This window comes from Callorhinus ursinus, unplaced genomic scaffold, assembly GCF_003265705.2.
Source record: "Callorhinus ursinus isolate GAN/ISIS: 27379988/994484 unplaced genomic scaffold, GSC_fseal_2.0 scaffold10, whole genome shotgun sequence".
NCBI classification, from domain to species: Eukaryota; Metazoa; Chordata; class Mammalia; order Carnivora; family Otariidae; genus Callorhinus; species Callorhinus ursinus.
Window position 1 is genome coordinate 20,436,259 of NW_027397072.1, and position 72,089 is coordinate 20,508,347.

Below are 72,089 nucleotides of genomic sequence, written 5' to 3' on the forward strand. Positions count from 1 at the left end.
TGGCACTCATAATCTTTTATTTCCTTACTTTCAGTTAGGCCCCTTTTTAAATCAATGTTGAGTCATACTCTGTAACTTTTTTCATAATCTGTTGGGGCCTGTGTGGTTGAAGGACCTGCAGCCTAGTCCACAGTGCAGCAACATAGATCATTCATTCATTCATCACTTACTTACTACGATTTTATTAGGTACTGAGGGCACAAGGGTAGAAAAGACAAAGTCCTTGTCTGCCAATAGGTAATACATTGAAGAGACCTTTCCCTGTGAAGGAGGAAATCTACTAAATGTGCCTGAGTAGCAGAGGTGAGTCTAGAAAAAATTCAGAGGTCACCGCTGTATATAAAAGTTCAGTAAGAGTTTGCCAGGCAGAGAGGAGAAAGAGGGTGTGCCTTAGGCAGCTGAGGCTGCTAGAACAGCGGGGCTTAGACAACAAGCATTTATTTCTCACAGTTCTGGAGGCTGGAAGTCCAAAATCAAGGTGCCAGCAGATCCAGTCCTTGATGAGAGTGCTCCTCCTGGCTGGTAGCTGGCTGCTTTCTTCCTGGGTCTTCACGTGGTGGATAGAGGAAGCTCTGGTGTGTCTTCCTCTACTTCGAAGGACTCTAATCCCATCTTGGGGGCTCCACGCTCATGACCTCATCTAAACCTAATTACCTCCAAATACTCCCACCTCCAAATACCATCACACTGGGGGTTAGGGCTTCAGCATATGAAGCTGGGGGTTGGGGGTGATGGTGACAGTCAGTCCATCAGTGTCAGGTCAAGGGAGCAGAAGTTACAAAGGCACAGAGCCATAGGAGGGTAAGGAGATGTAAGTGCAGAGACGGTAGGAGGAGGCTGGATTATATCAGGCCAAGGGAGTGTCCTGTGCTGGCAAAGGATATGGGCTCTGGAGTCAGGCCCCGGGTTGAACGCAGGTGCCGCTCTTAGTGTTCGTCTCCTGGGGCTGCCATTGCAAATTTTACAAGCTGGGTGGCCTAAAACAGCAGAAATGTATTCTCTCACAGTTCTAAAGGACAGAAGTCCAAAATGAAGGTGTCAATAGGGTGGGTTCCTTCTGGAGTCTGAGGGAGAATCCATTCCTGCCCCTCTCCTAGCTTCTGGTAGTTGCCAGCAACCATTGGCCTTCCTTAGCTTGCTGCTTTGTGACTCCAGCGTCTGCCTCTGTCTTCCCATGGTCTTGTTTTTTCTGTGTCTCTGTCCTTTCCCCCTTCTCTTGCAAGGACTTGGCACTGGCTTTAGGACCTAACTTGGCACTGGCTTTAGGACCCACCCTAATGCAGACCATTCTCATCTCAAGATCCTTAACCTAATTACATATGAAAAGACTCTACTCCAAATAAAGTCATATTCTCAGGTTCTGAAGGGACATATCTTTGGGGGGCTGTAAGGCAACAGGACTATGGTATTAGATGATTTACTTAACCTTTCTGAGCACATTTCCTTTTCCATAATATGGGGATAAAACATTTATCCTGGTGACACCTGGGTGGCTCAGTTGGCTAACTGAACTTGATCTCAGCTCAGGTCTTGATCTCACGGCCATGAGTTGGAGCCCCATATTGGGCTCCATGCTGAGTGTGGAGCCTACTTAAAAAAAAATTTCTCTTGAAGGGTCATTGTGAGATTGAAATAAAATGCTTTTAAATGGCTGAGGAAGTACTTGGTTTATAGTAAATGCTCAATAAATGGTAGGAACGCCGACTTTACGGGGCAACAGAAGGCTTGCAAGAGCAGGTGTGTAAGGAGGCAGGAAAAGAAGAGTCACTTGTCAAATCTGTTCTTTGGACTGCACAGGTGCACCCAGCTCTAGGCAATCCCTAGCTCAGTCAGTGTCTTGGGATAAAGGAGGGGAGAGTTACAGCTGTCAGGAGCAGTGATGGCCCAGACGGCTGGTCCCAGACCCCAGACCCCAGACCCCAGACCCCAATTGTCCTGCACATTTCCTCAGCTCCTAAAGCACCTTCTTTGCAAATAGAAAGTGTTCAATCAAGTCTTTGTTGCAGTGAATCATTTACTTTGGGCTAAAAAGTGTGTCAAAGACTTAACACCCATTTATAATGTTGATTGGAGGCTGCTAGTGAGTTAAGTCAGGTCTTCCTGCCTAGTAATTTAAATCATGATATAAATTAATTTGATTTCAACCAAATCCATCCCACTAAATACATTTCACGAAATCCCGCTCCTCACTGTATTAAAAATTCCCTGGGTGGGGCGCCTGGCTGGCTCAGTTGGCGGAGGGACTCTTGATTTCGGGATTGTGAGTTTAAGCCCCACGTTGGGTGTAGAGATTACTTAAACAATAAAATCTTAAAAGGAAAAAAAAATCCCTAGGAATATGGCAGGCATGCTCTGTGCAGCATCAAGGAGCTGTGGGGCATTGGATTAATTTCATCTGATCTGTAGGGAAAATCACAAGAAGTGAGCCACCTTTATGCCTCTAATAGCAAAACGGTGAGGTTTTAAAAGTCCTTAGCAGCAGACGGTTACTAAACCTATCATGGGGATCATTTCATAATGTATAAAATTATTGAATCACAATGATATACACCTGAAACTAATAGGATACTGTATGTCAATTACACTTTAGTAAAAAAACCAAAATTTAATTAAACAGAGTCTTTAGTGGCAATATTGTTAAAGAACGTAATCAGTCAACGTTAAGTACTGAGTGCCTCCCGAAAGTCACTGGGAGAAGTGCTTTGGGAGATAGGGCTTTGAGATGTAAACCTGCCCCAAAAGAGCTAACAATCTAGTTGCGGAGATGAGATAAGAGGGGAAGATCGTGAGGGGTGTGGGGAAAGCTTAGGTGCTGGAGGATGCAGAAAAGCCCCTGCCCACCCCCATGCTTTCCCGGGGTACACAGTGCTGAGGTGGAGTTTGCTGTGTCATGGGTCACGAAAGCTTATTGGTGTACCTTCCCCAGCTTGAAATCAACCACTTGGAGAGTATTTATATGACTATGGGCAAAAGCTGCAAATCAGGATTTCAGGTCCCCCTCCCCGAAAGCCAGTTTACCAGCACACCAATAACTCCTAGGGAGAGATAGAAAAGTTCAAGGTGGCTTCCAAGGTATAGCCGGGAGGCTGCAATTTCAGGGGAAGCCTGATGTGAAGTTGTACCTCACAGGGCACCGGAACCAGAGTGGCCATGACCAAAAGGGGTCCCAGGGGCTGGGCCTCAGGGCTGGGCAGGGGAAAACGGACCCTCCAGTTGGATAGGATGCAGAGGAACTAAGAGGCCCAGGGCCAGCCTGGACAACCAGGAGGACAAGTGCTTGGACCTCAGGTCTGGAGGCCTTGGCAGGACTGTGACGTTAGCAGCAAATGGCAGAGCAGATGGGACCAGCTAGAGGCCAGTGAGGCCGCTAGGGTGGTGGACAGCAAGAGGGCCCCAAAATGCTTCTCTTGGCTAAGATGAGAGGTCAGGCGCCCTTTGCCCCAAGTCTAGTTCTCCCCTGGCAAAGAAGGGGGTAGAGGGTCAGGAGGAGGGGGGTCTTGCATTTACTGGGTTTTAATCTATCTAGTTGATCATGTTTAAAACCAGAAGTGACTAACTTGCCTCAAGAGGCAAATTTTAAGTTTTCCCACCTTTGGTGGAAAATGTGAGCTCAGGACTCAAGATGACTTCCGTTTTATAGAAATAAAGAATGTCTTTGTACATCTGAGTCTTGGGGACTTGTTACTAAAAATTTCCAACACCATTTGCCTTTGTAAAGTGAGCTGCTGAAATCACGATTACGTGTAGCAGGAGTTTAAGATTTATTAAAAGAAACGAAAGCGTTCAACAATGGCTATTATTCCTAACTTTAGCACAAGCCTAGTTCACTAACATTTTTCTAATACTGTTTTTCTTTTCCTTTCCCTTTTCTGTTTTTGGAGTGGTGGAGTGGCAGTAGAATCATATATGAGAGGTCTAGGGGACCTGGTATTTATGACCTTTGTCAGATTTCAAAAAGTAATGGTCTTTAGAAAGTACCTTAGGTGTTCTTTAACCAAGAGCCTCATCTAATAACGTAAGAAAGGGCACCTTGAAAGGTGGACCCCCTTGCCAAAGGCTATTCTCTTAATTAAGAGGCGAGAGAAGACTCTACCCCGGCTCTTCCCATCCCAGTTCTGCAGCTCAGTTCTGTGTTACAGGAGAGAGCCTATGGACATATAACCACAGTAAGTGAATTTGAGAATTTCAGTCGGACAGCACTGATTGCTAGGTTAGCTTTTCAAACAAACTTGTAAGAGGCTAAATGTTTTTTCTCTCTTAGGATGAAGTTTCTACTAAAGTAAAGAAGCAAGATTTAATTACAGCTCAGAGCCACCCTTAGAGGTTCCCACAGTTTGGAGTGAGTCTCTTTCTTTCTTTCTTTTTTTTTAACTGGTACCATATTTAGTTTTTTTGTTGTTGTTTCATTTAACTTTTTAGATGACTAAAATAGTTTACACCCATTGGGAAAACACAGTAATATAGACAAGCATAAGGTAGAAAGTCAAACTATCTTGACTTCATTCCCTAAAACCCTCTCCCCAGACAGTTTGGTGAATATAAACCACCTTTCCTCCTGCAGTGCTGGCGATTCTAACACAGAAGGCCAGGGCTAGGCTTTGGGGTGGAGGGAGGGAGGGAGGGAGGGAGGGAGGGAGGGAAACCACCCTTTTAAGGCTGCATGGCTTCTCACTATGACAAGAGAATAAATTAAGGGTGTGAAAATCACCCAGAAACAAAACCCCTAGGCTGACGTAGGCTGTAAAGGATCTCTCTCTCAGGTCTGCAGGCTTAATTACCCTTCAGTTGCCCACCTGGCTAGATGGCCCTGAAGACATTATTTTCAAGCTGTTTAGAGGCATCAGAGGTGTGGCAAGGGTTTGTTCAAAATCTCACTGAAAAAAAAAAACTTAATAAATATATCCAAAGTATTATATTCCATATTTTAAAGATTTTTAAAAATTTCTTTGAGAGAGAGCACACACAAGCAGAGGGGGGTGGGAAGGGGCAGGGGGGCAGGGAGAAAGAAGACTCCCCATTGAGCAGGGAGACCGATGAGGGGCTTGATCTCAGGACCCCGGGATCATGACCTGAGTTGAAGGCAGACACCCAACCGACTGAGATACCCAGGTGCCCCTATATTCCGTATTTTAACACACTGTTAACTTACGTTGCCATGCTAACTCTTGGCTTGGACACCCTCAGAAAACAGTTTCCTTCATTCCTATGCACACATGCAGGATTTAAACTTGTGTCATTATAAGGAAAGTTGTACCTTTGTGGTCTTCAAAAAAAAAATACAGCCTATTTATTCATTTAAGTAACATTGGACAAGAAGGTACAATATTACTCAGGAGTACAAAGCAGAATATTTTATTTTATTTTTATTTTTTTATTTTAAGATTTTATTTATTTATTTATTTATTTGAGAGAGAATGAGAGAGAGAGAGAGCATGAGAGGGGGGAGGGTCAGAGGGAGAAGCAGACTCCCCACTGAGCAGGGAGCCCGATGTGGGACTCGATCCTGGGACTCCAGGATCATGACCTGAGCCGAAGGCAGTCGCTTAACCAACTGAGCCACCCAGGCGCCCAAAGCAGAATATTTTAAAAATTTTGATCCTGCGGTTGATAGTGTAGGCTGCGAGCCTGGGTTCTGGAGCTGGGCAAGCTTGGGTCTGAATAGCTTCCTGTGTGGCCTGGAGCAAGTCACTTAACCTCTCTGAGTCTCCATTTTCTCATCTGTAAAATGGTGATAATGTTATTAAATGTATCCGTCTTCTTAAAAGTCCTTTGGTTGTTTCTGTCACTGGGCACTTCTCTTTGGCTATCTTTCAACTAATCCCTAACATCTAATGATTTTTCGTATCTACTATCTTTCCAATTATCCTTCTCAGGACCCCAGCTTTCTGCCTCATCTTATCTGGTCTTTCTTCCTCTTCTTTCGGCAGCCCCAACCCTTCGAAGTCTTGTTCATTTCTTAAGAAGAGCAGCTCAGCTCTTTGCCTCACTACACAAAGCCAGAGTACTTTCCCTTATGTTTGCAATGTAATCAGGACCCTTCATTAAACAGAGTCCCTGCCCAGCCCCCCTGCATTACAGAGTCCTGTCAGCAGCTCGTAACTGACAGCGTTTCCCTGAGCTCCATCACTCTCTCGGGTGAGGTGCTCCCGTCCCACCAGCGCCTGTGAGCAGAAGAGAATGGCGTGGGGACTTATCTTCTGAAAGAAACTTTGTCATCTACCTTGGGAGGCAGAACTGCCTGGTAGATTGCTTTTATAAGGAATGATGTTAAAACTGTCATCTTACAAATTTATCCTCCTAAAATGTTTTTATTTTTCTGGATTTTTTTTTTATCCTCCTAAAATGTTGCTCTTAGCTGTTTTACATACAGGGATCCCATGTTGGGAGTTCACCAGAAATATAGGGTTCTGTCCATAAAAAACATTTGACAGATGCTGACTTGGGGCTTTTCTCCTTGCTCCCTGCTACTCAGAATGGAAATGGTTTCTTTAATTTTATTTTCCTTTTGAACCACTAAGATGCTTTGCTCTCTTTAGTATTTATTTTATTAACTTTTCTGTTCTCTCTCATGCTCTGAAACTAGCAGAATGTTCACATTCCACCATTTGAGGCCTGTTGGCACCTCGCATCTTCATTTCCCTCTACCATACCAAACTTTTACTGTCTCTTCCCTCAGTAAAATGCTATCATGGGTGCATTTGCTGGCTTTATAATGATCACTAACAACTATTTTGGATGCAGAGAGAATAACTTTCTTGAAGTCATATCATCCCTTACAAGAGTCAACTGATCAAAATTTTCACTGGATATCAGAGGTACACATTATTGTTTTAACTAAAACAACTTAAATTCTAGATATTTCCCCTTCAAGTAAATACAACCATATCAACTGCTTTGGAAAAATACATTAATTATAAATATAAAACATATATAAAGAGACTCCTTAATTCTGGAACCGTTTCCTCTAGGCCAATATGGAAAATTGAGCTTTGGATAATAATAATGATTAAGTTTTCTGAAAAAAACCTTAATACAGCATTTTAACAACCCCCATGAAATACAAGCATATAGTAGCAGAGTATTAATTCTAAATTGCATGTATTGAATACTTCTCAATAAGTGCAAACTTGCCTCTTTGGAAATAAACCTGTAAGAAATAAGAAATAAGCCTATAGAAAACAAAAAAGAGCCTGGATGCCTGGGTGGCTCCGTTGGTTAAGCGTCTGCCTTGGGCTCAGTTCATGATCCCGGTGTCCTGGGATCAGTCCTACAACTGGCTCAGGCTCATTGCTCGGCAGGGAGCCTGCTTCTCTCTCTGCCTGCCACTCCCCCTGCTTGTGCTCTCTTTCACTCTCTCTCTGACAAGTAAATAAAATCTTAAAAAAAAAAGAACTTTCTTCAAAACTAAACACACACACACACACACACACACACACACACACACACACACACACGAATGTTAAGCGGCACAGGGCAGGGATTTTTGTTGGTCCTGAGCTCAGTTATTTACTCAGTGCCTAGAACAGGCCTGACACATAGGAGGTGCTCAATACATGCATGGCAAATGAACGCTTTAACAATAAAATTTATTTAGAAATTTAAGAAATTCCAAGTATTTTGCATCCTAAGTGGACCCTGAAACAAACTGAATAAATCTAATTTTGCTTTTCAGTTTACAACTGGCTACTATTGGGTTAAGACATAGCCAAAGACTCCAGCTGAGAAACATCAAGTAATCGGATATATTATAACACAGAAATGTCAACAACATACCTATCAGATGTTGTACCAGTCTCCTGACCGTAGCTTTCTCATCCTTGCTTACGATCCTTGAGGTCTACTATCTTCTAATATCTTCTTAGTTTCAAGTAATGGAAAGCAAACTCCAGCTAACCCAAGCAGGAAACAGGGCTTGGAGGTCTGTGGGAAGGATTCTGGGGTGGCATAGGGGCTTGAAGGACAACCAGCTCAGGGGGCCTCAGGGACTCGAAGGCAAGTCTTTGCCATCCGGACTCTGTCTCTTTATGCATGTCTGCTTCATTCTTTCAGAATGTTTTCCAGGACATTAGAATCATGGTTGCCAGCATCAGCAGGACTCTCCCACCTTACTTCCTCTCCTGAGAGGAAGTTTGTTTTCCCAGCTCTAAGGAGAAAGAGCCCAGACAAGGATGCCAACTGGTTCAGCCTGGGTGACATTCCCATCTCACGGACCAATCTGGGTGGCTAGGGAGCAAAAGGGTGGCTCAGAGGAGATTTTGGCAGCTCCCCTTGAAAACATGCTAGCAGTTTGGAGTGAGTAGAGCAGTTCCCCGAAAGAGTGGTGTGCATTCTCAGGTGAGAACATACATCATTTATAATGAAAATTACAGCCCTCGTGTGAAGGCTCCCGAGAGACACTGCCTTCTGCGGGTGGGCCCTGCAAGGCTTTCACTTTCAAATCCGGGGTTCACAACAATCTGTTACTTAAGGATTCTTGTTTCCAGGGACCAGTTAACTGAATTAGTAAGTTATTCGGCTGAGAACTGCATTATTAAAATAGGATGGTAACAGTTTCATCTGAATTAAAAAAGCAAACATCACATTAGTATCTTTAAGAGATCAAAACACTTGTACCATGACTTAATAAGGTTAGAATTACCTGATGGACTGATGAATAAAATTTCCTCCATTTCCCAACTGGAAACGCAAGCAAGAGGTCCTCTGTAAGGTCTCCGTTGGTAAGGGACGGGGCTGCTTCGAGACTAGTACGTTTTACATTAAAGACCAGTGTCTCAACAAAAAAGTGCAGCCCACATACCGGTGTTTGAGTTTTGGCTTTATTTTATAAAAATACACAACTTAAATACATATGACACTCTCTATACAAGACATAAACAACTGTTAGATTTAACATTTTCAGTTATTTCAACAGAACGTAAATATCTAAATTACCTCGTAAGAGCTAAGGGTTTCTTTTGAGACTCTGCATTCACAGTCAAAAGGGACGAAGGCCCCGTGGGAAATCAATGCAGGACACTAACCCAAACCGTAAAACCTGCAAACAAGTCACTTCACACCAGGGCTTTTTGGCACGGCCTAATATTGCACTGCTTGTTAGACACAATCTAACTTCCCCATGTCACAAATTTAAGCTTTTGCTTCTCTAGAAACGTTAAACGGAAAAACCAATGTACAAACGTTACCGGCTATCTTACAATTGTGCTAATACCAAATGTGAGAAGTGTGAACCTCTGTTCACTTTGCAAACCTTGCAATGGAAGGTGGGTAGCTCTCTTGTGCAGCTAAACTCATTTTCAAACGTTTTGCAAAAATGTTGGCAGACTCAGAGTGAGCTGGATGGAGTGCGGTGGGGAAGGGAGTGACATTCCAGCGCCCACTGAAAGTACCTTTGAGAAGGTCGCCATCACTGTCACTGTCACTGTCAGAGGTAATCGGCACGCGGCTCCACCCTTTCTAACTTGGGCCTGAACTACCTCCCTCCCCCTCGAGATTCTGTCTCTGTTCTATGAGGAGGTGTGGTACTGACTCAGGGCTGACAGGGGCTGCTTACTTACTTACTCTGGCCTTCTTTCAGAAATCTAGCTGCCTTATCCATGGCTCTTTTAACTAGCAGTGAATTAGATACTGGTTTCTGGGTATGAAGAAATTACTTACCAGTTGAGAATTTAGTGCACGAGAACACACTAGACTAAGTTTCCTGAGGTAAATGTAGCCTTAAAGAACAGTGCGCCCCCTACAGGATTACAGCCGTTTATCCTGGGTGGCAGCACACTACTCGAGGCCGGGACTCTGAAGTTACAGGCTAAGAAAGCCGAGGACACAGGTATGGGAAGACTCGAAATGACAAGGCTGAAGTAGAACTGTTGACAGCTGAGAACATTGATTCCAAACAAGCCCCAAAGGGGAACAGAGGGAAAAAGGGATGGTGTATTTTAAAGGGCTTAGGTAGGATGGGCAATCAGTTAGAAATGTCTCAAGGGGTTTCTAACAAGCTTTAAAACTGTTCATTCTTGATGACTCGGACATAGAAGTAATGGCTTTTATAAGAACTGTTCAAACTTTTCATTTTTTTCTGAAAAACAAGATTCTCCATCAAATTTTTTTAGCCAGTGGAATGATTCTGCTAGTTGTTACTCTCGCCAATGTATTTTGAAATCCTAACTGGCTGAAGGAATTTCATAAAGTTGAACTACAAAGTACATATTTGCACCAAGAATATAAATTTAGTGCACAGAGGTCTACAAAGTTTTGTATGAAGTTAGTACCAAAAAACTTTGCATTGCAAACCATGCTTTATTATCCCTTAATATTCTACTCAAGGATTATGGCACTCAGACAAATTCTAGGACCCTGAAGCTTAACTTTCTTCTTTTCCTTCTTTTACATAAATGAAGTAGTTCATGGTCATCCTTAACATTAATAATGAAGGTGTTGGGAACTGAGTTCCAAGACCTAAGAACCAAAATCAGGCTAAATTTCAACAAGTCACTCGCTATATAGGAATGGAAGCACTAAAGAACTCTGTTGTAGCCACTCAACTGCACAATGTAGCTGAATGAGGTGACCACTCTGGTCTTTAGTAACAGTGATGAAAACTGGCACAGGCTTCATACAGGGCCACATACTCAGTGAGCCGTCATGTCAATTTGGGCTGACACTACCATGCACAATCCCTCGTTTATTTGAGTCTAGTTCTGTTCCAAGAATAGAACTACATTTAATTACTTTAGGCATGATGAAGGCCTTAAGCAAAATTTAAATTCAGAAGAACTTTGGGTTGGAGTTTTGCAGGTCCAGAAGCTATTTAAAATTAGAAGTCCAGAGGAAAATCCCCAGGAAATCACGTATTAGACTCAATTCGTAAAAAAGAAGCATTTTCAGAATCACCAAGATGAAAAGTCATATAAGAAAACAAGGCTCTGGTTTCCTGACAACAAGCTCAATGCAGCCCAAGTGCAGCCACACAAAGGGAAGCTGCTTTGGAGAGGAGAAGAATCCAGAAGACTGCAGAGGGCTGGAATTAAACCGAAGTGGCTTTTCTTCTTGGGTAGAAGGTGAATGCTATTTGGTGATCAATATGGGATAGCTGTTTAAAATTCACATTCTGTGTACCTTAAAGCCCAATCAGTGCAGGGTGGTCGCAGCTAAAAGTATGAGTAATGTACTGAGATTGACGATATAATGGGTCAAACAGTGGGACCAGTTCTGAAAGCTCTGGAAGAATGGCCAGTGCTAATATACTTGATCTTCATCCATTCCTTGGATATTGAGGAGGAGACTATGGCAAGAGAAAGCACTTCTGTATGTGAAATTAGCTTTCATAATCTATAGTTTTTAAAAATATTACTATTTAGAAATATGGAGCCCAAGCAAAAATTAGAGATTCTTCCCACACAGGCCTTAAGATCTCTCCCTCCACCAACACCCAAAGGATCCATACTTGTCTCTGGGTCAACCAGGGCTTGTAAGCTTAGGAGGATTGTAAGGTCAAGGCTCGTAATGGAGGATGGAAGAGGCAGTGGCCAAAAGCCAGGGATTCAAGAAGAGAAAAATGACAGATGTGGTATATTTTAAAAAATAAGAGAAAGAGAAGAGGAAAAAGAAGGAACTCGTGTAGAGAAGTGAAGAAGAGGCCTGGCTTATAGAGGAGTGCCGCAGGCTTTCCCACCTTTCCGTGGCAAATGACGCAGCAACAAGAAAAGGCAGAACCCTCACCCACAGGCTCTCCTGGGGCATCAGACCAGTCCACGCCAGGCTGGCTGTGCTCTTAGGCCTTGCCCTCAGAGATGTGTACACAAGCTCTCGCGTGAGCTGCAAGCACGTCTATTGTGCGGTCTGACTCCTGCTTCCCGGGTGCACGATGCTCCCTACTGCCACCAGCCCCGTTCCATGGCTAAAGAGAGGCCTCAGATCCAGGGGCAAGACCAGCAGCAGCCAGTGTTCCCGGAACTCGTGGCTGCCACTGCCTTCAGTCTCCTAGGATTAACTTGTCTCTGCCCCTGGTGGCTGGAGAAGGGGACAGAGTACCTGTCCTCAAAGGGCTGCTCAATTTGGAACTGTATCGTCTCGATTCACAAACTTCCAAAGGGCTCTCTCTCAAGAGTTCATTAATTATAGATCGATCGATGGTTCAAATACTACCTAAGGAACTTGTCAAAGGAGCAACTTGCTTGTGAGGTCCCACCAAACTTTCAGGGTTTTGATATTGTTTCCTTCTATTTCTGCTGTCTCCTTCTCCAGTGAACTTTAAAAAAGGAAAAGAAAAAGGGAAAGGGTCCTCCTTTGCCCCTTCCTCCCTCCAGAAACCTCCTGGACTGTCCTGAATCAAGTGTGTGAGGGATGCTACCATCACCAAGCTCACAAATGAAGGAGGAACAAAATTCAGATTATTTGGAAATAGGAAATGAACTATACATACAAGTGGTGCTTGGTTCTCTTCACCGCTCTGTAAAATGTCTGTGAACTGGTCACAGGCACCTGAATTTCTAATTTACAAATAACAAGAGAAAAAAGCAGTACGATTTTTGTGGAGAAAAAAAATTCATGTTGGTTATTTCACTTCTAGGGACAGTCAGTTCATACTTGAGGCCCGCACTTGTCCTTTCCTCTGACTTCCTACTTGATGTTTTTCAGGAGGGCTGTCCGGGCATTCACAACCGCTTTGAAGGCATCTTCGCTACCAGGCGCCACACACTTGTCGGGGTGAAGCAGTACGGCGAGTTTCCGATACGCTTTGTTGACTTCATCCCTACGAGAAAGAAGCCAAGCTCTATGTCAGTGACAGGGTCAGCCCCCACCCACGGCAGTTTGGCTGTCTGGACTTACATCACATCTCTTGCAGGAAGCATCTCCCAAACCATCACTACCTTTTCTCAAAAGTGGGACCAAAGGACTCAGACACGAACAATAAACAAATAAATAATACGTTACCAACAAATAGAAAAGGAAATACAATGTGGAGTACTGACATGCCAAGGAAATGCCTGGTAAAAGAATGATTCATGGAAAGGTCCTTGGCACAGAACAAGCACCCAGCAAATCTTTGCTGACTGAAGCAATGAGGGCATGGGGTGATCAGGGAAGGCCTCTGGGGTGGGGTTCTGAAGGAAGTGGGCAAACAGAGCAACCGGGAGAGAGCTGGCAGAGGCTAGGAACTAGGAACAGCATGGCCATGGCAGGAAGTTCTACGAGGACACTGCTGGGGGGTAACAAAAACAAAGTTGGGGCGCCTGGGTGGTTCTGTCATTAAGCGTCTGCCTTCGGCTCAGGTCATGGTCCCAGGGTCCTGGGATCGAGCCCCGCCTCGGGCTCCCTGCTCCGCGGGGAGCCCGCTTCTCCCTCTCCCACTCCCCCCTGCTTGTGTTCCCTCTCTTGCTTTCTCTCTGTCAAATAAATAAATACAATCTTTAAAAGAAGAAAAAAGAAAAACAAAGTTGGCCAGGAAGCAGGGGTCAGTAAGAGAAGGGCCTTGAAATCAAAACAACAACAAAGTAGATTTGATAAACAATGACATCAGTAGGTGTTTCATGCAAAAAAAAAAAAAAAAAAAAGGTGCTGAGAAAGCTGTTTCTTGAAGTTAGGAGGTGGGTAGGAGGTTGTTACGAGAAGCCAAGCATGAATACAAGAGTCTGGATCAAGAGTGGCTAAGAGATGACACACAGAAAGAATCAGCAGAAGCAGGTGATGAGCTGGATATACAGATAAAGGGGATGGAAGAAAAGGGGCTGAAATGAGTTCCAGGGTCAGGGGGACACTGAGGCTCAGGGAAGATGGTGACACCGTTGACCTAGTAAGGGACGCTGCAGATGGGGGTGCCTGAGAGCTCGAGCGAGCTCCTGAGACCAAAGAAGAAACAAAAGAGAAGAGAACATTACCCAGAGAGGAAACGGGCAATACAGTGAGTGTTTCCCAAAGAGTAGGAGAGCTCCAGGAGGGGTCTTTAGGCTTCTGAGCTCTTCAACAAGCAGGGACTGGCTGGGGAGGAGCCTGGAGACCACCTGCCCCTCTCCCTGCTCTTCATCATCTTCTGGTGTCAGGCTTCCAGAAGCTTCTAAGTACCCAGCTCCTCCTCTGGTCAGATTTAGCTCTGTCCTTACCAGACAGTTTGATTTCCCACCTTCTTTTTGTAATTTAGGGCTCCAGTTATCCTATAAGCCTGGATATGGTGCTTTCCCAAATGCCCTAGCTTTTCTTCTTTATGTTTTATCAGAAGGATTTCTATTTGGCTCTCTGAATTAGAGAGATAATTTTTGATTGTCTTGCATGTGATGGAAAGTCTTGGGTGTCCACTTGGAAAGACTGAGGTCACAGGGCCATGTTCATAGTCCTCTAGGTTTGGGGAAGGCTTTTTCTGCTTTCTGCTCTTAAACAAATCCTGAATTTGCTTGTTCTGAAACATGCATTGGCCTTTTTTACATAAAATAATCTTGATATTAACTAACAAGAATCATATTCTCCCTCTCCGAAGAAATTCAAATTGCCAGAATTCTTCTCCAAAATAACAAATGTATTAACAAATACATTTAACAAAGTAACAAATATATTAATTCTGCTGAAGATGAAGATTTTAACATTCAAGAACAGTAAACATGGCACTGAACAAACATTAAAACTCTTTATAACTTTAAAACACTGTTTTTAGGTTCTGCTCAAATGTGCTCACTGCCATATGAAATCAGACCCAGAAAAAGAGAGGCAAGAGAAGCACATGTTTATACTGGTCAGTGATAGAGAACTTATGGAGGTCCTGTACATTTTGATAGATTCCAATTAACATAGTAAATAAATAAGGAATTTTCCTTAATAAACAATGTTCTAAGTTAACTAATAAGTAAAGTTTCTTCCTTTTAGAGCCAATCTCCCTTGGAGATGAAACAGAAGACGTTAGAATGAGACTATGGAAATCCAAAAGGACATTTAAAAGACACCAATTAACTGTGCTATATACACAAGATCATCCAAACTGTTCACGTGTTTAAAGCCTTTTCTGTAAGGCCTGGCAAGTCGAGGTGACCAGCAACTGTCTTCCGCTTCCCCTGCCCTCTTGCCTTCTGGGCTTCAAGATAGGCTATGAGACCAAAATGGAAAAGAGAAACTTCATGCCATTGGTACCAACAAGGCATTTCAACATGTACTGTTTTTTTGTGGGAATCAAGGTGACAAAGTAGAAAGGGAGAAGAATGGGGAGGAAAGTTATGGTGCAAAATAAAAAGATCTGAGAACCCTTATAATTACAATAAAAATCATAATATGTACAGTAACAGAAGTGTTCTATTGTTAAAAGTTATATAACCATACCGAACAAGGATTTATTCTTGCACAAGCAACAAAGAATAGCGATTGTATTTCTCTTCCTCCCAAATATTTCTTTTGGCTAAAAATAAAACCATTTAACATAAGTTCATACACAGACGAGGACCTAGCAGGATTCTGAGGACCGTAGAAAGAGACAGAGCCAGGCAGACACACAGTGTTCAAGGTCAAGAACCAATAATACCACTAACTCCTAGGGTCCTTGAACATGTGTTTAGTCTCGCTGAATTTCAGTTTTCTTACCTATAAAATGAAATGTCTGGATAAGCTGCTAACATTCTTTTCCTCTTCTAAAATTCTATGATTTAAGAATTCTCTTTTGTAAGGTATTTTTTTAAGGTTTCATTTGCTTCAAGGCTCCTATTCAACACAGACAAAAGCAGAGCACACCATTCCAGAAAGTACTCATGCACATACACTACAGAGTTCCTTCATCAGGCCACTGTACCCTCTACTTTGTTTCTCTGGCATCCAGTTAATTCACTGAAGAAGAGTTATTACATAATCTAATGCATTTCCACACATCTTCATATTTCCAGCCAATTACAAGAAGATATATCAGACCTACGATATTGACAGCTGAGATTTTCTCTGGGCTAGAACTCAGCACTAATATCCTAGAGCATTGCTTACCTTGAGGCCCCAGGTTTGACTCCCAACATGTCCCAACTGTCTTTACTGTTTCGAATTCTGCGAATGGTGTCTGCTTGTTCTTTGGTGAAACTAGCACTGCTATTCATGAAAGGACGTTTCCCGCCATTTTCACATAAATCAACTATGGATACATAAAAGGTCTGCAAAAAGAAATCATCCCAGAGTAGAACTGATTTTAGGAAAATTGGAATTCCTTTTAAGCATAACTTAAAGAATTTTAATATATTCCAATAACTTAAAATTCACCATAAAGCAAATACGCAGTTTGGAAGAATTTTTTCTTTTATCCTGTGTGTTTATGTGTGTATGCACATGCTTGTGTATTTTTTTAAGCACATAAAAGTATAAGGAATAAAATTTAAATGGCTCATAATTCTATTCTCACATAACCACACTTGGAAGTTAAAAGGTAGTAGATGAACACTGTTAGAAAAATTCAAATAGTAAATAAAAATGTAAAATGAAAACTGTCTCCCTGCCCCTCAAGTTCCTCTCCTTGAGGTAACCATTGTTAATATTTTTTTAGTATCTTTCCAGAAAAATTTTCTATCAGAATACTGGTATATCCATTTACACACTAAACACTGACATAAAAGAAAGCAGATTAAACATACTGCTCAGCTCCTCGCATTTTTTTCACAAAAAATACCGGGGCACCTGACTGTTTTAGTTGGTAGAGTGTGCAACTTGGGGAGATTACTTTAAAAAAATAAAATCTTTTAAAAAATACACCTTGGACTCTCTCTCTAGAGAAAGTACATATAGACATTTTCTTCATCCTTTTTAATGACTTCAGTATTTCACTGTGTGACTATATCTTATTTAAACAACTCTATGTTTTCTTAGACAAGTCAACTGTTTCCAGGTTTTGCTACTATACACAGTGCTTTAATGAATACTTTGTGTGCGCGTGTGTGTGTGTGCGCACACGCACGCGTATCTGTACACTTATGGAGATAATGCTTTAGGATAAATTCCTAAATGGAGAAGTACTAAATAACAGCGTACAGGCATTTTAATCTTTGATTTTGACAACTTTCCTATAAAACAACTGTGCCAGTTTACACTCCCATCACAGTGTCAGACAAGCTATTTCTCTATCCCCTTTGTCACTATGGGGCATTCTCATACAGCCTCACTTTTGCCAAGCCTATGTGTGGCACACAGTTTGGATTTGAGTTTCTTTAATTATAAGTGAAATTGAATGTCTTTTCATAGGCTTAGTGCTTTTCTTTTTTCTGTAAATTATTCAGATTCTTTGCCTATTTTTTTGATGTTTTTCAAAGTGAAAACTATTTTTTGATCCTGCTCATATTTCATACTCTGTGCACTGTTACTTTTGTTAGATAACTTTGCTCAAAAGACTCATTTAATACACTATACTGCTTTTAAATTGAAAAATCTCTTTTTTAATCTCTTTCTCTTCTTTTTCAGGTATTTCCATAGCTCCTGTTATTGTCTAAAATTTTTCTATTTCTTAGACTCCTCCTTCTTATGTCTGGTAATAGCTAAAAGACTTGGCAACCTAAACAAGAAGCCTTGATTTGTGAGGTGGGTGCCAAAGGAAAAGCCACTAGATACCAAGACAAAAGTAGAGTTAACATGATTTAGTCCATCTTACTCTCTGTTCACAATGTGAATAAGACAAAACTAAGTCCTTTCTGACATGAAGTGTAAGTTTATAGGAAACAAAGAAAATATTTATTAAATTGAACCAGCAGGAAAGCACTCTTCTAAGTGTTTGCTTATATAATAGTTTTATTACATTCCTTGTTAGCCTGTTTTTAAACAGACTAATTTATCCATTAGTACTACCCAAGATTTATCTGAAAGGATAAAAACAACCTAAAAGTCATCACAGTTCACAGATGTTTGCTTGTGCTCTGTATCAGTAAGGTTGTCTTCCAGTTTATAAGTTAAACTGAAATATAAACACTCACAGACTTCTGAGGATACAAGTACTCACTCATAACACACATAGTTTAGAAGGGCCAGCTGTAGGGTGGCATACAGAACAGTAGAATTGAAGTCAAAAGTCTATTTACATTCCATGTCTGAGTTCCAGCGATGATGGAGTGATGGGTACCAGACTAGAACTTCTGCCATAAACTACTATCAAAATGGACAAATATATGAAGCAACTATTTTCAGGTAGTGGACAACAGCAAGTGCAATTCTGCCACTTGGTTTTCTACCTGGAGCCCATTTCCTGGCCATGTCACAGAGGGCTGGTCTGAGCAGTCCCAAAGTCCCACTGAATTAAAGAGACAGAGATCAGAGGTTAAGGATATTGAAGTGGCTAAAATCTGCAGACCAGGGCATTGGAGAGGAAGCAGCGATGCAGAGTTGGGCAGCAGATGTCCATGTGAGGGCTCCCCACTAATCTGTAGCTGAAGTCTAGACTATACATACACAGGGTGAGATCACCGGGGGCTTACCATGGGATTGAGAATGGAACCAATACACTAGAGGTCTGTGGTGCTTTGGGAAGAGGCATTCCGGAAACACTACAGTTTGACCTTGCCAGAGTGCAGAGATTGCCCTACCACCTCATTAGCACCCCTAGTATCTAGCTAAGACACCACAGAAAAAACTATGGCTTGGTAGTAGACTCATCCTGACAAAACCTAAAACCAAGAGCTGACAAGATCTGCAAAGGAGACAGAATTTGAAAGCTGAGTTCTACCAAATTAGAAGAGCTTGGGCAACACTTTGGGCTTCCTTCAGATCCTTGCTATGAAAGCAAAAAACCAAGCCCATGCAAGTTCAGTGTAATCTGTCAGTAATTGCCCACTGAAATAAGAACAATATTCTGCTGAGGAAAATAAAGAACCTAGAGCTTCTACAATGTATTATCCACAATGTCTGGTGTTCAATCAAAAAGCACTACTCATACAAAGACACAAGAAATGTGATCTGTAGTCAGGAAAAAAAAAAGCTGGCAATAGGAACTGGACCCAAGATGGTTCAGAGATTGGACTTAGCAGACAAAGACTTTAAAGGAGCTAAAATAATATTATAAATATTTCAAAGAAGCAAAGAAAAATAGTCTTAATAAGTGAACAGATAGAGGATCTCAGCAGAGAACCAGGAACTACACAAGAAAATCAAATGCAAATTCTAGGACTGAAAAGTACTGAACTGAAAAACTCACTCAGTGGATTTAAAAGCAGTTGAAAGACCAACAGAGACTATGAGATCTGAAAAATAGAGAAAAAGGAAAGAAAAATAACATAGTTTCAAGGACTGTGGGACAAAATCAAATGGCCTAATATACATGTAACTGGAGTCCAGGAAGGAAAAGAGTGAAAATAAAGCGAAAAAATTTTTGAACAAATTATGGTGAAAACCACCTGCCTAGCTATCTGAGAAACTCAACAAACACCAAGGAGGATAAATATAAAGAGAACCATATCTAGTTACATAGTCCAAAGTTGAAGGCCAAAGATAAAGAAAAACTTTTGAAAGTGGCTAGAGGGGAAAAAAAAAAAACCCCAACATATTATGCACAAAAGAATAAGAGTAAGAATGGGTGCTACCATCTCATGAGTTGCAGGAGAGGCCAGAAGAGAATGGACCAACATCTTCAAAGTGCTGAAAGAAATTTAATCTTCAACAGTGATTATTAACACCCCTTGGACAAGTCACTTCACTACTCTTAGATGTTATAACATCTGAAATGGGAATAAAACCTGCCACATAAAGTCTCAAATGAGATGAAACATGTACACTTCTCCAGAATTGTAAAACACTATTCAAATGATTAAGTATCATTATTGCACATAAATAGGTACAAACTCACACAGGTTCATGTACTCAATAGAACAGAGAGAGTGTGGCAAGTCAATATCAACCTTATTTGGTCTTGAAATAGAAGCTACTGATGCCCAATTCAGCCTGTCAGCCAAGGACGAAACCTGTCTCCTAATAGGGGCGGTGACATCTTAAGAGAAAGAAATTCAGCATAAAAGATTAAATAAAATCCCACTCAATAATTAAGAACAACTCTTTATAGTATAGCTACATTATCTGAAATGCTAAAAATTCCCAAAATATCAGATATATTCATAAGGAAAAAAATGCATAATTCATGCCACCACTTACTTCCAAATGTATCTATAATTAAGAGTTGACTTGACTTTATAATTTATTGTTTAAAAAAAGCCTTGTTCTGGGGGCACCTGGGGGGTGCAGTTGGTTAAGTATCCGAATCTTGGTTTTGGCTCTGGTGGTGATCTCAGAGTCATGAGACAGAGCTCCCTGTCGGGCTCTGTGCTCAGCTCGGAGTCTGCTTGAGTTTCTCTCTCTCCCTGTCCCTGTGCCCCTCCTGCTCATTCTCTCTCTCTCTCTAAAATAAATAAATAAATCTTTAAAAACAAAAAAACAAAAAACAAAAATCCTTGTTCTGGGCACCCAGGTGGTTCAGTTGGTTTAAGTGTCCGACTCTTGATTTCAGCTCAGGTCATGATCTCAGGGTTGTGAGCTCAAGCCCGCATCGGGCTCTATATTGGGCATGGAGCCTGCTTCAGGTTTTCTCTCCCTCTGCGTCTCCCCCCATCCCTCTCTTAAAAAATATAAATAAATAAATAAAACTTATTCCCTTAAAATTATTCAAGATTAGTAATTTTTAAAAAACCACCGTCCATTCAGGTTGCAATATGAGTGCATCCTTCCATTGCCTACTTGGTAGGTAAGACCTTATTTTTATGTGTGACTGGCTGGACTTTGCAATGCCAGTCTCCTATTCTCTAACTGCACCCCTACAATATAGAATTATATTAGCTATGGCAAGGCAATTTTGCCAGTGTAATGCTTCCATCTAACTATGCAAATGTAACACCATTAACCAAAGGTAGTTTTAAAGAAAATCTTTGTTCTACTATAAGTATATAATAACTGTTGTTAAACTTGATGATCGTCAGAATCACCTGGAAGGCTTTTTCAAAATATAGATTCCTGAGCTCTATCACAGCACTAAGCTTCTGGTAGGTCTGGAGCCCAGAAATCTGTATTTTGAAGAATTTCCCAAAGTAATTCTGACGATCAGCCAGTTCTGGTCTCAAGTACACAGCAGGCAGATACCACACACACACACTCTCTCTTAATCTTTTTCTTACCAGCTTCTGAAAAGAACGAGCTTATTCTAATTAGAAATTCCTATTACATTTTTGCTTCTCATAACTTAAACTAAAATTTGGCATGGTCAGCCTTGGAACAAACAAAACAAGGCTAGTTTACCTGGAACATCTCATTGATTCCTTCTCCAGTTTGTGCTGAAGTTTCAAAGTACAGGAACCCCTTGCTTTCGGCCCACAGACGCCCTTCACTTTCATCTACACAGCGGTGCTTGGTACAGTCAATCTGAAATAGAAAGTTGGGGGGCAGAGAGAAGACCCCAACCTTGACCCACTAGGTAAAGGCCCTGTGAGGTTTTCATCAATCCTTTACTGAGGTAAAAACTACTCTTAAATGAACGCCAGCACTAGTATATACAATTACGAGGACCAAAAGAGACAAAAGAAATTTGCCAATATTGAACATAGACTGATTTTCTGTGGCAAAATGACAAGTGCCTGCTCCACACTTCCCACTTTATCCTTTAAGAAAACTGCTCCTCACCTCTGTGAAAGTTGGCTTCATGATATCTCCCACACTCAAGGGGCCATAGTCTGCTTTTCATACCTTTCCATAATCCAGGCTGCACCTAATGATTGTCCCTTCTCTAATCAGGTCAGAGTGTAATTATTAGGATCCCCCTCTCCTGCTCAGTCACCAATATCCTTCCCCACATACAGCACCAGAAAAAAAATGGATAAAATCCTGACATACGGGAATTTGTGTTTTTATTTTTTGTTTTAGGGATGTATGTTTTGAAAAGCTGTTGATTCCTATAGTATAGAATAAGGACTTTTCTTTTCATTTGTTCCCCAAAACTCAGAGCTGCACTCTTCCCATAATGAATCCGGAAAGTTGAGCATACCATTTCCAAAGCAGTTACCTTGTTGGCACACACTGCAAATACAATATTTTCCATGTTTCCGTGAGGTCCAAGATCTTGTTTCATCTCTGCCAGCCACGCATCAAGAGCGTCAAAGGAATCTTTCTGCCCAACATCATAGACCAGTATTACACCCTGTGTATCCTTGTAAAACTCATTACGAACCTTCACATAAAAGAACAGATGTGCAAATTGTAGGTTTTGTGATTTTATAATATATCTCACAGTCATAACATAACAAAGTGCATTCTTTTGTGTATGCATAGTATTTGCTATTGTATCTCAATATCGACTGGTCTTTAGAGGACTTTTCATAAAATCAAAGTAATATGATTAAAAAAACCCTACTAGTACAAGGTCTTGTGATGAAAGTAACAGCTTCCTGCCCCACCCCTTCTCACCTCCAGCTCTACCCCCTAGAGGCAATCAATCTTTAATTCTCGTTAGTAGACCTTAAAATAACACATATTCTACAAAGTGAAGCTCTTCTCAGGAAGAACCAGAGGGTGCGTGAACAATTCAGAAGAACTTAAGGCAAAGTGACATAAGCATCAGCAAGAGCTACAGCCATTTATGTACCACAGCCCAAAGCTGGCTTCCCCGGGACGCTAGGCAGAGCTTCCCTGACTCTCGGGTCCGCACACCAACTTCAGAACTCCGAACTCAGAGCCTCCCGGTGTGATGTAGTGGCTCTGGAGTCAGACCTGGGCTCACACGTACTTACTAGTTGTGTGACCTCGGGCAAGTCACTCAACCTGCGTCTCAGTGTCCTCATCTGTAAAATGGGGATAGCACTACTTACTTCACGGGGTGATTATGAGGGTTACAGGAGATAATGAAGGCAAAGCACCTAAATGGTGCCTGCAAAACAGTGTGTATTTGCACCTTCTGCCTTCCTTTCTCACACTCCTCTGATTGGTCCTCCTCTGATATCTTTGCTAGAAATGGCAACTCACTTCTGGGGCATATCTCTAATTCTCGGAAGAGACAGCATGAAGTACAGGGCATATGAAAGTGGTGGAGGAATGATAGGTCGAGTGGGTGTGGAGTAACATTGACAGACTGGGGGTTTCAGGCCAAAATTCCAGTAAAAATCTTGACAGAGGCCACATATTACTCATTTGTCTCATAGAATTCCAATATGTACACACCCATACCAGTCTGTAGTAAGAAATGAAGACATCTTACACACATCAGGCATGAAAATAGAAGAAACAGAAGCAGCTATCTCCTAAACTGAAACCAACAAAATCAGAAAGAATTAAAGTGATGAACAGCAGGGGTCTTCTCCCCTCAGTCCCCAAGGTCCTCAGCCCACCTGCAGTCGTGAAAACGGGCCTCTCCCTCCCTTCTTTCCTGAAACTCTTGCTGCCTTGGCTCCCATACACCACCTTCTCCAGGTTCTTGTCTGGTCTTTCACCAACTCCTCCTCTCTCCATTACTCCCACTCCAGCTGGCTGCTGTAATTCCCCAAATCCTGTCCCAGGCCCTCAGCTGTTCTTTTTCATCGTTCCCTCCAACTCAGACAACATAACCACCTGCATAGTTTCAACTGTGAGAACCTCCACGGTGAGCCTTTTCATCTGTGCTTCCGGACCCTCGTTTCTAGTTAGCTCTAGACCCTCCCAGCTGAATGTCTTGCTGGAATCTCAAATTCAATATGTACAACAGGAAACCCTCCAGCTTATTCCTTCCCAATCTTCTCCTTCCCTTGAACTTCTGGTGATGAAAGGAGCACACTGTTCTCTGAGTCATGGGGATGGAAAGCCTAGCGTTAACCTTTGCTGCTTTCGTCTCCCTTTTCACTCAGCAGGTACAAACAATCCTGTAGGAGCCACCTCTGCCAGGTTTCCTGCACCTGTCACTTGCTTTCTATTTCCACATGCCAACATTACACTACCTCTTGACTACTACCGCAAGAATTTTCTAAGTAACCTCCCCAGCAACATTATACACAGTACATACTTATCTTTTTAAAGCCCTGGTTCAAAAATTCTTTAGTGCTTCCCACTACCAACCCCCTAAAGTTCAAATTCTTTTAACTGGTGTTGAACGTTTCTAATCAGTCCTCCACCAGCTTCCCAGTCTTACCCTCCTCCTACCTCCTGTCCTTCAAAGTGGATAATCTCTCGTTCCTCAAAGCTGCCCTGTGCCTCTCTAACTCCATCTGGAAACAGACATCTCTTTATCTTTAATCTTCCAACTTCAGCTATGACACTGTATCTTTCATGGGTTTCTTCCTGCCCCACACCTCATCATCTAACCCCCAACCCCTGCCAAACAGAATCTAACCTCTATATCCCTGGAATACCACAGCCTTTGTGTTTCTAGTAGTGCTCATATCACTTCCTGTCTGGTTTATAGTTGGTAGCATACACAGCTGCCTTCCCCAGTAGACTCCAAGCAACGTGAAGGCATGCATCTTGATGCATCCATCTTTATGTCGCCAACAGGGCTAGCAGGTGTAAGTATTCGAGACATTTTAAATCAAGAAGAGCTGAATGTAGAGAATGTAAGTAGAGGCCAAAGAATTTCAAAATGCAAATTATGCTATCCAGAGTGAGATTTGCGTGTAAATAGAGATTTAGGCAAGCTCCGTGGATTTCTTTCCACTGATTCGGGCTCAGCAACTAGCTACCTCTGTAATCTTGAGTAAGTGGTTTTAGCGCCTCCGGCTTTAGTTTTCTCACCTGTAAAATGAAAAAGGAGAAGCCTCAATGGTCCCCCACAGCTGTCTTATTCTCGGCTCCCAAAACAGCTCTCTGGTGTTAGTCCTGGAAGTCTTGCAGCATCCAACGTTTAATTAAATAGGATGTTAAGGGAATTGGGATTATTTCTTAGAGCAGAAATGGCAAACTTTCTAGCTTGTAGGTCAGAGAAAGCTGTTAGTTTAGTATCACTCGGGCCTCAAGAATTTTCTATAGACCATCTAACTCATACCAGCAAGCCCCAGAAGGACGTGTGCATCAGTGGAAGCAAGACTGTTGTTAAGATACAGGCCCGGCATTCCTTCAAGGTCCTCTCTTTGACACTGTCCTCTGAGAGTGCCGTCTCACATGCTAAGCAGACTGTCCTTTCTCAGTAGGCCCTTTGGATAAACCTGGCAAGAGGACGGATGCCAGTAGTAGCTTCAATGGAGGACAGGCCTCAAGGATGGAGGAAAGCCAGGGATCATGAGAATGGCTATCGGTGCTTCACCAGGTGTGTGCTGAGCAAAAGTATACTCTGGTCCGTTTGGGGCTTAGGGAGAAGAGGGCTTTGGTCTTGTCAAAAAGGAAGGTTTGAGCTACAGACAAGTAAATATTTGACAAAAAAGGAAAAATCAAAGCTCTTCAGAGAAAAGTTACTTCAGAAGTGGTGAACTCAAGGAGCTTCTATTAATTACACTTCTATCTTTTTGAGCTGCTGGGAAAAAAAGCTATTGTAATTTCAGCTTGCATTGATAAGTTGTCCAGTGTCTAATGATAGAAAGTAAAGGAACACTCAGTGTTTTTCACTAGACAGTATCTGGAATGTTGTGTTCAGTTCTCAGCTCCCTATCAGCTAACTAGAGATTATCCACAAAGGATCTTGAGAAGCCTAGCTGGGGCAGGACTAGAAGATATTTTACCTGAAAAGGAGCGGATTAACAAATATTAGAAAGGTTCTGTTGTAAAAGCACAGACTCAGTCTATGTTGTTCCAAAAACAAGGCCAAGATCAGTAGTGAAAGTCAAAGGAAGGCAGCCTTCAAAAGGGAGTTGTTAATCTAGAGTTTTTAATGGTAAAGCGAATGAACTTGTGAGGCAGTGCGACCCCATCATTAGAGACATTCATTCTCCAAACTATTATAGTCTGTACCACTCAAAACTATCCTGTGTATCACATCATCCCTGGATTCCCACCAACCTACGTAATTCTTCTTATCCATCAAATCCATCAATGCTTAAATGTTGCTTCCTTCAACGAGACTTCCTGTCCTCCCAGATAAGCTAGGCTAGATATTCAATGCTCCCAAGCATTCTGTCATTTGTTTAACATCTGTCTTCTCTGACAGATTTGTGTTCCACGAGGACAGGGACTGTGTGTTACCACTGTTCAATAGAAACTGGCACACTGGTATGTGATGGCCATTGATTGGGAAGGTATAAAGTATAAACCAAACAGGCCTTTGAAAGTTAAAATGTCTTATCTAAGTGTTTGGAACATTAGCAATTAAATTTCCTACCGCTATTTAAGGGGATGGAACAAAAGACCAAGAGGTTTCCATTCAGTTAAGGCTCAGAAAGGAAGCCACAACCACCAGCTCAATTCACCTAATTTTATACATGATTTGCAAACTGGTTGTTTCAGATAACTCAGGATCTTTTCCTAATCCACTGACAATACTGGATACAGGTTTTCTCAAAAAGGCTTTCTTACCTCATAGAAGAAGGGATGGCCAGCCATATCAAAGATGTTAACTTTGATTTCTCTGTCTCTGACTTGCACCCTGAAATGTTCAAATGGAAACAATTACAAAGAAGGTTATGGCTTCTGCATTCCCATTCATATCATTTATGTCATTTATGAATTTTAAAATGAATGAAATTTAAAAGAGGCTTTGTCAGTGCCTCTTCTTGATAACAGATCATCAATACAACAGAAGCTCGCAACTTGGCAGATCATCCTGCCTCCTTATTTTAAGAACACTGAGCCCACTTGCAATAAGACCCTCATTTACCTTCAGCTTACCTCAAGACACTTCAGTCGGTGCCCCTTAACTAACAAATGGTGGCTATTACCATGGAACTAAGGAAACTGATTTGAGGCAAGCAGGAGCGAGATAAAGGAAAACAAAATATTTTATTTCACTTAATAAGACATCTTAATTACTAGTGGTTATGCTTGGTTACCACGCAGAACAATAACTGAAGTGTGTGATCTTCATGGAGCAAGAGCAACAGTCAACTTGTTTTCAAAACTTTTTAAACAGAGAAAAGAACAAAAAGGAAAAATAACAACCATTCATATTAGAATTAAATACTGTCAACATCAAAGCGTATTTGCATCTTGTCCTTCTTATTTTTTCAAGAAAAATCACTATTGGTAAATAAATTAATGAAATATTGTTAAGTATTTCAAACGCTAAAGAAAAATACAAAGATGAAAGTTTAAAATTTATCTCAAATCCTATCACCCAGAAAAAACCTTCGTCACTATAGATGAACAATACTGCAGTCTTCTTCAATGCACAGATATGACTGATAAGCATAAGCATTTTTACAAAAATGGGATTATGCTATTTTAAAATAAAAAGTATAAAATTTACTTGTTATTGAATTTAACAAAAGAAAAAGAAACTGAAGTGAGCTGGAATTTTTCAACTTTAAATATGTTTCCTCATCACAAGAAATATTTCCTAAAAGACCCCTCTAAGTTAAGAATAGGAATTATTTGCAATAAATTAACAGGTTAGAATCATTGTTTTAAGTGACATGTTTCAATCTACACAGCATTGACATAACCCCCTCTTATGGAATACAAGGACATCAGTACTTGCTCTCATTGTCCCTTTACCACCTCCTGGTTTGTTTATTGTTATTATTCCCTTGTCTGCATTTATAACATCCACTTTCTATTCTGAAACCATAATTCCTATAGTTGTTTTATATTACTTGTAGATTTAAACTAAGCTAACCACTAATCATTTCTTTATTCCTGAATTCTCTACCAGATTTCATCAATTCCAAAACGCATATTTGTTTTCATTTTAACATCTGTGAAATCAGGATCCATCTTATAAAAGAGGATGTGAGAAGAGCAAAACAAAATAACAACAGAGTCTGAGAGCATTTGGAGAAGATCTGTATAATAATTTATATTAGAAAATTTTGCCTTAAAGAGTTAGCAGCTGAGAGAGGATGTAACTAAAGGCTATGAAGTCAAGAACGAACAAAAATGTATTCACACACTGAAACTCAAAGAGGTTAATTTAATTCAGATGCCAGACAGAGGAAATTACCTTAAGAAAAATGATAATTCATTACCTCGAGGTCGTGCTTTCCTAGGTTCTGACCTGAAGACCACCTGCATCATTATTATGAGGCTGTTAAAAATGCAGGTCCCTGTGCGCCACCTCAGACCTGCCCAATCAGAATCTCAGTGGGTGGGTCCCAGGAATCTGCATTTTTACAAACTCTGTAAGTAATTCTTCAGCATGCTGAAGTTTGAGCTTCACCATGTTGGAAACAGGGAGGATGGAACGGGTATCCATTATTTTGACTACCTCATAGAACCCCTCCCTTTCCTCTTATGGTTGTGGTTCAGATGGGTTCTGCTGTATGTTCTTGGTGATCCCACTCTGCTGGCCAGAGCCAGCTGAGCTGGGGAAAGACACCTGTCTCTACGTGGACAATCAAACCTTCCCTGGGATTTTTAAACTTGGAATACTAGCTTTGGTCCCTCTCTGGAAGTAGAATTCACAGTGTGAGTCTGAGATCTGCTGGAAGCCATGTAGAGGAAGCTAAAAGGTGGAGAGAGATGTAGTAAATGATCTGGTTATATTCTGTCCCTGGTTCCAGCCATCTCTAAGGCCCAGCATCCTTGTACTTGGATTATGAATTAATGTCCTTTATTTTTCATTATTACTATTTTTTGCTTGAGCTGGTTTGAGTTGGGTTCAGTTATACCCTCCTGATTCACCATGGGACAACCATCTTTCTCCAAAAAAAATTTCAGCCAGAAATAAAATAGTCTGTTGACTAAACTACCGCAGTTCTATGGCATAATATGGTGATTCTCGTTTCTCAGTTGAATAAATTAGCTACTTATATGGATTTAAAACAGAACTGCCTTAAACAGGATCTCCTGCCACACCACTGATGAAATTCCGTGTCCTGAAGTATAGATATACCCCGCCGCTTTAGTCCACCTTCTTGAAAGCTGCCCTCATTTTCTAATCTTGTAGACTTCCTCTTTAGATGTAACTATCTCACCTAATAATACATAGTTTTTGAGTATCTACTATGTACAAGCACTGTACCAGGCACTTGGAGATGATCTATACTAATAGCCAGTCCCTTCTTCGTGGAGCTTACAATCTAGCAGGAGACATTAAACATATATAAATAATAATGACATGTGGCAATTTATTCAAAGTACCATAAACAGCACAGAGAAGTTTAATATTTCTGTCATTTGCAACCAAAAAAAGTCCTGACTAATAAAGGAGGTATTCCAAAGCCTTATGGGAACAAGACCACTTTACACCTCAAAGAGTCTGACAGATGGAGAGATGAGGGGAAAGGACATTTCAGGTGGACAGAATGAATAATGGCATTGAGACAGGAAAGTATGAGGACAGCGGTGCAGTGTGGATGGAGAGTAGTGTGTAAAGGAATGCAACAAGAGGGAGGGAGAGGGGCAGCTTCGGGCCAGAAGAGTGAGCCCCTGAAATTCCACCTTCCCAGGAGTGTGCTGTATACCTCAATTCTATGCTTTGGTAGTATTATTTCCTGCTAATGTAACCCCATCTCCCCAAGCTCAACCCACCCTCGATTCATCTCCAGATAAATCCCCACATCTGCCCAATTTTACTTCTCCCAGATCATTCTCTAGATACCAAAAGGCTGTAAAGATCATAAACCAATAAAGGACATCCTCTGGTAGAAAATTTTCCACATAATATTTAGACTTTTTAGAAAGACTATCTCAAAATGCTCTACAAACACAAACATCTGCTAATAGGATCTTTTTATACAGAAACGTGTTTCCTAAAAAGGTACATCTGCCAGTTAGGCTTTATTTTAACTTGCTCATTGTTGTAGACCCTACACCTAAGGCAAGGCCTGGCAAAAAAGAATGTGCTCAGTGATGAACAAATTATATGATCACTACATTTCTGTAAAGGTCTCTTATTCCTATCTTCCCTGATTTGTCCTCAGAATCTCTATTTTAAGATGCATTTTATTTATATTTTTTGTTTTTTAAAGACTTTATTTGACAGAGAGAGACACAGCGAGAGAGAGAACACAAGCAGGGGGAGTGGGAGAGGAAGAAGCAGGCTTCCCGAGGAGCAGGGAGCCCGATGCGGGGTTCGATCCTGGGACCCTGGGATCATGACCTGAGCCGAAGGCAGATGCTTAACGACTGAGCCACCCAGGTGCCCCAAGATACATCATTTTATTTTTTTTATTATTTTTTTTAAGATTTTATTTATTCATTTGAGACACAGAGATACAGAGAGAGAGAGCATGAGCAGGGAGAGAGGCAGAGGGAGAGGGAGAAGCAGGCTCCCCACCGAGCCAGGAGCCCGATGTGGGGCTCGATCCCAGGACCCCGGGATCATGACCTGAGCCGAAGGCAGATGCTTAACCATCTGAGCCACGCAGGAGTTCGAAGGTCTATGTAATTTATAAGCCCAAAGAAACAATGTACTTACTTTGTGACTCCATAGTCAATTCCAATTGTTGCAAGATATTTAGACACAAATCTTTTCTCACAGTATCGTTTTATAATACAACTCTAAAAAGGTAAAAAATACATGCTTTTAGTAAATACACTCTGGAAACATACAAAATAAGCACAGTTCTTCATTATGGTTTCTTCACTCACCACAATGAGAGAGAAAGCATTTTCAAATAACCAAAACAAATGCTAAAAGTGAAAATTTTAAAGAAAAATTATTTAAATATTCTTCTCTAATACCAAACATGTTTTCAGTTTAGTTCTCCATCCTTGAGCTCTTTTTTTTTTTTTGAAGACTTACTCTTATGCTTTCAATAATACCACCAAAATGTTTAGCCTTGACCTCCCTTCTCAAAAGCAGATCTACATCTTCAAATACTAAGACTACTTTCTACTTGGGTGTCCTGCTGTTACCTCAAATTCAACATGTCCAAAAATGACCTAATCCCATACATAAAAACAGTTCATCCTGCTGACATCCTGGTTCTGTTAATAATACCACCATTTTTCCAACCACAGAGGATCAGAATATTAAAGCCATGTTTGACTCTGAGCCTTTCTAAATCTTCTGAAGGTTTCTTGCCTCTTTCTCTTCATTCCAATTCCCATTGACACCTTTTGGGTTTAGATCCTCATCATCCACTCCTAGACAACTGTAGGACATTCTTTATTGGTCTTTCTGCCTTCCTTTCCTCCCAACCTCAGTCAATACTGCACACCACTGACATTTTTCACTTCCCTAACTCAAAAATCTTCAGTGGCTTCTCAGTGCCAAGTTTGAAATCCAAATTCCTTTGTCCTTTATTCAATGTTCTCCATAATCTGACCCTAATCTGTATTCCCTGTCTGAACCCTTCTAATATAAACTCTCCATTTCTGCAAAACTCCCAGAGACCTGACATCTTGACTTTTGTCATTACTTTTCCCTCTCCTTGTAATGAGCTTTCTCCCCTCTTTCCAAATCCTATCCTTTAAGGCAATTCAACTTCTGAGCTTTAGGTTGTAAGAGATCTTGCCTGCATCTGAACTCTTCTAACACTTTACATACATACTAATATATACACATATATAATACACGCAGACACACACGCACACACATGCCAGCAGTCATACATTGCTTTGTATTGTTAGTTATCATTTCACATGTATATATTCATCTTAGCTCTTCAGCTAGACAGTAAACTATTTGAGGACAGTAAACACCAGCATTTTACTTCTATCTTTTTGCTCATGCCAATGAAATTTGCTCAGTGCCAGTGAAAACCAATTTTAAATGACTTATATATTAATAATAGCTCCTAGCACTCATGAAACTTACAATTTACTTGGGAGTGCTAGTAATGGAGTTTATTTTGCTCAAATCCTTCCCTGATGAACGTTAACCTAAATTAAATAGGACAGTTAATTTAAAAAGCAGTTAATAAGCTTATTGTGAACTGAAGGAAAAATTTCTTTGGAGTGACTACTGCTAAGAGGCTATACTTTTAAAAGCATTTTATACCTTGAATGCACTTCACAAATATTTTCTCTCACAATAGCCTGGGAAAATGAATATAGCCTTTTTCTAAATTATTCATGAGATTAAGAGGCCTGGCAGTTCTTTAACTACAGTACACTATTTAAACACTAGTTATAAGTATTTAACAAGACACACATTTAAGTAATTGTATTAATAACCACTCTTTATAACACAAATAGGGCTCCTGGTCCTTGGGATCTTATAAGCTAAGTTAAATAACATAAATACAGAGAGAATGTTTTGTTTTCACTATTTTTCTTAAGTAGATTTTTAGGTACTTTTCTTTTTTAATGCAGTTTCAGTTAAGATCTTAACAGGTTTGGGCCTTTTTTTTTTTTTACTTTTTTTTTATGTTATGTTAATCACCATACATCATTAGTGTTCGATGTAGTGTTCCATGATTCATTGTTTGTGCATAACACCCAGTGCTCCACGCAGAACGATGGGTATTAAAATGGGCCTCTTTTTTTTAAATAGAATTTTCCTAAAATTCATATGAAAGAACAACTATCTGGGAAGAACTAATCAAAATATGAAAAAGAGGAATGGGGCAGGACAATAGAAAGAGGAGGGAAACTACCTTAATAGATATTAAAATACGGTCTGACAGTATGGCACTGGCACAAAAACAGACACATAGATCAATGGAACAGAATCGAGAGCCCAGAAATGGACCCTCAACTCTATGGTCAACTTATTTTTGACAAAGCAGGAAAGAATGTCCAATGGAATAAAGACAGTCTCTTCAACAAATGGTGTTGGGAAAATTGGACAGCCACATGCAGAAGAATGAAACTGGACCATTTCCTTCCACCACACACAAAAATAGACTCCAAATGGTTGAAAGACCTAAACGTGAGACAGGAGTCCATCCAAATCCTAAAGGAGAACACAGGTAGCAACCTCTTTGACCTCAGCCACAGCAACTTCTTCCTAGAAACATGGCCAAAGGCAAGGGAAGCAAGGGCAAAAATGAACTATTGGGATTTCATCAAGATAAAAAGCTTTTGCACAGCAAAAGAAACAGTCCACAAAACCAAAAGACAACTGACAGAATGGGAGAAAATATTTGCAAATGACATATCAGATAAAGGGCTAGTATCCAAAATCTATAAAGAACTTATCCAACTCAACACCCAAAGAACAAATAATCCAATCAAGAAATGGGCAGAAGACATGAACAGACATTTCTCCAAAGAAGACATCCAAATGGCCAACAGGCACATGAAAAAGTGCTCAACATCGCTCGGCATCAGGGAAATCCAAATCAAAACCTCAATGAGATACCACCTCACACCCGTCAGAATGGCTAAAATTAACAAGTCAGGGAACAACAGATGTTGGCGGGGATGTGGAGAAAGGGGAACCCTTCTACACTGTTGGTGGGAATGCAAGCTGGTGCAACCACTCTGGAAAACATGGAGGTTCCTCAAACAGTTGAAAATAGAGCTACCGTTCGATCCAGCAATTGCACTACTGGGTATTTACCCCAAAGATACAAATGTAGGGACCCGAAGGGGTACGTGTACCCCAATGTTTATAGCAGCAATGTCCACAATAGCCAAACTGTGGAAAGAGCCAAGATGCCCATCGACAGATGAATGGATAAAGAAGATGTGGTATATATACACAATGGAATATTATGCAGCCATCAAAAGGAATGAGATTTTGCCATTTGCAACGACGTGGATGGAACTGGAGGGTGTTATGCTGAGTGAAATAAGTCAATCAGAGAAAGACATGTATCACATGACCTCACTGATATGAGGAATTCTTAATCTCAGGAAACAAACTGAGTGTTACTGGAGTGGTTGGGGGTGGGACGGATGGGGTGGCTGGGTGATAGACATTGGGGAGGGTATGTGCCACGGTGAGTACTGTGAATTGTGCAAGACTGTTGAATCACAGATCTGTACTTCTGAAACAAATAACGCAACATATTTTAAGAAAAAAGAAAAAGAAGAAGATAACAGGAGAGGAAGAAAAGGGGAGTATATCAGAGGGGGAGACGAACCATGAGAGATGATGGACTCTGAAAAACAAACTGAGGGTTCTAGAGGGGAGGGGGGGAGGGGGATGGGTTGTCCTGGTGGTGGGTATTGAGGAGGGCACGTTCTGCATGGAGCACTGGGTGTTATGAACAAACAATGAATCATGGAACACTGCACCAAAAACTAATGATGTAATATATGGTGATTCACATAACAATAAAAAAAGTAAAAATAATAATAATTTAAAATACAGTCTGAAAGCAATCAAGACAGTATTAATATTGGCATAAGAACAAATAGGTCAGTAGAATAGAACAGAGAGCCCAGAAATAGATCTCATTAAAAGAAATTTTAAAAGTGACCAAGGTGATATTTAAAGTTAAGGGGAAAAAAATGATTTCTTTAGTAAAATGCTACTCACACAAGCTGGGCCCTTTTCTAAATACAAAAATAAATTCAGATGAATTTGTGATTTCAAAATTTAAAAATAAAACAACAAAAATTTCAGAAGAAAATGTGCACCATCACTTCTCGGTCCTTTGGCTAAGATCAAGTGCAGAAGAAATGTGCAACATATGTACAACCTTAGGGAAACCTTTTCAACCAAGAAAGGAAACTCAAAAACCATAAAAGAAAGGACTAGGGTGCCTGGGTGGCTTAGTCGGCTAAGCATCTGCCTTCGGCTCGGGTCATGATCCCGGAGTCCCGGGATCGAGCCCTGCATCGTGCTCCCTGCTCAGCAAGGAGTCTGCTTCTCCATCTGACTCTCCTCCCTCTCATTCTCTCTCTCTCTCTCTCTCTCAAATAAATAAATAAATCTTAAAAAAAAAAGAAAGGACAGGCATAACAGAGTATACAGAAATAATAACAAAAGCAATTGTATGGCAAAATATTTATAAAAATATTAAAAGACAAATGACATACCCAAATATTTATTACTCGTATGACTGGCAAAAAGTTATTATCTCTGATGTCCCTGAACCAGAAAAATTGGTAAGAAAGACACATCATTCAATAGAAAAATGAGTAGGGAACATAAATATACAGAAGAGCAAATCCAAATAGCCAACAAGCATATGAAAATGTGCTCAACTTCACCTGTAGTCCATGAAATGCAAATTAAAGTAATACTTCTCACTAACCAGACTAGGAGTCATTAAAAGAATAACAACACCTGTGTTGGCAGGGCTATTGGGAAAAAGGGTACTGGCATACTATACTGCTGGTAGAAATACAGTTTTTTGTTTTGTTTTAAAGATGTTATTTATTTATTTGACAGAGATACAGCGAGAGAAGGAGCACAAGCAGGGGGAGTGGAAGAGGGAGAAGCAGGCTTCCCACTGAGCAGGGAGCCCAATGCGGGGCTTGATCCCAGGACCCTGAGGTCATGACCTGAGCCAAAGGCAGACGCTTAACGACTGAGCCACCCAGGCGCCCCACGTTAGGAAAATTCGGATGCTAGAAGGCACTGAGAACTGGACTGGGTCTTTGGGGTAGGTTGACTGCCAAGGCAGAAAGCTGAATTAGATATACACAAAGACCACAGAGAACTTTCAGGATTTTCCCATAGAGAAGATTAAGCCCTTGGAAATTCCCTTCTTCTTCCTGGATTTCTAGATCCTCTAAAATAATGCCAAATAATAAAGGAAAATAGCAAGTATCCTTTTCGTACCTAATTTTAATGGAAATGAACTTAGCACTGTACCATTTGGTATGATGTTTGCTGTTGGTTAATAATAAATATTGTTTATCATATTTAAGTAGTTTCATTTTATTCTGATTTTGCTTAAAGTTTTTATTAGGATTGACTACTTGCTTATATCAAATGTTTTTTCCAGTACTGAAAAAATTTTCTCCAGTAGTCAGCTGATGTAACAAATTATGTTGACTAACTTCTTAATATTGAACCATGTTTGCATTCCAGGGATAAATATAGCACTACTTGCTACTAGTGAATTTTTTTTGATATATTGCTGAGCTCTATTTATTGATATTTAAGAAATTATGCATCTCTTTATATATGGGAAATTGGGATATACTTTTCGTTTTTGATACTATATCAAGTTTTGCTAGTTAAGTTACCACGACTTCATATAATAAACTGGAGAGCTGTTCATCTTTTTCTTTGCCTTAAGATAATTTTAGTAAAACTGAAATTATATGTTACTTAAGGCTTAAATAAAGCTTATTCATGAAGCCATCTGATCCTGATACTTTTTTGGAGGATAAATCCTTTCATTGTTTTTCTAATTTCTTCTTATATGACTAATCGACTGGGTTTTCTACTTCTTTTTGAGTCAATTTTGGTTAATTTATATTTTGCTAGGAAGTCCTTCACTTCCTTTACATTTTCAAATGTGCTTCTGTAGAATTGGATGTGATATTCTCTAGCCATTCTTTTAATCTCTTCTAGCACGTGATTATGTCTCCCTTTCAGTACTAATCTTGTAATTTTTTGTTTTCTCTATTTTTCTTAAATGGAGTTTTTAGGCACTTTTCTTTTTTATTAATTTTCATTTTCCAAACTTTCTCTTGGTTTATTTTGTGACCTTTTTCTAATGTCTTAGGTACTATGTTCCTTTAGTCTTTTTTTTTAAAGATTTTATTTATTTATGTATTTGAGAGAGAGAGAATGGGAGACAGAGAGCACGAGAGGGAAGAGGGTCAGAGGGAGAAGCCAACTCCCCGCTGAGCAGCGAGCCCGATGCGGGACTCGATCCAGGGACTCCAGGATCATGACCTGAGCCGAAGGCAGTCGCTCAACCAACCGAGTCACCCAGCCTTCCTTTAGTCTTTTTAAAATGAGATATACCATATCACAAAATTCACACTTTAAAGGTATATAATTCAGTGGTTTTTAGTATATTCACCAAGTTGTAAAACCATTAAGTTCCTTTAGTTTTTCTCTCTCTTTTTTAGAAATGAATAGGATAATGTGTTTTCCTTTGACTATAGCTTTAATTTTGTCCTGAAGGTTTCAGTACAGATTCTCTCCCTTCCATTGCTTTCTAGTTATTTTGTCATTTGTTCTGATTTGCCCTTTGATCCAAAGATTATTTACCAGGGCATGCCTCAATTTTTAACTTAAAATTGTTTATCTTTCTATATTTTCCAAATTCTTTAAAATGAGTATGTGCCACTTTTATAACTAAGGCTTTTTTTTTTTTTTTTTTAAGAGAGCGAGCACAGGAGGGGAGGGGAAGGGGCAGAGGGAGAGGGACAGACAGAATCTTAAGCAGGCTCCACGCCCAGCATGGAGCCTGACATGGGCTCGATCTCATGACCCTGAGACCATGACCTGAGCCAAAATCAAGAGTCAGATGCTAAACCAACTGAGCCACCCAGGTGCCCCAGCAAAAATTTTTTTTTTAAGTTACATTTAAATCTTTGACCCACCTAAATTTCATTTTTGAGAAAGCAATGCAAGAGGAATCCACCTCACTCCCAAATAGTCAATAGTTGTTCCAGCAGTACTTATTAAATGGTCCCTACTTTCCCACCACTTTACTACATGTGTTGTAAACTGAATTTCCTTATGTGTTTGGATTTATTTCTGGACTCCAGTCTGTTCCACTGATGTCTCTCTATGTTCTTTCCAGCATCAATAGGAAAAGCTTGGTAATTTTAAAATATGTTTTATTATCTGGTAGTGTTTTCTTTTGTTCACTGTTGTCTTGGTTATTCTCACATTTAATTTTTCATAAGGACTTTAGTACCTTTTATTATGTTTTGAAAGGAAAAAACCCCTATTGGTATTTTAACTAGTATTGAATTACACTTGTAGATTATTTTAAAGAACTGACATCTCTAAAATGTTAAGTGATCCTAATTCAGGGGAAAGTATATCTTTCTATGTGCTTAAGTAATTTTATGTCACTTTGTAGAGCTTTAAATTTTTCTTCATATAGGTCCTACCTATTTCTTCTTAAGTTTAAATCTAGGCATTTTATTTTGGCTGTTATTGTAAATTAACATCATTTCTCAATTATATATTAAAACATACCATTTGATATACTAAAGCTGTTAATTTTTGTATATTAATTTTGCCTTACTGAATTTTCTTATTGTTTCTAAAAGCTTTTCAGTTAATTCTCTTTGGGTTTCCAGATAAATAAACATATCATTAGCAAATAACAATAATTTTACCTTCTCCTTTCCAGTATTTCATATTTTGTTTTTTTCTCTTGTCTAATTGCATTGGCTAAAAATATAGAACAATGTTTTAAAAAATGTGACACTGGGCATTTTGGTCTATTTTTAATGTTGCACCATTAAGCATAGAAAAATTACAAAAGTGATGCATGCTTACTTAGCCAGCTTACTATTAAACCTTTCAGAGCCTTTATTCTTTTCTTTTTAATGCCTGGCACATAGTTGATGTTCAACAAATGTTGACTTTCAGTGACTGCTATGTTAATACTTACATACATACACACAGATACATAAATAGTACAGCATAGTGCTAAATGGAAAGGAAATGCACTGAGAAACATTTACTGAGCATCAACTATGTGCAGGGCACTAGCCTAAACACTTCCATTAATGGCTCTTTTGGCATATAGATCCACTCGGCATTGATTTTCACAGCACACAATGATGGAGAGAGAACTGCAGTAGGCTGAAGACCCAAGTTCTAATCCTGTCTCTGTCTCCCTCTGACTCTCTTCCCTCTTGTGCTCTCTGTCTCTCATTCTCTCTCTCTCAAATACATAAATAAATAAAATCTTTAAAAAAAAAAAGACTAAAGGAACATAGTACCTAAGACATTAGAAAAAGGTCACAAAATAAACCAAGAGAAAGTTTGGAAAATGAAAATTAATAAAAAAGAAAAGTGCCTAAAAACTCCATTTAAGAAAAATAGAGAAAACAAAAAATTACAAGATTAGTACTGAAAGGGAGACATAATCACGTGCTAGAAGAGATTAAAAGAATGGCTAGAGAATATCACATCCAATTCTACAGAAGCACATTTGAAAACGTAAAGGAAGTGAAGGACTTCCTAGCAAAATATAAATTAACCAAAATTGACTCAAAAAGAAGTAGAAAACCCAGTCGATTAGTCATATAAGAAGAAATTAGAAAAACAATGAAAGGATTTATCCTCCAAAAAAGTATCAGGATCAGATGGCTTCATGAATAAGCTTTATTTAAGCCTTAAGTAACATATAATTTCAGTTACTAAAATTATTTTAAGGCAAAGAAAAAGATGAACAGCTCTCCAGTTTATTATATGAAGTCGTGGTAACTTAACTAGCAAAACTTGATATAGTATCAAAAACGAAAAGTATATCCCAATTTCATATATATAAAGAGGTTAACCAACAGCTTCCACTTACCCAGAAGGGGAGACAATTTGGGTGAAGAGGAGACAGTTTAGAATCCACTTGGGGGAAGGCCTCTCTGGTCCCTCTTGCACCCTCCTCCCCCACACTATGGAGGAGCTTATGGCTCGTACCCATTAGACCCAGCAGAGAGAAGGTGGTGGAACTAAGGCTTTGAGAGAATGAATATGATGACACCACCGGAAATAAAAATAAAAGCAATACACAAAACAAAATAATGCAGGTTCCTTGACATCCACTGCACTTTCCTTGTGAAAAATGTCACCATCAGTTATGCTCTAAAAATAGATTCTGGGCTCCATGTCTGCGGGAGCAACATTTACAAACTCCAATCCTCACATGCACCCCAGGAAGCTCCCTTAGGCTCCCAAGAACAGCTGGGGTAACTAAACTTTTATTCTCCACCTCCAAGTCCTGGACAGGTCACCTAGAAGGCAGGTAGGGTAGTTAGACGATCTGACATAAGGACTTAGGCCTCCCTACTCTTTTGGGGATACATTCAAGGGTTAGCGGTCACAAGAGACACCTTCTTATGGAGACTGACGTCAGTGGGGGGGGGCAACCCAAAGGTCAAAAAGGTCAGGAGAGTTTTCCGCACGGAGGCGCATCCCCTAGGAGGAGACCCGGGCCTGCTCAGGGGCGGGGAGGAGGCTGGGCCCCGGGCTGTTGAGTGGCCGCCCTCCCAGCCAATCGGCACGTCGCCCCGCCGCGCTGAGGTTCCCGCCCCTCCCAGCACGGTACTCACTTTTCCCACTTCAGCGTTGCCCATGGAGATGACTTTGATGCGCAGGGACTTGCCAGGCTCCTTCCGCTTCGGCATGTTGGCTTCCATTGCCCTCGCTCTCTCGGGGCCACCCGCCTCGCTGTCTCCTTGTTCACCAGGCTGGCCCGTCCCTCAGGCCTCCTCGTCCAATAGCAGAATCGCTGCTATCGTCACCGCCCCGGCTCTGCGGCTCGCCATCCCCGCCGCTGCCTAGCAGCGGGCGCAGGCAGTTAGGAGCTCTGGGAACTGGGGGGTGGGAGAAGAGAGTCTCGCGATGCTACAAAGGGGCGGCGTGACGTCATCACCGGGCTCTGGAGACGCGGTCTTGATTACCTGCTCCCAGGAGTCGCGCCAACGCCCCGGGCTAAGTCCCTCGGCAGGAAGTCGGCGCTGACGGGTGGCTGGTTTTACGCCGAGAGCGCGGCTTGGGTGCAGGGGCGCCAGGACAGCGGCATTTTGTAACGTTTGCAGCCGAGTGGTAGAAATGTATTGGCGGTTTGGGGCAGATCCTTGGGCCGGGAGTATTTGGAATTGTGGGTCCAGGCCCCGTCGCCCTAAAAATTCGAAGTAAACCATAGTCTGGGGGGGGTGTTTTTTTCTGAAATTTTCAGTCCCTATGGGCCCATCTGCGCGAACAACCCCACGCCTCCCCATATTATGTTTCTCTTGCTTGGGCTTGCACAGGAGCGCGGGGGAAGTGAAGTCGGGGCCCTGGTTCTGGAAGAGGGGCGTTACTATCGTTAAAAAAAAACAGCTTGTCCGTTTGGAGTCAAGGCGGATTTTAGTTTAGTCATTGCTCTTCTATTACGTGGTCCTTATCTGTAGGAAGAAAGCGCAGATTAGACGTTTCTTACACTCTTCCTGTTCTATGAAGGTGTGTGTGTGTGCTTGTAGCTGTTTGGTTCTTCATTTTCCTCTCCCTCCCACTCACATTGAAACTTAACCCCATCATCTGTGCTCACCTTCCCTGTAACTGATAATATGACAGTAGAATAGTAATGAATCCTAAGATAACCACTTTTCTGTTCTCATTCCAGGGGATGAGAAAAGCATCTGCTTGGATAAAAAAGTCTGGGAGGAACGGTAATTTTTTGTCATTATCTTGAGTTACAGAAGTTAGGTAGAACTTGACAAATGATTAGTGCCCTGCAAAAGAATGGCTGCCAACTTCCGAGTAAATCAAAAGGGCAAAAGTAGCATTATTTCTGTTCTCACATAGCTTTAAACATCTTAAAGGAAATACATTGCGGGAAGACAGTGAATAAAGCCTCAAAATTTCTTAGCTATCTTAAGTCAGATTTTAAAACATTTTATTTTTAAAACATGATTTTTAAGAAGGAAGCTTACTCTGGGTTGTATTTATAATAAACAGATAATAACATTTAGTTTAATGAAGCTTCTAAGATTGTTTACAACCATGTAATATAGGTCCTGGTCAGAATTTTGGTATTTTAAAGTTCGAGAGAATTTAATGTATACTGATTCTTCACAAATCTAGATGCTGACCTCTCAGTATAATTTAATAAATCAAATCAGTAAACATCTTTTTCTTTGCTAGTTCTCCTTTGGCCCTGTAATACAACTGGTGTGGAAGAATAATTGCAAAATGTAAAATTTTTACTTATTAAAAGACTGATTAGGTTTGATACTATTGAGCAGATTGGCAGTAAAACAGGCCAAAGATTAAAATTTATTACCATTTTTTCATATTGATGTTTCTGAGGTTTGAAAATGTGTAGCTGTATTTTCTACTGGGTGTGTTAAATTACTTTGGAATCAAAAAAGCGAGAGTTAGCTTTCTTTTCCAGTCTTCTTTTTTTTCAGGTTCTCCCCACCCTTTTCTTTTTCAGTCTTTCATACAGAAAGAAGAAAAGTGTGGGGGTGCCTGGGTGGCTCAGTTGGTTAAGTGGCTGCCTTTGGCTCAGGTTATGATTTCCGGGTCCTGGGATCCAGAACTATATATGGGGCTTCCTGCTCAGCAGCGAGTCTGCTTCTCTCTCTCTCTCTCTTTCTATCTCTGCCCCTCCTTACTGCTCATTCTCTCTCTGTCTCTCAAATAAATAAATATAATCTTTTAAAAAATAATAAAAATTTTTTAAAAAGAAGTGTGCATTGGCTGTGTATAGTGCGAACCTGAAAGTGGGGGGTTAGGAACATAAGTTCTGGACTCAGCCCTGTTATACTTTTTGTTGGCATAAGATGGGCATGTGGTAAGGGTAAGGATTGCAAGAGATAATGCACATGAAGTACATGGTAGTTCCTCAGTAAACAGCCATATGCTTTCCTGTACTCATGTTTTTTATTTTTATGTATTAAAGACTACATATTTTAAATGTGTGTTTTTAAAGTAAATTATGAAATATTTTGGACATGGTTAAAGGTATAAAGAATAATATAATGAATACCTATGCATCCACCACATAGATTAAAATATGAAATATCTGATACCGTGTGTACTCTTTCCCAATATACCCATCCTCCCTCTTTATAAAAGGTTGCACCTATCTGAATTGGGGCTTTTAATTTCTAGGCATTTAAAAATTGTTTTACTACATATGAATATACACCCTAAAATGTAGTATTGTGTTGCATTTTTAAAAATCTTTATTTTGAAGTAATTTCACTTGAAAAGTTTTAAGAATAGTAGGAAAAAAATCGGGTATACCCTTTATCCAGATTCATCAATTGTTGACATTTTTGCTTCATTTACTATAGCGATTGTGCTCAATATCTATATATTCATATATATATACACACTTTTTTTTAATAGTTGGAGAATAATTTGCAGACATGTTTCTTTATCCATAAGTACTTCAGTGTGGATTTCCTAAGAAGGACTTTCTCTTACATAGCAATAGGATATTTATCAAAATCAAGAAATGTTAACATTGTAACAATAACACTATTATCTAATCCTATGGTTCTCAAATTGTGCGCTGGGGTGCTCCACATACTCAGGGTTATCCAAGGGGATATCTGTGGGATGTTTTACATTCTAAGTTTTTAAGGCAAACAAAATAAATACTAGCTCAAGGTTGTTTACAATTTCAACAATAGGTGGCACCATATTACTTGGATACGTCATATATTTGGGAGCTGGATTTTTCAGGGGTTGTGATAATGCAAGTACAGCACCAAAATCAATGTGAAACAGGAAATGAGTGCTCTCGTCCAATCTGATTCCAAGGCCTGCGAAGTTGTGCAATGCCCAACAGGTGCACAAATCCCACTGTGGTTAAGATGAAATAAAAAACTTTCAATTTATGTGCATTATTTTTTCAAATGGCAACCAAATCGTTAGAAAATAAATATTTAATAAGTTGTTTGAACCTGGATATTTCCTTTGACCAAGGAACACTATGAAAAAAATTGAGATACTAAGAGTGCCTGGAATTATACCTATTTTTGTCTCAAACTGATGAATGTAGTTTTTCATATAGTGAGAACATAGCTCTCTGATATGTTGATGGCAGCCTTGTGAGATTTCTGGCTTAGAGGACTTAGCTACTCCATGCCTGGACTCCTGACCTACAGAACTGTGAGACATTAAATGCCTGTTGTTTGAAGCTGTTAAGTTTGCGATAATTTGTTACGTGGCAATAGAAAACATGATAGAAAATGAAAGATTCTTATCTACAGATTCCATTTCTTGAGAAGTTCTGCCTTCAGTGTGGCAGTGCAAGTCCCTACAGACCAACGCTCCCACTGAACTATAAACTCTGGGGAAAAAAATGCAAAACAGCGATCTAGAGATTCTGAAGAGTAATAAAAATCAGACAGATGGTGGAGGGGAGTAAAAACCTTGGAGAAATGACTGGCATGGGATGAATTTCTCCTGAGCAATACAAGCACTTGAGTACATACCAACTCTGCTTAGCCCTTTCTGTCTTACCTATTAGTGTACGGGATTTTAGTGCGGAGCACGCACAACACCGTATCAGAGGACATGGATATTAGGATACTATGTAGACTTCTACACGCTCATTCTACTACCATCCCAAGGACTGTGGCAGGCTGCATTTTCCAAATAGGGATGAAACATTATCTCCCATCCCATATGATTTATTTTGGTAAAATTAAAATATACAGAAAATTCACCACTTTAACCATTTTTAAGTGTGTATTTTAGTGGCATTAAGTATGTCCACATTGTTGTACAACCACTAGTACAGCACAGCCGTCTCCAGAACTTTCTCGCCTTCTCAAACTAAAACCCTGTACCCACTCTAATCCCCTATCTTTCCTCCCCCCAGCCCATGGCAACTACCATTCCACTTTTGTCTCTATGTCTCAGTTGAGTGGAATCGTATAGTATTTGTCCTTTTGTGACTGGCTTATTTCACTTAGCATAATGACTTCAAGGTTCCCGCATGCTAATCTTACAATGGGATGACACTCCTCCCCTTGATGGGAATGGGGGGGTCTATGTTCCCTCTCCTTTGAACCTGGGTACTCTTGTGACTGTGGCGTAATTGACATTATGACACTTTGAAGACTTTAATAAAAGGCAATGCAAATTCTAGTTTTCTTGGAATGCTCACATTTGGAATCTAGACATCAACTGTAAAGAAGCCCCAGCAGTTCATGGAGAGGCCCACATAGAGAGGAGCAGAGGTCCTCCACACCCACCCACAATCACAGCTGAGTTCCCATATGCCAACTAGCACCAACTTGCCAGCCATGGGATTGAGCCATCTTGAATGTGCCAAGGCAATGAAACAAGGATGCCAACAAGAAGCGGAATGTGCAATTAAGAAATATATAGCAGATGATACTCAGTAATGTAGACAGGTGGAAAATTGCCATTAACCCCACGAAGGAATTTGAGCTCAGAGCAAGGTGCCAATTTGGGAGGAGACATCCTGGGGTACCAGATGAATTACAGAAAGAACTCAAATGCCATCTTCTTTCCCTTCTTGGAATGCCAAGTTCATTTGAACTCCTTGGCCTTTGTACTTAGTTTCATTCTGTCTAAAATGCTCTTCCTCAGATCTCCCAAGTGCTCTAGCCATACTCGTCTGGAACCCCCCAGTGAGGAGAGACTTTGGCACAAACCAACATTTCCACGTTCAAATCTAGTTGCTGTTAATGGCACTGCTCACTGCCTAATAACAAGTTAAAGAAAGAAGGGAAGGGAAGGGCAGGGAAGGGAATGACAAGAAGTAGAAGCAAAGAAAGAAGGTGCCTGGGTGGTTCAGTCAGTTAAACATCCAACTCTTGATTTCAGCTCAGGTCATGATCTCGGGGTTGGGATTGAGACCCACCTCAGGCTCTGCGATGGAGCCTACGTGAGATTCTCTCTCCCTCTGCCGCCTACCCCCCCACCCCCCGAGAAGAACAAGAAGCAAAGAAGGAAGGAAATCGCTAGTGCTATGCTATAGGGCTCTGCTTTTTACCTAGCTCTCTTTAGCAGTTTGGGTCAAGATAGAGCAGAGAGGTTGACAAGAGTTGTGGGTAATCATAAAAAAATAGGAACTCTGATGATTATGTTGGAAAGATTTAAAATGACCTATCTGCTACGGATTAGTCATGCATATTAGTAGCTTGATGCAATCTTAAAATTTTGCAAAATCTATCAAAATTACTGGTGTCCACGTGTCTATGGGGCTGAATTGCTTTGTCATAGGGTAGATATATATGCAGCCTTGGTAGGTGGTACCAAATAGTTTTTCAAAGTAGGCTTTATCAATTTATACTCGCCAACAGTGAATAGAGAATCCTAGCTCTTCCAAATTCTCACTGGCCTTCAATTTTGTCAGTTTGTTAAGTTTAGCCTCCCTTTATAGGTTTGTAATAGTATCTAATTGTAGTTTCAATTTGTCTGTCCCTGATGACCAATGAGGTTGGGTGCCTTTCCATAGGTCTATAGGCCATTTCCTCTTATGGGAAGTGTCTGTTCAATCATCTTATCCAATGTTTTATTGAGTTGTTTATTTTTTCTTATTGATTTGAAATTCTTTATATAGTCTAGATATATATCCTTTACCAGATACATACAGCAGGCAGAAGTAGCAGTCCTATAAGTAGTAGCTGAAGACTGGAAGCAACTCATTTGTCCAACCGTGGCAGAATGGATGAATAAGTTGCGGTACATTCTTACAATGGATTATATTATACAATGGATTATACTATTGCTGTGCAATACCGTACTACTGGTATGAATCTCACTAATATAAGGTTGATTTTAAGAGACTAAACACAAAAGAGTATTACTGGATGATCCAGTTATATAAAGTTCAAAAATAGATAAGACTAATCAGCGGTATTAGGAGTCAGGATTCAGGTTATCTTTGAGCATAGTGAATGAAAAGGGGTGTAAAGAGGGTTTCTGGATGCTGGTCATGTTTCACTTCTTGATCTGGGTGGTGGTCACATAGGTGTGTTCATGTTGTGAAAATCCACTGGGCTACACACTAAGGATTTGTGCACATTCTGGTAGTATGTTACACTTCAACACAAAAAAAGTTTACAAGAACAATTCTTACCTAATTTTCAGAAGGGCCTAAGAGCTAAAAAAGCGGCCTCGGCTTGATGGTTTTCTCTGCTTAGAGTTTCTCGTGCTGTTGCTGTGATAGATCTTGGTGTCCATGGAAACCAGACAGAGTGTGTGGCAGGGAAACAAGCAAGAAGGGATTGGAGCCTGGGGAAGAGGCACGTGAGACAAAGGAGCAGACACTCTTGGCATCTCCCCCTACCCCAACGTACTCTCAGATCCCACTCAAGCTACTGCCATTTTCCTGCTAACACAACTGTCTGCCTAGGCCAACTGTGACAAAAATTGCTTGTCATAACTTACTGGGAATCCACCCCAGAAACAGCTCTAGCTCATCCCCTCCGTGACTGGTTTCCACTTTCCTTAACCCAGCAGGAGCGCTGGTCTAGCAGGGGCTCGAAATAGACAAAGCCTCCTCTGGATGAGGCACGCTAACACCTCACTACCTAGAGCTCACTTATGGGCTGACCTCAGCTCCAAAGTGGAACCTTACTGCAGGCGTAAGCCTGACAACGTCTTCGAGCAGTGACAGTGATGTTACAAAGTCCATGCATTCATGGATGTGCACTTCACCTACAGCAGAGTTCTTTGGGCCTTTGCTCAGAGCTTATTAATTCTTATTTTAAACATTGTTATATCACTTCATTATCCAGTGTTCTAGGTCTATAAAAAGACGAATTAAAAGGGGGGGGTGAAATTTTCCCCAAAATGGTGCATGTATGTCTGGCTTTGTTAAGTTTGAGAATGAGTCTGGATATGTCTGAAGACGGGTAAGTATATCTGCAGAAGTCTATGTGTATACCAATGTGTTGGTTCTGATGAATGTGTGTGAGAGAGCATGTGTAGATTTGCATCGTGTGCATCTGTCAGTTTCGTGTGTGTATATCGGGTGTGTGGTGTGTGAGGACATTTGTGAATGAGTTTGTCATTTTGTGTTTTTATAGATGTACGTGTGATCAGATGTAAAATATGTAAATGAGAATTTACACTTATGGAAATATGTAGGCTGTATAAGAGAGCATTTGTAGGGCTGCTTTATAAGTTTTGTCTTGGAGCTAAACGGTAAGTTTATATGATGGATTTATGCAGGGAGAGCTCTAGGCAAAGTTTTCAAGTCATATGGTTGGACCATAAGGAATTGCCATTTTTGTGGGTTAAAAATTGTTAAATATTCAGTGATTTTTGTGTGATTCATCCTGATGTGTGTACATATGTATACACATTACATACGTACTTAAATTCAACATAGCCTCTGTACCACCTTAGTATTACAATCAGAGCTAAGAAGGAGATCTTAAATTTTTCCCTAGGTCTCACACCCATGGATCTTGAAGGAAAGATGAGATACAGAAGGAATGATGATAACGCAACAGAAAGTTGCAATGGGGGTATAACAAGAAATGAGGTTAAAAGTTCTCTACTCTGGGGATGCCTGGGTGGCTCCATCGGTTAAGGGTCGGACTCTTGATTTCAGCTCAGGTCTTGATCTCAGGTTTGTGAATTCATGCTCCATGCTGGACTCCACACTGGGCATGGAACCTATTAAAAAGTTCTTTACTCTGGGAAGCCTTCTCCAACACTTTTTTTTTTTCTTTACCTACCCTCTCCAAGTTCTCTGCCATGGACTTCTGCACCAGCTGTGAACTTCCTCTATGATAACGCTTGTCACATGCAACTGCAGTTGTTATCTGAAGTGGCTATCTTCCCCTCTAGATAGCAAGTTTGCTGAGGGCAAGAACTGGGTCTCTGTCACTCACTTACTTCCCAGCACTTAGCATGAAGCTCGGTACAGAACTGAATCTCAGTTGGTCTTTGTTGAAGAACTGGATGACTAAAAGAGGTAGATATTCTGGGAAACCTGTGCATGTGTGACTTCTGTACTGGCCAAGGTGTTTGGCTTTTGTTCTGTGCAATTGATAGACATGTTGGAGAGGGGATTAACATGCACAGAGTGCCATTTTAGAAAGATTCATTTAAGAGTTGTAGAAAGCATAGGTAGAAGTAGGGATGGTTGACAATCAGAAGCCCAGTAGTTACCCAGGTATGTAGTAATAAAAAACCTACACTCTGGGGGCGCCTGGGTGGCTTAGTCGGTTAAGTATCTGCCTTCGACTCAGGTCATGATCCCAGGGCCCTGGGATCGAGCCCCAACTCATGCTCTCACTTGCTCTCTCTCATTCTCTCAAATGAATTTTTAAAAATCTTTAAAAAAAAACCCGAGTGACAATGGGATGGAAAACAAGGGACAGAGAGAGGAAGAGCAATAGAAGAAGGCTTGGTAATCACTAGGCATGGGGGAAACAGAGAGCGGAAAAGGGTGGCCCCAAGTTTTAGAGCCCGAGTGACTGAGATAATGATGAGAACACAGACAGAAAAAAAGGGTAAGCAGTGTAGACGATGGTGAAGTCTGTGTTGAACATGTTGCAGATTTCTGATGTGTTGAGCATGAATTGAGGCTAACAAACAAAAGAACATCCTAATAAAGATGACCACCAGGCAGTCGGATGTGTGACAAGAGTCCAGGCAGGAGGTCCAGGGTATAGATAGTCATTTCCTCAACAACTATTTGCTCAGTACTTATTATGTGCCAGGCAATGGTCCAGGCCCTGGCCATGCGGCAGTGAACAAAACCAAGTTTCTGCTATCTTGTATAGCTTCCTTATCCATGCAGATATTTGTGAGCCATTCTTTTACTTATTTAAATCCAGTAAGCATAGTTATATTATAATCTGTCCCTAAAAGCTCTATATATGATGTCCCTGCTTGTCTGGCCCCACTGTCTGTTCTTTCTGCAGCCTTCTCTCAGGCTGGCTTATTTCCCTTCGTGCTTGGTTATTTTTGACTTCAAGTTGGAAAATTATTTGTAGAGATCTCCTGAGAATTAAAATGAAATCTCCCGAGAGTTAAAAAAAAATTAAAAGTATAAAAATGTCCCCCAAAATGCATATAGATGTGAGTTCTCCTTAAATTGATCTATAGAATCAATGTCATTACAGGTACAATCCCAAAAGGAACCTAACAAGGCAATTCTACATTTTATATGGAAGAGCAAAGGCCTCGTTAAGACATGTCTGAAAAAGAACAAGTGGGGGAAACTTGTCCTGCCAGGTAGCCAGACCTATTTTAGACCCTCCAACGTGAAGTATAAACTTACCATCCATTAGTTCAGCTTGTCCATTACCATGCCCCCCCTTCTGGAACCTACCTCTTACTTCCATCGCTTCTCAGCATGAAATGCTTATTCCAGGCCATTTGGTGTTCTCCCTGTCTTCTAAGCTTGGGCTATTACCTCCTCTCTCTTTGCCTTTGCTCTTTTTGTTTTCCTTGCCTTTATTTCTTTTTTAAGATTTTTATTTTTAAGCAATCTTGACACCAACGTGAGGCTCAAACTCACAACCCTGAGATCAAGAGTTGCATGCTCCACCTACTGAGTCAGCTAGGTGCCCCTGTTTTCCTTGCCTTTAATTCATGAATCCCTCCTTTCTAACAGCCCCTGGCCCAGCCCTGTTCAAATGCTCTCTCCAAAATCTTCTTTTTTTGTTTTTCTTTAGCTCATATAAATTTCTTTCCTCCAAACTCTCATGCTCCCTATTGTTTCTGCCATTTATTTTGCTATTTTATCATATATAGCATAAAAAACAGAGGAGAGAAGAGGGAGAAGGGAAACTAGAGATGAGTATTCAGAATTGGCCATATGTAGGCCTGCTGTCCCCCATCAGGAGGTGTTCAGTCTCCTTGAGCAGGTATCCAAGATCTGACAGAAAGCCCACCAAGAGTCATTAAACACTCACCAGCTGATTTGTGTGGGAAATGTCTTAGAGTCTGATAATGCCTTGTATAGGATGGGTGGCAACCTTGAGGCTGTTGGTATTCAAGAGCTATTTTCATCTCTCTTCATCTGATTAGCAGTTTTGATCATGAAAACAAAGACTAAAAGATCAGAAACCACCCATATGTCCATTGAGAGGGGCTTTGGTTCTATGATGGTATGACCACAGGCAGCTATGAAAGAGAACGAGGCAGCTCTGTGTCAGTGATGGGAAATTCTCTCCAAGAGATAGATAAGGAAAAAGCCAGGTGCGAAGCAGCACCACCATGTGTAGGTTTCTTATTGGTTTGTTTGCTTTAAGAATATGCACACCCATGGTTTTGGACCTGCAGAGAGACTGGCAATTGTGGGTGCCTAGGCAGAGGGCCTGAGGGTTGGGAAGTAAGAGGAGACCCCACTGGATGCCCTTTGGTACCTTTTGTATTTTGTACCATGTGCAGCTGTTGACTATTCAAAAACTAAATGTTTAGGAGAAAATAATAAGCAGCAAAGATATTGGAAACAAATAGCAAATTAGATGGTGCCAAAGAACAGAATTTGGATTTTTTTGTGCTACGTATTATGGGCCCAAAAGGAATGCTAGCGAGGGACAGCATGCTCCTCATCAAGATGAAGATGAATGTGTTCAGCACAGACCTTCTAACCGGACCAAACACCTTTCAACTAAAATGTGAAGCAGAGGAAGGACAGAGCCAAGCTCTGGCTGCAAAATTCAATGCCTCTGAAAAGATACTAGCATCAGAGATATAACTGGGAGGGAATGGGTTGCTTAGCACTGGCTATTTGGTTCCAGAAAGAGAACCACATTAATAATCACACTAACTTGAGGAAGCCAAAAAATGCCCATGTGTAGTTGCAAACCAGATGCTGGTTGTTTTTTGTTGTTTTTTTTTTTTTAAGATAATTATTTATTTAACAGAGAGAGAGAGCACAAGTAGGCAGAGCGGCAGGCAGAAGGAGAAGCAGGCCCCCCTCTGAGCAGGGAGCCCGACTCAGGGCTTGATCCCAGGACCCTGGGATCATGATCTGAGTCGAAGGCAGTGGCTTAACCGACTGAGCCACCCAGGTGCCCCCAGATGCTGGTTTTTAACCTGCCTTCTACTGGAAAGGGCCAGGAGGTCTGTGACAGCTCAAGGCTCTGCCCAGCTGCACCGGGAAGAAGACCGGGGACCAGTGTCCACAGCTGCTCTCCAGTGGGCTGTGGGACTACTGCTTCAGGCTAGTGGTTGCCAGAGAGCCAAGAAATATACAGAAAGGGTAAGGGCAGGGGTCTGAGAAAAGTACTTGAGTCATGGTCAACATACGCCCGGACACTGGTACAGGAGGGAAGAACCCCGGGGGCCAAGAAATGCCACTAGCCAAGTGACAATCTCCAGAGTCCCCTCCGAAGAAGTTGTTTATGGACCTCAAAACAGAAAAACTGTAATTCTGGTATGAAGCTTCTTTATTCTCTAAAGAAAGAACAGCAAAGTGGATGGGCAATTTGGGGGATCCAAGTGTCAAATTCATAACCAGCAAGAAGAGGAAAACAGATCCGTGATACATTCCTGTTAGAGTGGGATATTCACAGGGGTCAATGGAACACGGTCTGAAGAATCAGGGGCACTTGAATCAGGATAACATAAGAATGATTGTCTACTAGAAAATATGTACTCAAGATGTACCATAACCTCAAGGGTCCCACTGAATTCTCAGTATTGGCAAATTGTTGAGGGATGAAGAAGCGAAAAAGAAACCAGGATGGCTCTGAGAAAAAAGAGAACAGATGGGGGGATTAGGGCCTGGAGCAGCAAAGGAAGTGGTGTAGCTGGGCCTCTGTCCCTCAAGCCAGATCTCTGGTCAGTGAGTTTCAGTGCATGGGGGTCAGCTGTCCTCCAAACCCAGTCAGGGGCCTCTGAAAGACAAGTGGGCTCAGATTGGAGACCTCATGGCCTGGTTTGCACTCAGTGTGTAAAGTGCAACACAAGCAGTATCATTGTGAATACTTGGTCACCAACCCCTCGGCATTTTTCAGACCCCAATTTATTGATCACAGTTGAAAGTTGGGCAGATGGGGGATGGCCCCATATTTGTTTCAGCTATGGCAAAGAGGAACAGCTGGTGGGAGACTGCAGTCTTGAGGATTTTTACCCAGTGAACCTATCCTTTCTTGTATATGATAAGGCAACTCCTCCCCAAGAAATTCTGCATTCCTCAACCTTAAGAATTTCAGGCAGAAGCTATGAATAACTGAGAGTCTCCATTAAGATTGCACTCCCCCAACAGGGGGTTGGAGTATAAATACAAGGACCAGTGGATGGCCTAAAATGATATGTAGCATTCCTTGTGGAGAACCACAGATGTTGTACTGGGAGAGAAAGAAAAAGAATTGACAGTGGTGAAAGAAGGACATGAATATCAAGAGGAATGGTGGACAGGAGATTTTTATGACATATTACTGTAAGTTATGAATAGGTCTTTATTAATAGTCTTTGAAGGAGGCAAATAGAGATTGCAATTTCTTTTAAATACTTTTGGTTGCTAGACTCTGTTTATTTGACTATGACACCCTGCAGAGACTGGGGACCACGGAGCTCAGGCTAACTTTTGGGTTACACCAGTCTCCACCCTTTTTAGAAGCAGAAGAGAATATAAGTAACAGTATTTTATGCTTCATAAATGCTTGTTGTTGAATAAATAAATGAATGGATTAATGAGAAATTGCAGGTAGCGAAGAGAAGAGATGACATATAAGAGGAATTAGCAGTGAACTGAAGGAGCGTAAGGTTGTTACATGCAGTAGAGTAATTAATGGTCAAGCGGGGTCATTGTTCTTGAAGGACAAGAGACTAGAAGATGACTGAAATAAAGACGAGAAGTGGTTGTGTGGCTTAGAAAAGGTAAGCCCAGGAGGTTGGAACTGGACGTGGCTTTATGTAGACACCAGAGAGAATGTTATCAAGATACTCACTAAAGACATAGTGGTTCCATGTTGGCCTTGGGTTCATTCACTTAGCAAACATTTATCGAATGCTTTCTTATTTGACAGGTATTGTACTAGGTCCTGGAGGTTAATCATAAACAAGGCACAGCTCTGACTATACGAATTTTACAGTCTAGTGCAAAGCTCAGCAAACTGCAGCCAAATCCAGCCTGATTTTTGTAAATAAATGTTTATTGGAACACACCCATACCCATTTGTCTACATATTATCTATAGCTGTTTTTTTAAAAAATAGCTTTATTGAGATGTAATTCATATACTGTAAGATTCACCCTTTTCACATTTACAACTTAATGGTTTTTAGTACATTCACAGAGTTGTGCAATCATCGCCATTATCTAATTTTACTCCCCCCGGCAACCCATACTCATTAAGTCACTCCCCATTCCCCCTCCCAACCAGCTCCTGGAGGCCACTAATCCACTTTCTGTCTTTATTGATTTACCTACTCTGGACATTTCATCTAAATGGAATCATACAGTCTTTTGTGTCTGTTTTTTTCTTACTTAGTGTAATGTTTCCAAGGTTCATCATGGTAGCATGTATCAGTACTTCTATACATGGCTATGTGGCGGCTTTTGCTCTCTATTGGCAGAGTTACATAGCTGTAACAAACTCCATGGCCAGTAAAGCCTAAAAAATTTACTGATATTTAGTAAATATAATCAAAAAGTTTGTGGTGTTTGGTCTAAGGGAGGAAAAGAGATATCTTAGAATCTTGGTCTTGGTGAAAAGTATACAAGTCAGCAAGTTCAATGTCTCACCTAATTCTGGGATCTCTTCATTAGCATCCCTGTTAGTCTTAGTCTGTTGAAAGGATGTCTGATAGATTATTGACTTGACTTGCCAACGCTGTATCAGGAAATACTGAGAAAGAACTGACTCCTGATGGAGAAGTCATGAGAAAGTGGAAGAAATGGGTGGGAATTTGGGGCATAGTAAGATCAGTACCTTAGTTTTAGAAAACCAGATCCTTACAAAGAAAAAAAAAAACCTTGACCCAATAGTTAAAAATTCAAAAAGCGCACGGATAAACAAATGGGAGGGCATCCATGTTCATGGATTGGAAGACTTCATATCATTAAGATATCAGAACTACCCATAGGGAGCTTCAGATTCAATGCAATCCCTGTCAAAATCCCAGTGATATGTTTTTTAGAGAAACGGAAAAATCCATCCTAAAATTCATATGGAATCTCAAGGAACTCTGAATAATCAAAACAATCTTGAAAAAAGACAATCTCCCTGGGAGGTGTTTGGATATCTGTGGGTGCGATTTTGTTTGCAACAACGATTAAAGAGCCCCAGTGGCTTGCGGTGCAGGGGCCAGAGATGCTGGACTGTGTGCAATGCGTGGAGGGGTCCACTCAATGAAGAACTGTCTCACACAGGTTTCCAGTGCCACCAGAAATTCATGTAGGAGAAATCCTTCTTATACTTATCCAAGCCTAGATGTGAACTCCATCTTACATATGAACACACACACACACGCACAGTTTACATGGCTTTACTGTATATACTGAATTTTCCCCAAGGCAACTGCTGGTTACATTGAGAGAATATTGCAGTTTTTTGGGGAACTTTACCAAGAGTTGCTCAAAGTTTCAGAAAATCATATCACCTATGGTAATGTTCCTTGCGGTATTTGAGTCAACATACCTGTTTCAGCCTGCATTAGGATCTGTCCAAGCTACAGTACTTTTATGGTTTATAGAAGCATATTTGTTTAACCTTTATTTCTAAATGTTAACTAGAAAGATAAAAGATCAACAGTATTCAGACGAATGTCATTTTACTTTTCTTAAATCCAAACTTATTCATTATAAGGAGTCACAAGCATCTGCCTGTTGTACAATATCTTTCAGCTTAGCTGTGCCTGAATATTTATGTATTAAAATACAAATTGTTTCATTATAAATTCCTTTACTTCTTCTTTACCTCACAGGAATATATGTTATGTTATCTATATTGCTTGTAAATTTCATTTCAGGATGTTACAAATATTTTTCATAAAAAGTTAATGTTAGGTCTTGTAGAACTGGAACCACTATTCTGGAATATTAAATGAACTTTTTTATTTAGTTAGTTTTTTAAAGATTTATTTATTTTAGAGAGAGAAGGAGAGTGCACATGAGCGGGGGCAGGGCGGAGGGACAGGGACAGAGAGTCTTTTCTTTTTAAGATTTTATTTATTTGTTTGACAGAGAGAAAGAGACAGCGAGAGAGGGAACACAAGCAAGGGAGTGGGAGAGGGAGAAGCAGGCTTCCCGCGGAGCAGGGAGCCCGATGTGGGACTCGATCCCAGGACCCTGGGATCATGACCTGAGCCAAAGGCAGACGCCTAACGACTGAGCCACCCAGGTGCCCCCAGGGACAGAGAGTCTTAAGCAGACTCTCCAACGTGGGGCCCGGTCCCACAACCCCAAGATCACGACTTGAACCGAAACCAAGAGTCAGATGCTTAACTGACAGCACCACCCAGGAGCTCCAAAATGAACTTTTAAATATACTTGTAGAGCTATAGTTCACACACACACACACACACACACACACACACACACACACACACACCTATGTGCTCACATATGCTGCACATGCAAAGCAAATAACATAGTTGGTTATTATTACAAGCAATCAGATAGAACATGTGTCAAATAATATACCCCAGGACACAGCAGCTTCCTATGGAAAGACTGAACCTAGTTTGTCTTTAAATATCCTTCCTGGCCAGGCTTGTTTTCTTGGAATGAGACCAAACTAAAACAGTTTTGGTGTATGTGACTACTTTTCTAGCTTAAAAGGAGCCATGGTTCTTGTCCTTGAGATTTCACAGTCTGTGGAACACTGACTTTATCTGTGCAGCACACATGATGTATTGCAAGTTACAGTTGCCGCAATTATGGCAATATCCTTTTATAACATGAGTCCCTCTTCCTTCCTAAGTGACATCAAACTGGACTGCTGGACTGTCATGTGAAGATTTTGTACGTTAATGATTGCAGAGGCCGTGGGTAGGGCATCGTTATAGATTCAAAGTTCCAGGGCCTTTGTTCCTTTGCCATTTCTCTTCCTCCTCCCCGCCCTGCATCTGTGTTTTCCTCCCGGTCCCTTCCCTCCCTCCCACTCTTTCTTCCATTCGCTGTGCCTCCACGCAGCTTGAGTCACTGCCTCCCATCCTGAAGACGTGATCATTAGTCAGGGATGCGGGCTCAGCGAACCCCTGGTTTTCCCTTTGTGTGCAGCCGCTCCGGCTCCCTGCAGGGTGCTGGGAGACAGCTCCACGGCTGGCACGGCCCCGGCTTCTCTGCAGCGATGGCCACGGTGGCCTCAGTGACCACAGGAGAGTCGGGACCGCAGGCTGACGGAGGCTGCGCAGCGGAGGCCGGAGAGGGGCTGTGTGTGTGGAGACCTGGCAGGTGCGCAGGTGGAAGGCAGATCAGGACTCTCACCTGCCTGCCTGGAGAAACCTCTGAATGTGACGCACAGAGCAGACAGTAAGCCAATCGTCTGCCTGCGGTGTCCCCTGGCCCTGTGACAGCCACCGAGAGGAATGAGTGGCCACACCCCCGCTGTGCCAGCTCTTGACCTTCCCTCTGTCTCCTCTGTGTCTCACTTCTCATCCTTCCTCCCACTCCTTCTGAGGAAACAGTGCTTTTTAAGGGTTGCAATGAGGTAATGCTCTGAAATCCCCAGGTACCCGAATTATATAAATCAAGGGACTCTGAGGAAGTAAGTGTGCGCTCAGAATCCAGTCCTGCAGGCAGGAAGGAAGCATAGTCTTCTTTTCCTTCCTTTCCCTGAGCTCACCCAGTTGTTTTTGGTTTTGTTTTTTAAATTTGGTGCTGTTCTTTTGAAGCTTAGGGTCATCACCCCTTCGTGTCTTTTTCAACCTTGAGTCTGGGGCAGAACTGGGACCACAGCAACAGGTTTGAAGAGATGAGCTCTGCTCTCCTCCATCTCCCTTGTTCCAAGCCAGGTTTCTGCCTCTTGCCTCAGCATTAAAATTTGGGAGTAAGTGTCAGAAAAATTAGAGTTCAAAATTGGAATAGATTCCAAGGGGATGAAGGTGAGGGTGACCAGCTCCCTTTTTACAAAACTCAGGGGCATCACATGATGGACTCTTACCATTTTTCACCCCTGCATGTCTAGAAAGGACACATTTGGGGTAGACCAGCCTCTCTAGTCTGAAGTGAAATTGAAGAGAAATTATAGTTTATGTTGGGTGTCCTCATTTCTTTTCTGGGCCCATGTCTTTGCATTGTCCTTTCCTTCTAATTTACTTCCCTCCAGGGAATTATGTTCCCTGTGGTGCTCTATCCATAAATGCCCCAGCCAGACCCCCTGGGGCAGCAGGGCACAGGGACTTCTCCCTCCTCCTCTTCCACATTTCATCACAGCTCTGGTTCCTTTGGGCTGGGTTATGTCAGCTAGTAGTTAAGAGAAAAGCATCAAATTAAGCTAATTCAAGTTAAAGTCATGAATATGCTCTTCTTAAAGAGCTTGGCTCTTTCCAGGACCTCTTAAAATAGCCACACAGGATACCCAATCGGCCTGATGTGAGGGAATCCTCTTTAAACCAAGACTCTCCTCTTTCCCCCTTTTGTGGTCAACGAGCTCTGCAGGCCACTTTAGAGAAGCACCACCTCTCTCACCTCCTCTCATGCCTCACCAAGAAATCTCCCAGACATGTAAGGTGAAAGCTAGGAAAAGTCCCCAGGGACCATTTCCTGAAATGCATTCGGCATTTTTAACTCAACAGGTCCTTGAGTGAATGTCCACACCTCTGTGTCTGGATCCTTACCACTCCTCCCTGATCCTTACCACTCCACCCTGGACTCCTTAAATCCCCCAGAAATCAAGAGCTTCTGGAAGCAGAGTAGATTACTGTTGACCTCAAAATGCAAATAGAGGCAATGTACCAGTTATGATGAGAAAGAAATCAATCATCTGAAACAGAAATAATGAAGATGCAGGCCAACCATTAACATTTATGACATGTTTTCTTGGTCTGTTTTGTTCCTCTTGAAAGAGACTTAGGGAGCAGGAACATGAGAATGGGGCCCCAAATACACCTCATATTCTTTGAGGCATGTGAGAAGCAGCCTAGATAAAAGCTCTCTTCCTGGGCGCCTGGGTGGCTCAGTTGGTTGGGCGACTGCCTTCGGCTCAGGTCATGATCCTGGAGTCCCGGGATTGAGTCCCGCATTGGGCTCCCTGCTCAGCGGGGAGCCTGCTCCTCCCTCTGACCCTCTCCCCTCTCATGCTGTTTCTCTCTCTCTCTCTCACAAATAAATAAATAAAATCTTAAAAAAAAAAAAGCTCCCTTCCTGTGGTGGGCTACAGAGATGGTGCTGATTTGGGTGTTTGTGATGGTTATCTTTATGTGTCAACTTGACTGGGCTAAGGGATGCCCAGAAAGCTGGTAAAATATTTTTTCAACTATGTCTGTGAGGGTGTTTCTGGAAGAGATTAGCATCTGAATTGGTAGACTGGATAGAGAAGATCTGCCTTCCCCAACATGGATGGCATCATCCAATCCATTGAGGGTCCTAGTAGGGCAAAAAGGCAGAGGAAAGGTGATTTGCTCTCTTTGCTTGAGCTGAGACATCTATTTTTTCCTGCCCTGGAACATCTTCACTCCTGGTGCTTACACCACTGGCCCCCGATTCTCAGGCCTTTGGACTCAGCTCCTGTAGTTCTCAGATATATATCTTATTGGATTTTTTTCCCCTCTGGAGAAACCTCACTAATACAGCTTCTCTACCTAATTTCCCCCAAATCAAGAAAGGACAAAATGGAGGCAATATTCTCATGCTTCATCTCAGTTTACCTGCTTGACCGTATGTGGAATGTCATGGAATCAGATCTTGTATATTTGTCAGGATTTTGTCAACTTAAAAGGCAAGAAGGAAGGAATTTGTTGACCCATGTACCAGGTAGTCCTAAACATGACTCCTCAGACATGACTGGGTTTAGAGGTTTAAGTAATGTCATTAGTTCTGTCTTCCCATCGTTGACTTGTTTGCCTGGAGTTGGCTTCCCAGCCAGGTGGGTTCTCCCTACCTTGTAACAAAGATTGGACTCTGGCAGCAATAGCCACTACATTATACTTCCCTTTGTGTTTTCCCCACTATCTCCTTCAAAAGTCCTCAGGATGACTCTGATAGACTTGGCTTGGACCAAGAGAACCAATCTTTGCAGTCAGGAGGATGAAATCCTTTAATGGCTAACTCACCTTATGGGTCCACCATCTGTGGGAAGACCAGGCACGAGATTGGCCATCCTGTTAGGTAGAGTAGGAGCAATTCTCAAAAGGAAAATGCATCAGGCAGATAAAAAGTAATGTATCAATACCCTTTTATAAGTCTCAACCTACTTGCTGAAAAGCTAATTCAAATTAGCAAGGAATAGGGTGGGACACGTGAACAATACAAAGATTTATAAGACATGCTTTTTGTCCTGAAATAGCATATAATCTAGTTGTTCTGAAGCTGATCACATTATTTAATAATTTGAGGAAACATGAATTACTTCATTAGAAACTATTTTCTGAGTGCTTACTTAATGCCAGACATCATGCTAGATGCCTGTCATACAGAGGTAAAAGACAAATTTCTTCTCACAAGGACCTTACAATCAGGTGGGAAAGACAAGCAAACCAGGAAACATTTTCAATGTGGGGCCACAAGCACAATGATAGATATGGGCACGGGTGCCATGAGACCCCCAAAAAGGCACCTATTTAACTCTAGGGTCAGAGGAACTGATGCATGAGCCAAAGTTTGAAAAACAAGTGGGAGTCAGATGATGTTGGAGGATGGGGAAGAGTCTTGCAAGCAGAGGGACTAGGGTGTACAGGGGAACAGGGGCACAAAGTAGGGTACTGTGTTTGAAGAAGTGTAGATAACTTGAATGGCGTACAGGAGGGGTGCAGGGATAGATGAAGCTCAAGAGGTAGGCTGGAGACAGATCATAGAACCCTGTGCCAAGCTCACAGATTTGAGTTTATCCCTGAAGGATTCTAAACAGGGCATGGATGTGTCCAGATTTGCAATTGAGCATGCTGCTCCTGGCAGCAGATGGAGCGGAGTGAGCCAGACTGGAGACAGGAAGAGTAGTCAGAACGCTGCCGTGGGAGAGCATGCAAGATATGAAGAGAACTTCTTTACAGAGAATGCCAGCTAATAAAATAGGGGAAGTAGCAAAATCGCTATTTTGCAATCCCAATTCAAGCAAGGATTATGATTATCCATTGATGCTAAGATGTTCATATGGTCTTAAAGAATCACTTACTGGATTATTAATTACAAGGGAGAATCCGTACCTTTCCAATGGAAAGATCTGGTGGCCATCACCTTAACCTTGAGGTCAAACTTCAGCACAGTGAAACAATCCAATGTTCTGTGCCTTCTGCAATAAGAGACACATAGCATCTTTTATATAGTATTCTTTCCAAAGATGTTTAATCTGAATTTAATCATGAAGAAACAGACAAATCCAGAATGTGGGAGATTTTCTAAGAAGAATGGCTGGAGTTCTTAAATAATGTAGTGTATGGAAAACAGAAATACAAAATGTGAGGGGAATGTTCTAAATCGAAAGAGGTTAAGGAGACCCAACAACCACATACATATGTAACCGTTATGGTGATGTTTGATCAAAAACTTGAAACAGCTATAAAAGACATTTTGGGGGCAATTGGGTAAATTTGAATGTGAACTAAATATTAGATAATAGTTTTCTTAGTCTGACAATGATATCATTCTTATGCAGGAGAATTATCTCCATTCTGAGGTGATGCTGGAGAACTGAGAAGTGAAGAGTCTTGATATCTTCAACCTAGTTTCAAATGGCTCCATCAAAAGTGTAATGTGGATACATGTACATATATGTTACATGCAGAAGCCTTGGCATATATGATATATGTGTAATATATATGGGTGTTCTTTCATATCTATATCATATATGGTGTGTGGGTGCGTGTTTGTGTGTGTGTGTGTGTGTGTGTATGTGAGAAAGAGAGATTGCAATGTGCAAAGTGTTAATAACTTATGTTTAGGTGAAGGATACACGAGAGTTCTTGCACTATCCTTTCAGGGGTTTTGTAGGTTTAAACACAATGAGAAAGAATAATGCGAACAGGGGCAGCAACCACGGTAACTGCAGCGCTTACCTGCCCAGACTAGGAGGTGGAGGGTGCTGACGAGGCATCGGGATCCTGGGTTCTAATCCTGACTCTACCACCAAGCAGCTGAGTGGATGACTTTAGCTCTTCTGGGGCCCTTCTCTGACACTGAGAAGATTGAACCAGACATCCTTTGCGGTCCTTTTTAGCCTTCGGCAAGTGCATAGTTACTCAGAGCCACCTGAGCTAAGCATTAGTGAAATTTTGTCACACCTAGCATTTTGTTCTCTCAGGCCTGATTTATTTCTTCAGCCTTTCTTGGCCACCCTCCCAAGGCAGCCTGTCCCTGACTCGATGAGGTCCTCACTCACATGGCTCCTGAATTGGAGATACCGTAGCTGCCGGCTCCGGACCGTGGCTCCCGCCTGACCTCACGGCAGGGCTTCTTCCCAGACTCTCGGATATTGCTTTCCAATGATAATTCTTCTGATTTTCTCTTTGTTACAAAGCTAACACACACCTCTGATAGAAACTGCGGAAAATTTGGGAAACTATGTAGAAGAAAACTTAAATTGCCCACAGTTACACCATTTCACGGATAGCCACTTGTACATTTTTTCTGAATGGATAGGAGCACACACATGTGCGTGTTGCATAGCTGATCTCTTATATACATATTGTTGTGTTCTTATTTTTAACTGAATCGTATACAAACTTTTTTCAATTTTTTAAAACTTAACACGTCTTGAGAGGGAATGGGACAGATCATCATTCTGCAATGTCTTTTTTCAGAATTTATAAATGTGGGAGGTCATTTTGGAAACTTATAATGATGAAACACATTATATACTTGAGAATGAAATAACTGAAATATTAAAATGTTACAATGTGTTAATGAAACATTTTAATGTTTCTTTATCATTATTTGTACCTCCTTATATAATAAAAAGATTCACTGTTTTTTTTTAATTTGGTTTGCATTTATTGAGGACTGCATTTTTTTAAAGATTTTATTTATTTATTTATTTATTTGAGAGAGAGAGCACAAGAAGGGGGGGCGACAGAGGGAGAGGGAGAAGCAGGCTTCTCTCTGAGCAAGGAGCCTGATGGGACGCTCGATCCCAGGACCCTGGGACCAGGACCTGAACCAAAGGCAGACGCTTAACTGACTGAGCCGCCCTGAAGATTCACTGTTTTCATGTAAGATATTTTCCAAATGATGTGACAACTCTTGGCTCATTTCTTCTTGTTCTGATATAAGGCTGGCCTGTTACATTATCCATCCAATACCAGAGAATACTGGGAGAAAGAAAGGACAAAGGGAAGAAAAAGAATTTCTCAGTTTATGATACTCTATCTCCACTTCTGGATAGCAGTGGTAGGATTTGGCGGGGGGTATGAGTATACTGAGTGCATGGCAGGGGGCAACCAACTGAAGGGAGTGAGGAAATGAATTAAATAGGAGAGGGGTGGGGATACATATGGTAAATACCTTGGAGATTCCTTCTTCTTTCTTACTAATAACCAAATAATAAAGTTTAATTTTACTATACTGTGTATGTGTGTGATTGTGTGTGTGTGTGTGTGTGAGAGAGAGGGAGAGAGAGAGAGAGAGAGAGGAATGGGAGGGACAGGTGAGAGGGATGGATTCTAGAACTTTAAAAAAAAACAGCATTAATCATGGGCACTTTCTCATGTCATTAAATTAATTTAAAAACATCCTAACAGTTGACAGATGAATATTATTTACTATTTTCAAGGAAGAACCTGAACTATTCACTCATCTAAGCATTTAATATCTTGAGCCAAGGAGTTCGAACCACTCAATTCACCTTCATGGTTTCCCTGGGAAGCAAGGAGAAAGGAGAAATTACTCCCCACCCCGTCTTTTATATGCTGTGTGTCTATAAATGCATATATTTTGATTATGCACTTTATAGAAAAGGAAATTCCATAAACCAAGTACGTCCCTCTGAAATCATTCTAACCCTCATTAGAATACGTACATTCACCTGAAATTGTTGCCTCCATACTCCCTGTATTCCTGCAATTTTCCAAATATGTACATTTCTATGACCATCATGCTTATTATTTTTAACGGCTATATAATATTCCATTTTATTGATTATGCCACAGTTTACTCAATTACCTTTACTGTGACAGCTTTAGGAGTTTTTTAAATTACTTTTGGCATCATAAGTAATGCTGTGAATGTATCATTGCGCAAATATTTTGTTTTCTTTTTGGATTCTTTACTTGAGTCTCAATCATGCTGGCTTTTATTATTTCATTTCTGCTAGACTTGTAAGTATACAATAGAACTTCTTAGCTGTTTGATTTGTATTTATCTAATTTCTATCAGTGGTTTAGGCCATAGTGTCTATCTATCTATTTTCCTGTGTATAAAATTGTCTATTCTTACCCTTTTACATTCTGACCAATTGTCACAGAGAAGCTAAAGAGTAGCCATAAAAATTTTTATTAGATCTAGATTTTTTTTAAGAATGTAAGCTCCCACAAGTTATATTTGTCATAAATCGTTTTCACATTCTGTGGTTTTCTTTTTTAAACTTTGTTCAGTTACATTATTTAATATGATATATTAATAGACATTAAGAAGAAACTGTAACAGGATTTGCTCCCAGATTCTTTTCCAGTGATTTCTATTGCCCTTGGAGACCTCCTTATCACCCCTGCAATTCCTGTCACCTGAATCCTCCGGTCTCAGAACAAGAAGAGAAAATAGCTTTGGCACAAGGTTGAAGTGGGGCCTGGGATACCCTGGGAACACGGCCTCCTCCCTGGGGACCGTGACTGAGAGCTGGGCTGCCGGTCCCCAGGGACATTGCTATTAGCACTCTGCTTTTTCCACTGCCCTATTTGTTCCAAAATGATCATCGTGATATCCCAGAATTAAGTGTCTGGCTGTCCCTTAAACCATGTGGTGAGGAGGGACCAGAACTTACTATTCCCAGAGTTGCCTGCAGGTCACAGGGAGAAATGGGTAAGGACGGTGTGTCTCTTTGACAAGTCATGCTTGCTCCAGGTCACTGTGATGACATAGCTGTCCCCGTCCATTATCCTGGGCCCGAATCAGGCATTGCACACTTCCCTGGCTTGGGGCTAGAGGTGTGAGACAGATCCCAGTTCCACATAGAGGATTATCACTGTGGCTGTTTCTGGCAGAAGCCAGTACGTGTGTGTGTTGCCTGTCTCTGGAGTCTCTGTTGTGCATTACACCTGGGTGGCAGCAACCCCTGCACAGTCCTTGTGATGTTTGGATGTGTGCTTGGCCCCCAGCAGCTATGAGGAGGGAGCTGCTACACGGCTGCTGAGCCACATTCACAGGTGCAGTCATTCTGCTCGACTGCCGGCACTTTGACCGCAGTGGGTCCTCACACCAGAACTGAGCTCTCCACTCTGATTCTGCTGAGGTGTAAATAACATGACCCAGGATGAGAATCCATGTGAAGCTGGAAAAGCTGGGGAACATGGTGGTTTGGGAATGGGAGTGGCGGAGGGGAAGAGAGGAGTGTGGAGATCGTCTACCACCGTGTTTCAAAGAAGGCATATTCTAAAACTTTAAGGTAAAAGGATATACGTTTCTTTCAAAATGCTCTGTTAAGTGCTCTGAAAGGCATATCAACAGCCTGAATTAGGGGACTGCAAAAGCCGGTATGATCTTCCTTAACTTACAATGGGCTTACATCTTGGGAAACCCCTTATCAGTTGAAAATACCATGAGTCGAAAATGCATTTCATACACTTAACCTACACAACATGCCCAACTCCCATGTGCTGAGAACAGTTCCATTAGCCTATAGTTGGGCCCCGTCATTTAACCCAGAGCCTATTTTATACTGAAGTGTGGACTATCTCATGTAATTTATTGAAGACTGTGCTGAAAACGAGGAACAGAATGGTCCTATGGGTGCAGAAGGGTTGTCAGTGTGTGGGTGGTTCACCCTCGTTGTCGCGTGCCTGGCTGAGTGCTGGGCTCACCGCCCAGTGTCATGGGAGAGGGTCGTCCCGCATATCATCAGCCCGGGGAACAGATCCAAATTCAAAATTTGAGGGATGGTTTCTACTGAGTGCACATCGTTTTCGCCCTGTTGTAAAGTTGAAAAATCATCAGTTGACTCATCGTAAGTCAGGGAATGCCTATATTGAGGACATGGTGAGGGAGAGCTGTTCACACACAGGCAGAGTGAGAAATTTCAAGGATAAAGCAAAGGAGGGTAAGACTCAGGGCAAACACTGCGTAAAGAAAGAGTCCAAGGTGGGAGTAAAGGGAGGGGCCGGGACAGGGCTGTCACTGGCAGGGCTGACCCTAGGCAATGTGGCTCACTCAGCAATTCTACAATCCTGCATTCTACCCATAAATAGCTCTCGGAATACAATGCCACAGGTACCATTATTTGCTTAATATTTATAATAGGCTTTCTTTTTAAAACGTAAGTATCTGTTTCATCTTAAATAACACGATCTGGGAAATCAAGTTTGATATGGTAGTTATATATATTTCTAATATATATTAAAATAAACACATAATTACTACGGATATACATCTTTTAGGTGAAGCACCTAAAATAATCTCAGGTACTGATCAGGAGTAGGCACACCACTCTCTGGAAAATCCATCCTTTCTTCACCCCACAGCCCATACCTCTGCCATCATCACCTCCTACTGGAATTATCTGAAACTTGCCCAGAAACTCTCTTCCTTCTCTCCATCTCCTGCTCTGGGCAAAGTTGGACTCACTCTTCAAGTTTGAACTTGGCCTTCACTTCCCAAAGAAATGCACCGCCCCCCCCAAAACTGGAGGTTTCTTACTGTATGATTCCATAGTTTCCCTCTTTCCTAATTCACTGACTACACTTATTACTGTCACTGATTTCATTACAGTTGCCCTTGAACAATGCAGGGGTTAGGGGCACCGACCCCCATGCTGGGGAAAATCCACATATAACTTTTGAATCCCCGAAACTTAACTACAAATAGCTTACTATTTTCCAGAAGCCTTACTGATAACACAAACATTTGATTAACATGTTTTGTATATGTATTATATACTGCATTCTTACAATAAAGTAAGCTAGAGAAAAGAAAATGTTATTAAGAAAATCATAAGGAAAAGACATTTACGATACTGCCCTGTATTTATTGAAAAATATCCACACGTAAGTAGATCTGCACACTTCAAAACTGTGCTGTTCAAGAATCAACTATATTTTCAACCCTCCATTGGAGGTGAACGCTGCGAGAGCAAAGAAACATTAGTCTTTTTCATCCTTATATTATCAGGCCTACCACATTGCCAAGTACATTGTAGCTCTCCATGCAGCACTCAACTAGGTAGTTGAGTGAATGAATTCCAGTGTCTAGCACCCTTGAACAATTCTTTTATCAAAATCTTTTCTTAGCTGACTTTCAATCTGCAAAATACTAAGATCTCCGGATTTAGATATACGGACCAAGTACATAACTGGCCTATTTGTGTGGTCCAGCTTAGCCAGTGAGATCTTTCCCTGGAGACAATCGGCTCAGAGTCCCTTGAATCACACTTAGGTGGTGGGGTCACCTGTTTTGCTTCACAAAACAGCAATGTGTGTGATAAGCGGCAGCAGTCTCCCAGGTTGGACTCTTGGGTTCCAGTCTCTGATTTCTCACCTACTAGTTGTGTGACCTTAAGCAAGTTATTGAACATCCCATAACTCAGTTTCCCCATCCATAAAATTTATACCTGCTTCATAAATTTTTTTAAATGTCTTTAGCATGGTGCTTGGACACAGGAAGCACTCAGTAAATTATTATTATAGCTACTATATGCCTTTCCCTGCATGCTCTCCAGTTTGTTACTATCTCTTTTTTAAATTGTAACCAGTCAATGGTGTACCTGGGTGGCTCAGTCCGTTAAGCGTCTGCCTTGGCTCAGGTCACCATCCCAGGGTCCTGGGATTGAGCCCCACGTGGGGCTCCCTGCTCAGTGGGGAGTCTGCTTGTATACCTTTGCCTCTCCCCCCACTTGTGCTTTCTCGCTCACTCTCTCTCTCAAATAAATAAAATCTTTTAAAAACAAATAAAGTGTAACCAGTCATAATTAAACCCAACATTCTAGTCTGATCAGAACAAAAGGTACAGGAGGCTAGCATCCAAGTTTTAGATATTTTACTTATTTTAATACATTCTAAGATCACACTGGTTTTGGTTATAATACTGTTGAGCCACACTGACCTTGCATTTAATAACACCTTCATACCTTTCTGTGTGAATTTCTGTCCAAATAGCACTTACCTTTCCTGTCTCTGAACAATTGATTTAAAAAACAAAAACAAAAACAAATGCAGAACTTTTACATTCGTTCTTGTTAGGTTTAATTTTGTTGGCTTAGACCTGGTATTTCAGTTCATAAGGATCATTCTGAAGTGTGATGACATTCTTAGATCTATGGCATCTGCAAATTTGTTAAGTACATTTTTTAATGGCATGTCTAAATCGTCCATAAAGTTGTTGAACAGAAAGAGGCCAAGGGCAAAATCCACATAATGTTAGTAAAGTCTCTGCAAGTCAACATCAATGGGCCAGCAGCATTCTTCACATGAAATCATCCGGCCTAGAAATCTCCAACTTGTTCATAAGGATTCTAGCTTACCACTCTCAATAAAGATGCCTGCAAAAATTGGGGTCTAGGGATGTTTGTCGAGGTACTATTCATAAAAGCAAAAAATAGAAAACAATCTTAATGTCCCATAAGAGGTAATTGATTGTATACATTTTTGCACATACTTCCAATGGATTATTCTTTGTCATTGCAAAAAAAAAATAAAATTCTGCAGATTCATGGTTTCCAAACTTATTTTTAGCCATAGATACTATAGAAATTTGCTGGGTTTGCTCCCTAATTTTTATACCCTCTTCTGATCATATCACTCTGACATTCCAGGGGGAGATTTCCCTTTCCCACTGATGTACTTTTAGTGAAACTGATGACATACCTTTTGCTTCACTAACCAGAGGGTGTACCCCTGACCCAACATAGGACAAGTGGGCTCTCTCTCTTAGTACTTAAAAAAAAAAAGTTGAAACTGTTGCATTACAGCAGTCATGTCCTGATCCAGCTGGTTGATCCAACATTCCTGCTGCTAGAAGCCCAGAGCTGCCCTGGCTCCTGCCCTTTCTGATTCTGATTTTTCACCCATGCCTTTGATTCGATGAGCTACCCATAACCTTCTAATGAATTGCATTTTGTTTAAGTTATCTAGTGTTAATTTCTGTCCCTTAAATAAAAAACTCTATGTATGGTAACAGATGGAAGCTACAATTGTGGCAGGCCTAGCTTAATGTATAGAGTTGTGGAATCACTATGTGGTATACCTGAAACTAATGTAACATTGTGTGTCAACTATCCTTCAAAAAAGTACATTTAATTAATTAAGATTAATTTTAAAAGATTAATTTAAAAACTCTAACTCTAGAGCCCTTTAACATTTTGTTAAACCATTTTTAAAATTCCAATGTATAAAACAAACAAAAAATCCAGAGTGTCCATGTTAATGGGAGGTCTCTCCACTTGGCTACCTCTTGCCCACTACAATAAATGAATAAGGTTCTACAAACGCAGTGTAAAATAAAAGTCATCTTTTATTGATGCAATATCTTCTCTTCCCTCTCTGGGGATGCTAAATGTAAAGTTTTCTTCTACAACCTGCCTTATCTCTATTTCCTGCAAGTCCTTTTCACTGTTTGTTTTGTACTCTTTCATGTTAGATGTTTTTCTTAAGGATCTGATTATTTTTGGCCTTCGGTTCACATTTAAAAGCAACCCACTAAAATATGATTAGAAATGTAAATGGACAGGAGTCGTAACCTATACTCCTGTTTTGTTTTCGGCTCCACTCCTTACATCTGGCTCTTAGTGATTGCTGAGAATTCCTGGAGTTCTGCTGTCCACATTGCCTTGTTCTCCTTGGCCTCTTCTTTGTAGGCACTTGCTTTCCACTTTCTTTGTTCTGCCAAGTCTGTTCCATGCATCCACTTATTTCCATCTTCCAAAAATGTGTTGTCCTCTGTGGTCCCGTTATTTCTTCTCGTCTCTGTTTCCTTGTGGATTCATATCTTTCTTATTCCTTTAATGTAATTTTAGTGGGGAGGAAGCATGGATAATAGCTGGAGTTCATTTCACTAGAAAGTTCTATCTACTTTTCCATAATTACCGTGGTTTCTTTTTATAGTAAAAGCAAATACTGGTATTTTTAACTTTTTAAAGACACAGTACTTATAAACATTTTCATTTTGTCTACCGATGGTGAAAAACCAATTAATTAATGGATTAACGGATTGATTGATTCAAAAAGGAAATAAAGATGGTTACTATGACTGTTCCTTAATAAATTCACACTGGCTCCAAGTGTTCACTTAATCATTTTCTAGGTATTCACAACAAGCCACCCTGTTTAACCAAGTGATTCTATTAATTGTCGGCATTCAACACGAAGCTGGTAATTAGCAGAACCCACAATTTTCCTTCATACAAGGTCAATTCAATTTCAATTCCTTCCTAGTTTCTCATGAATTTTTAAGGTTTATTGATAGTTACTTTGCAATCCTTTTTCCAAGACTTCTTAGCATCTTAGAAAGAAATTTATTTAGACATGGGGGGGTTTATTTGTGAAAATAATTAATTCTAATAAATTACTTTCACCTACCTTAGGCCTTAATTGTCTTTTTGCCATTTGTTCTAAATCTTTTCAGTTTAAAGACCACAGTAGACATTTTTGGGGGGGGAGTGCAATGGGACCCCCTAGCATCCAAACACTCCTCTCATGTGAGGAAATCCAACATATGTAGGACACAAGGCTCCACCTTTCACTATGGAAACCAAGGGGAACAGCTCTCCTTGTTCTCCACCAAAGGTATTAGCGTGTGGTCTACAATCCGTGAAACAGACGTTACTGCACAGGATTTTGAATATTGTGAAGGTACAGAAGGTGGGAGTTCTTCGTTACTGCGGTATGGATTTGAAAGAACAGATGCAAAGGAACGGGCATCCCTTGTCAGAGACACTAAAATTGGCAGCAGCAAGCAGCCTGCGGTGGTGATGTCAGTGATGGTGGCCTTATTTTGGTGGTGGTATTTGGATACCCAGTCTCTCTTAGTTCCCGGCTGGGTTTTGATCTTGGGCTTCCTATTGACTCTCTACTATTCTAATGAATTTCTTTTCTGCTTAAGCTAGCCAGAGTTTGTTTATGTTATGTAGACCAAGAACCTTGACTAGTACGGAGAAACTGGGGCTGGGAGATGGTTGCCAGCAACAGAACCTTGAGAAATGGGTAGAAGACAGAATCTGCTACCTAGTTACTTAAGACCAAGAGCAGTAAATATCATTAGTATACATGACATACAAAGGTTGGAAAAAATTAAAAGGTAAATAATGCCTCTGATCACTATTTATTAGAACCAACTATTTGCTCCTGCCAAACTACAGGAATGTCAAAAGGAATTAAAGGACTACAGGATGGTATAACTTCTTCTGTTGCATCGAATTTGCCTAAAAGAAAATAAGTCACAAGCTCAAGTCCATAAATTCTCAGATTGTAATACAAATTTTCTAAGATTGCATGAAAAAGAAACTCATTTCTTACAGCTACAGGACAGAGATAACTCAAAGCTGAACTCCATGAGTTGCCAAATTACAAAGTCAGCTGAATTCACGGCCTTGCTAGGTCTCTCACATCAAAGTTAGGGCATTGATCAACAAAGCAGTATACTTCAAGCACTAGAATGGGAATATATGCAAAAATCTGAAGAGCTCAGAAATCCCTGTTCCCCCAAACCTCACTGAGCCTCCATCCCTTCCAAACAGGATCTGCTCCTATGTCTAATGAGGTTATTATTGTTTTACACGAAGATGCATCTAAGGGAGTTACCTTGCAAAGACAAGCCAATTATCTTTCCCTACTCTACCCCCTTCACTTCTCATTATCTCCAAACATATAACTAGAATTAGGTACCAGCATGCCCAGGGGGGCCAATTATAAAGTACAACCTAGGAGTAAATGATCAGCACTCACTGTGGGCAAGTTGCATACACACACACACACACACACACACACACACACACACATATACACACACATATACACACCAACTTTTGTTAATTTATATGAATATGGGGGGAAACACACATGGGAATAGATTTTTTTTTTAAGGAAGAAAACCAACATTTTAGATTCAGGCTGAATTTATAGACATGAATGTATTTTCTAGAAATTTGAATTTAACATACTAATTTGAATAGTTGGAAGTGTTTCTACATATTTTCTTGGTGGGCTGCCTAAAACCTAGTCACGGGGCGCCTGGGTGGCTCAGCTGGTTAAGCGACTGCCTTCGGCTCAGGTCACGATCCTGGAGTCCCGGGATCGAGTCCCGCATCGGGCTCCCTGCTCAGCGGGGAGTCTGCTTCTCCCTCTGACCCTCCCCCCTCTCATGTGCTCTCTCTCTCTCTCTCATTCTAGCTCTCTCAAATAAATAAATAAAATCTTTTTAAAAAAATTTTTTTAATAAAAATAAATAAATAAAACCTAGTCACAATAGAACACAATGCTAAGTGAAGCTGAGACACAATGTGCTGTAATGTTGAGGAAGAACTTCAAAG

General features: G+C 41.0%; 1 protein-coding gene across 4 annotated transcripts; it reads right to left on the bottom strand.

Annotated features, from left to right (window-relative positions):
• Positions 1 to 8,802: 8,802 nt before the first annotated feature.
• On the bottom strand, positions 8,803 to 40,250 carry DNAJC27 (DnaJ heat shock protein family (Hsp40) member C27). Of its 4 annotated transcripts, XM_073897073.1 has the most exons (8): positions 39,988 to 40,250; positions 30,365 to 30,447; positions 26,365 to 26,434; positions 21,965 to 22,129; positions 21,205 to 21,327; positions 15,946 to 16,106; positions 12,583 to 12,748; positions 8,803 to 12,485 (listed from the first exon to the last, which is right to left on the bottom strand). In XM_073897073.1, exons 1-7 carry the CDS (start codon positions 40,072 to 40,074, stop codon positions 12,616 to 12,618), a joined length of 822 nt encoding a protein of 273 aa, XP_073753174.1. In that variant the 5' UTR covers positions 40,075 to 40,250; the 3' UTR covers positions 8,803 to 12,485; positions 12,583 to 12,615. The 4 variants fall into 4 exon arrangements, with proteins under 4 accessions (XP_073753174.1, XP_025723630.1, XP_073753175.1 ...); XM_025867845.2 differs by having other exon boundaries at positions 8,803 to 12,748; XM_025867846.2 differs by lacking the exons at positions 8,803 to 12,485; positions 12,583 to 12,748 and adding an exon at positions 19,821 to 19,909 and having other exon boundaries at positions 15,977 to 16,106.
• Between the last annotated feature and the right edge of the window lie 31,839 nt (positions 40,251 to 72,089).

Bases quoted from the DNA above. Each gene is read 5' to 3' on its own strand.
- DNAJC27 (XM_073897073.1), bottom strand. From the start codon at position 40,074: ATGGAAGCCAACATGCCGAAGCGGAAGGAGCCTGGCAAGTCCCTGCGC. The intron at 26,435-30,364 runs GTAAGTACATTG...TGAACATTTCAG, and splicing joins ATTGACTATGGAGTCACAAA to GGTGCAAGTCAGAGACAGAG. The intron at 21,328-21,964 runs GTAACTGCTTTG...TTTCTATTTCAG, and splicing joins TTGCAGTGTGTGCCAACAAG to ATTGACTGTACCAAGCACCG.